Raw genomic sequence first — 59992 nt, forward strand, 5'->3', positions numbered from 1 at the left:
TATCAAATATAATCTAAACAAAAATAAAAAAGACACTTTTTTTATTAGTAAATATTGATATATTATTTTTTGAAAAAAAAAAACTAATGCACATTTTTGTTAAAAAAAATCAACATTTTGATATTTTTATTATTTTTTATTTATTTTAAATATTTTCTATAGATTATATATATATATATATTTTTTTTGAGAATAAAAAAATTTAATAAAATAGGGTAAAGGTGGGGTGAGTTGGGATAGAGTGGGCACCCACCCTTGCCCCTTAATAGGTCCGTCACTACTCCCGGCGATCTATAAAATATTTCATTTGTCTCAATTAAATTGTCGTTTAGCTAGTAAATAATTAAGAAATATATTAGTAAAAATAATTATAAATTAAGATTAAAATATTTAATTAAAATAAAAAATTATAAATTATGAATTTTAAAATGTGATTAAAATGTATAATTATATTCTTTAAAAAAGAAAATGACAAATTGCGTGCTAACGGAAATAAAAATAATAGACAAAATTAAAGATATAATTTAATAGTCGAAGGCTTATTGACTTTCATTTGCTTGATGTGCTTTTTCGAAATGCTGAAAAGATATTACTACTAAGGTAGTATAGTTCCATTGAAATCCTATTTTTTTTTTTTTTTATTTTTAGATCTACTAAAAAAATTATTAAAATATTATTTTTTGTTCTACCATTAAAATTTGCATAATACAAACATGGCCGTGTTAAACAACGTGGAAGATTGAAGAGGTTTGTCTTGGTGAATGTGTTTGGACATCGGAGGAAATTCTCGCAGCAGCAAGAAGTGATGGCGAAGGCAACAGATAGAAGGAGGAGGGAAGTGAGAGCGGTAATAAGTGAAGGTTTTTTGCGGTAGTAATGAGAGAAGGTTAAGATATAAACATGGCTGTGTTTGAACACATGTCATTATTTGACCAGGTGATTGTTTGAATACAAGGGTGTTTTACATAACAAGGTCGTGTTGTATTCAAATCAACGTCATTTCAACTTACGTCAATAAATAATTTTTTGAATAGTCTACTTTTGATTAATTTTTTTGAGTGGGACTAAAAATAAAAAATAAAATGGATTTTGGGACTACTTTTGATTTTTGCTCTTTTATTTATTTATTATTATTACTTTTTTCTTTTAGTATGCGTTGATATTGTGGCCCGAAACGATTTAGGTTTAACTCATTGTCCGACCCGATCCAACCGACAACATGATCCGTAATTCAGATCCTACATTTTTTTTTTATAAATTTTGAACTTTGGATAATATACTATAAATTCGAATCAATTTAAAATGTAATATATTAATATATTTTATTATATGTATTTAAATTTTTATGATACAGGGGTTGAAGTGAGCTCCTTGAACATGGTACAATAAGATTGATGTATATTTTCAACAAAATAGACTCATAAAAAAATAAAAAAAAAAGTAAAAATAGTCCAGTAAAGAATACCCTAGTAGAAGTTCTAGGATTGACAATAGGTCCAGGTAGACCCGAGACCCGACCCATTTATTTTGAGGTTGGGTTCAATTATTCAGGTATTGAGTCCGGGTCTGGGTCGGGTATTGTGTATCCTTGTCGGGTCCGGGTCGAGTCTCGGGTCCAGGGTAGACTCTACCTGTACCCGGACCCGATTAATATATTAATTATATATAAAAAAATTAATTTTTAATACTATAAATTATATTAAAAATATGTTTTTAGTTATATATATATTTTTATTATTTTTGAATAAAATATATAAATTTTAATATATGTCGGATCTGGATCTGAGTTCGGATCCAATTTAAGTTAAAATTTAAGAATTAAAAAAAATTCGGGTCTTATCGAGTATTGTTCGGGTCGAATTCAGATCTCGGGTTCAACCATGTGTGTTTGGGTCGGGTCTCGGGTCCGGCTGGACCCGACCCATTGCCATCCTAAGTAGAACTGGTGCGTGGGATAAACTTCCTACCATAAGGTCAGTGAGACATGCACACATTCTTTGAACTATGAAGTATTTGATACTATAAAATTTTGAATTTTAGGTCACGAACAAGTTCAACAATATTTTTTGGGTGTAATTTTTAGGTTTATGAACCCCTTCAAAGTTACATTTTGGAGTTGCAAAGTGGATTATCCGCTACATTGTTGGAACTACAGAGTATATTATTTGTACTTTAAAATTCTAATTTTAGTTTACAAAGAGCGACCAGACGAGTTTTTTTATTTCGATAACGTGGGAATCCGCACCCGCTACCAGAAAGTGCACACCGGGTAAACCTCAGGCCCAAGATTAGACAAGTTCTTTGAATGATAGGTGGAGTATTTCAGCAAATTTATTCACTCTCAGGATTGGAGTCAAATTTTATCACTAGTTTTACTGTTTTATTTTATTTATCTTAAAAAATATCAAATCAAACACTTAATTTTTTTATTTATTATATTACATTAAAATTTAATTTATTATATTTGATGTGATATTTTTTGAAAAATAAATAATGCAAAATGAATAAAAATGTGTTGGGTAAACAAAGATCTCTCAAATTGTATAGTGCTTGTAAATTTTCCAAAATACAATATATATCTAAGTTGTGTAACTTAATAAAACATTTATTTATTTTCAACTTCCGCACTAACTCAAATAGAAATATTATCTCCGTCTGGCTCTAATGGTCTCATTTACCTTTTGCGTTATTGTACTTAAAAATATATTTATATTTGTATAATATTTTGCACAAATGTCATTATAATAGTATTATAAGACACTAATAGAAGTATTTTTGTCATTTTCCCTTAATTTGTATTATGTTTTTATATAATAATTAATATTCAAAGATCAACATACAAAATATAAACAGGATCCTTAGAGTCGGAGAGATGTAGCATTATTTTAATAAAAAAAATTATGCCCAAAATTTAACCAAACGCACCATTGTAAACAAAATAATACAAATATTCTGTTGATTTTTTTGTCCAAATTGGTCCATCCCATTTTATAATACAAAACACACTCATTCAGCAGCCCAATATACCTTGGCCCTGGCCCATTCTATAGGTCTGCGACCCGAGCCCACGCCTAGACCCGCAACCCTTGCCTCAACCCGGTTCCCTGAACCGCTGCTCCAACCCGACTCTAGGATCCATATTTTTTTGAAAGGTTTCATCTCCTCCTTTGGATCTAGGTCTTGCATATGAGCCGTTCATCATATTAAACTCTATTTATATATTTAGTGAGAGCATTCATTCGACTTTGACACTTTCTCTCTCGAGAACTATTTCCCTCTCTAGCTTCTTCTCTCACTCATGACCCCTGTTCGGCTATTTTTTCCGGTGGTTCTACGGCAATGCCTTCCTCATGTTTGTGTGTAGTTTTTTGGTGTGATACTCCCTCTGTTTGTGTTGTTCGTAGCCGAAAGGGGCTCGTTCAACTTATTAGGTGTGTGATTTTGTTTTTATTGCCTTATATCTTTTTTGTGAGGGTATTTTTCGGTCTGTAGTGTGGATTTTGGGCCGATGCTGTTGTGATCATCGTTGTTTGAGTGTGTTTATGTCTATTTTTGAATTTTCGAGTTGGTTTGAGACTGAGCTTACAAAATCCAAAACTAATTTAATATTTTTACTCTCGTTAATAAAATCTTGGTTCCGTTCATATATTTAATAATATATTCCTTTCCCACGTTGAACATTCTTAATAATTGGATTCCACGTTCATAAATTTATTTATTTATTTAAACTATTATTATTGTTATTATTATCATTATTATTATAACGAGGAGTTTTATTAAAGTGTGTTTGGTACAAAATGAAAACATATCAATCATTTTATCTTATATTTTGGGTTAGAAAAGTTAAACTTTACGAATAAATTATTTTTATTTTTCTCGTATAGAAATGCATATTGATTATTGAGAAATTATTGAGAAATGCAGTGTGTTTATTCAAGATATTTTTTATTATTTATTATTTTGGTTTTTTTTGTTTTTAATTATACTTTTCCAATTTTACGAAATATCATATTTATTTTATTATTCAAATATTTAATTTTTTTATTTTAAATTATATGAATTTAATTTTACAAAATATGACATTTAATTTATTATTCAAACAAAAAAACTCACAAACTATATTTCTATATAAATTCCCACACACTGAAATCATCCTATAGGATTAATTATTTTCTTTCAAACGATTCATCAAATCGCTAAATTTCTTTAATAATTTTCGATTGAATAGTCAATTTCACTATAGTTCTCGTTTTCTGCTGAATTTCTTTTATTTATAATTCTTTTTGTTATCCCAATTTGTTTGCAATTTCATTCACTACATTAAAGACATTCTTTAAAATATCTATTCTTAAAATATACATTGAATAAACAACTCAAACAAACATAATAACTTGCAAATAAAATTATAACAAACGAAGCCAAAAAATTTCAAAGAGTAAGAACTAACCCTTAAGGGGCTTATGAAGACGGCGCCGATTGGACTTGGAATCAACAATTCGGGCATCGGCTATGAATCGAGTTTGAATCGATTGAATTTGTTCCAACATTTAGATTTACAAAATTGATCGAACAAGAAGTCTTCTTCTCCTTGCCTTTAATTGATTTAAGGCGTGCTTGTTTGGTCTCGATTTAATTTTCAGTTTATATCTTTAATCTCTTATTTTATTATACTAATTTTAATTTTCGATTTGGTATTATTAATTTGAATTTATTTTTATTAATTAAATTATATTTATTTTTATAAAGTATTATATGGTAAAGTCCATCTATTTGTTATATTAATTCATAACTCTTTAAAATTAAATTATTGTTTCATACAAAAAGTTGCCTCATTTATAAATTATTGTTACATTCAAGACTTTTTTAATCAAAATAGTCAAAGTATTTATCATGTATAATATATTGTTTTTTTTTTAATAAATAATACTCCTATATTATATAAATTTCATTAAAAAAATTATCATAAAAAATTCTATTTCTAGCTATATGTTTAAAATTATTTTTTTTCTTTTTTTTACTAAAAAATATATTAATTTATTTGTTTAGTTTTTTAATTTAATTTAATTTAATTTTTTTAATGTCAAATAAAAAGAATAAAAATACTAAAAATATATGTATTCAAAATTATATTGAAAAAAATTATTGGACAAACAAATATTTATATTTATTTAGATCAGATAGATACTTTATATATATTTTTTTACTAATTTTTAAACTAATAAAAATTAGAAATATTTCCTAAAAACATATCAGATTTATTTGTTTAGTATATTTATTTGATTTTTATTTTTTTATTTTATGTAAGTATAGAAAATAATTTTAATAATAATAATAATAATAATAGTAATACTTAATAGAGTAATTGAAAGAGAAGAAAATATATCTCTACAGAAGTGGGTACAACTCATCCAATGGCGGCCCTCTCTCTCCTCCTCGCTGTATATTCTCTCTCTCTCTAAAAATTGAATCCGCGTGCCGAAGATTTCCTACTCAGGAAGGAAGGAAGGGAGAAGAAGAAGGGAACGTGGAGGAAGCGAGAGGGGAGGAGATCTTTGGCTGAATTACTGGTTCTCTCGTTTCTCGAAATCCACCAGATTTCAATTACCCCCAAAAATGAACGACCTTTTGACGGTGAGTGCTGCTGTTGTCTTATCTTATAGATGTTTAATTATGTTGATCTGCTTAGAAGAGTTCCGAATTAGATTTAGCAATCGTTTATTTTCCGTGTATTGACTGTGAATGCTGCAGCTGGATTCTTACCCTTTGTGCTGCGATTGTAGTTGCTTTTCACTGTTGAGATTGCTTCTTAGTGTGAGCTGGGGTTTTGAATGAATTTGTTGTTTCGATTTATGTGAGAATATCTCCATGATCTGCTGTTTTGAATTTCGATTTTGTAAACAGTGTCAGTCAGTAGATCATTTACATTACCTATTTGTGAACTGTATGAATGCTAAGCGTCTACGAGTTAAAGTCCTTGATCATAGTTGGAAACTTGATGAAATATCACAGATTTGTAGATTGGTTTTCGTAAGGCTTGAAGGTGGGATGAATTTGTTTTGAATCACTAATTTCAATCGAATACGTTGGATGCCTTCCATTGATATAAGGAATATCTGATTTATTAGAGCCATTCTGGATTTGTCTATCTAATGCAAATGATTCAGTACATTTGTTGACCGCGTTTTCGTTTAACTAGAGATTAATAAAGGGATGTTGTGATCATCTATCTTTTCAATAATCGACAATTCTGGCAAGCTAAAAAGATGAATTCAAAGGTAGCTGACTTGAATTGATGAGGCAGGATTTTTCTTGCAAACGCATAGCGAGGAACGTATAACTCTTTGTTTGCAGAAAGGATAATTCGAGTTATGTGTTGACATGGTTCTATTTCATTTTTTAAACTTAGGGTGAATGTTCCGGCTGTGGAACTAGGATTTTATATTATGCAAAGGTCTACCATACAGCACACATGTCCATTTTATATTTTAATTTACTGTAGATTTTGTTTCCAACAATTTCACGGGTTAAAGAAAAGCAGTTACATGCCAATGGTCTTATTTGGGGATCTATTGGTATGAGTTAATGATACTCAGTGTAGAAGAATGGAAAATACTGTTTGTTAAGAGAATAGTGTAAATTTATATTAGAAAACAATGGGTTTGTTTGGTTTGCATTTCGAACCAATTTTTTTTTACTATTCAACCTGTACGGTTCCAATAAACTTACAATATTTCTCCCTCACAATCAAAACTCAAATAAAAAGCTCAAACTCAAATTAAATATTTTATTCCTACTTTGCCTTGAAACTTGTTGTGCATGCCGTTAGCTTATTCTGATTGTTTTCTGCTTGGGTCATATATGGACAAACTGGAGGAATAACAGAATCCAGAAATGACGTGAACCTGCCTTTTGGGACTGCTTATGTTGTGATTTAACCTTTTTATTTTTATCTTTTGTAATACTAAGAAGTACGATTTTATCCCATTTTATTAAATTTATGCGCCCCTTTTTCAGGATTCCTTTGTGTCCGGGCGGGATCAAGGTGGTAGAAATGGTGATATTGAAATGGGAACAGGAATGGAGAGACAAACGCCTTCAGCAGAAACTGGTTTGGAAGATTTCTTTAAGCAGGTAGCTCCAACTTGATACATAATGATTCTGTTATGTTTGTGAAGAGGATTTGTTACATCAGCTTTTAATTTTTAATTGACTTAATTCTTATTCTTATTGCCAGGTCCAGGAGATTGAGAAACAATATGAAAAACTCAATACTCTGCTGCGAAAGCTTCAGGTTCATGTTTACTTGTATTTTTTATAGTGAAGTCGTTTGGCTTGGATGGGGATGAACTTTTTTTTTACTTCTCTTTCTTTCTTTTTTTTTTTTTGTTTAGTGTCAGAAAACACAATGCCAAATAATAGCAAGAGTTATTAATCATTAATTCATTTCAGTATTGAAAACTTTCTGTAGCTTGTGCTTTCTACAGGACTTAGACATGCTTTTCTTGGCTGTTTGGTCCAAGGAGTCAGATGTGTTTTTCTGCTTCAAAATTTTGATCATATTTTCATCCAAAAATATTCTCTTGTCTCCAAATAATGCATTTAATGATAGGATTCTGACTCCAAAACAACCTTCAAGAATTTTATAGTAGCATCAACGCTTAATCTTCGCAATATCATAACTACCTTTTCCATTCTAAAAGAACTCTGGAATTGGAAGAGCTTGCGTCTATTTGGCTATTTGCACTCAAGTTTTTTTATTTTTATTTATTTTAACTTCATACTAATTTTCTTGTAATGCACGAGGCAACTGCTGAGTTATTGGCTAAATGTGGTCAGTCAAATAATGTTGTTTCCTCGTTTGGTGTGAAGTCTCCACTTAAATATTGAAGCTTGGAAAATTTCTCTAATGCAATTGTGTGTACCATTCTTTATGCAGGATGCTCATGAGGAGTCAAAGTCTGTTACCAAGGCTGCTGCTATGAAAGGTAGCCTATTTCTGTTTAACTAAAACTGCCATGGCCTGTTTATGGAGATGTCTGATTTTCATTATTTTTGAAGTCTAACTTGGTAACATATACATAATAGCTAAGGAACTTATTACTATTGAAAAAGAAGTTGAATCCTAGATTAGTGCTTATAAATTAACTCCCTTCTTTAATTTTCCTTTTTCATTTTTCAAATGTCTTTCTGTGGGTCTTATTCATTGTTACAGTGCCATAGACTTTCATACTTTTGAATTCAGTCTTACTTGAAATAAAAATTTCAACACAACAGCAATCAAGAAGCGAATGGAGAAGGATGTTGATGAAGTTGGAAAAATTGCCCGTTCCATTAAATCAAAGATTGAGGAACTTGATAAAGAGGTATGGAAATATGTTGCATGTCATTGTTAACATTTGTGTATTCAGATATCGTGTGGTATTGATCTATACCTTTACTGCTCTAGAATTTAGCCAATAGACAGAAGCCTGGATGTGGAAAAGGATCAGGTGTAGATCGATCTAGAACAGCAACGACAGTGTAAGTTACTTGACTTTATAGCTTTACTATTTGTTTCTCTTACACCTTTGATTTATTCTTGTGTTTTGTATCACCGGAAGGTAATGTTAGGGAGTCATCATAATAGTTTTCTCTCTCTCAAGAATATGATCCCTTGACATCACTTCTATCATATGCTTGATTGAGTGCGTACACCATTAGTAGGTCATTAGTCTAGTTAGACATAGATGAAGGAGAGGAACCATGAAAAAGATTGATAGAGTTGAAAATTCAATAAGCTTTTTTTCATTCACGATTTGTTGTTATACGTTCCTCGTCAATCCTTTTGTTTGAAAACTATTTTAGCTATGTTGTACACTATTAACAAAATAAACACTTCATCAAATACACACTTACTCTTTAGTTCTGTGGTGTTAGATTAAATTCTTAATTGGTTTGCAGATCTTTATCTTAATTTATTAGCCAACATCACTTGCCCTTCCTGCCATTGTTTAGGATGTCTGAAAATGATATAATATTGAGGATGAACCAATTATGTGATAATATCATGTCGGTTGTTATTTTGACGACGACATAACTCTGAAGAAGAGAAATCTTATTTGAAAGGACTTGAACACAAGAAAGACAAGAATTTCTTTATGTACTATAGGGATATTCTCCCCATCTCAAGCCGAAGGCCGAGGTGAAGAACTGCTTCTGATGATCCATATTAAATCCTGCTGACTGCTATTTAAAAGGAACTCTACCGAACTCTTAAGGAGAATAGTATTAATCATAGATATTTTTTGTCCCAACTTGATTCATATTTTTAATCAGCCTTAGTCCTAATGGGCTTAGTGCTGATAACCTACAACCCAACGTTTTCCGGCTGTTTTGATAACAATGTAATGTTAGCTTCACTTTCTTATTTCCATTGTAGAAACCATTGTTGAGAGTCTCACTTGCAATATATAATGCTGGAGTCTTTATTTGAAAATTTTTTTGATGTGTTAGTGGTGGGTATTATTAGGTTATGCCTGTCTGTGCACCATTGATACACAATCATGTCATTTTTACGTATTGAATACCGATCTAAAATTGCCCATTCTCCATATCTAGTAACAGCTCGATGTGGTGAACAAAACAACCTTGATAAAATAATTTGTGTTTGAATGCAGGAATTTGAAGAAGAAGTTCAAAGACAGGATGTCTGATTTTCAGGTAGATCAGCTGCTTGCTACGAGTGTGTAAATTTTCTCGTACATTTCTCAATTCCCTTCTCATTTGTAGACTTTAAGAGAGAATATACATCAAGAGTATCGTGAGGTTGTCGAGAGGCGTGTATTCACAGGTATTAACATTATATTTCGAAAATGCTGCATTGCGCACCTGCAGCTTTGCTTTTAATGATTTGACATATTCCTTGTTTTGTTTTCAGTGACGGGCAATCGAGCTGATGAGGAGGTGAATCCAATCTCCTTTTTAAGTTTTAGTTAATAATTATTTATATATATGCATTATTTAAATTCTTATCTATATGTCCACAGACAATTGATAAATTAATCGAGACAGGCGATAGTGAGCAGATTTTCCAGAATGCTATCCGAGAGCAAGGCCGAGGGCAGGTGTAGCCACATGTCCTAATCTTTTCTATATTTCTTTTACTTCTTTATTCTACATTTTATTCTCTATGATCTGTGGGTTTACTAATGTAAAGGTAATAGTAGTCTGGAGTCTGGACATTCGACTATGCTAGATTTGTGCCATCTTATATTGATGTGTAATGGTCTTTCATTTTATATAATTTTTGTTTACAGGTAATGGACACTTTGGCAGAAATTCAAGAGCGGCATGATGCCGTTAAAGATTTGGAAAAGAAGCTTCTAGAATTGCAACAGGTGTGTTAATTATATTCTTGCTGATGGCTTCGGAATAAATTGCAGCGTAGTAGGACGTATAAAGTAAGTCATACATGATATCGATTAAATTAAAATTTGAAATTTAATAAGAGGTTTGGCAATTGATTGATTAGAATATGTTTATTTCATTTGGTTAGTTTCTCTGTAAGAAGTTCAATTTTTATGACATTAGCAACAACTTTATTAAATCATTTAAAAAGCCCATTACTCATGCAAAGATTCATGTACAGCCAGGAATAATCTCGACTCTCATTCTTTCCCCATTTCATTGTTGAACACAGATCTTCATGGACATGGCTGTGCTGGTGGATGCTCAAGGCGATATGCTCGACAACATAGAGTCGCAGGTAAAATTATACTCCCCTCCTGCTAACAATAAATATCTGTATGTTGATTGAGAAATAATAGTAATTTATGTATGATAGTGTGTGAGCAAAGATTTAAATGCCCTCAGGTTGTAAGGTTCCCACATAATTTGTAATAAAATAAGAAAAACGAGAGGATATTTTGGTATTTTTAGATTAAATCATTGTATATTTTATTAATATTAATAAGAAAAAATTTCCCTATTATCTGTTACCTCATGAGTGTTTTTTCGAAATATTTTCCCAGGTTTCGTCTGCTGTGGACCACGTACAAACTGGTAACACGGCTCTGCAGAAGGCCAAAAGCTTGCAAAGGAACTCCCGGAAATGGATGTGCATAGCCATCATCATCCTTCTCATCATTGTGGCAATCATTGTCGTGGGCGTACTCAAGCCATGGCAGAACAAGAACGGCGCTTAAGTAATTACCACCCTCAATGTATAAAATACAAAACTAAGGTTTGTCAATCGGAACTAGTTTCTTCCCTGCCGGCTATTCTTCAAACTATTATTCTTTCCTACTCTGTGTGCTTTGGAGACTTTGGGGCGATGTTTTCGCTCCCACTTTTGTTGATTGGTATGTGAGCCTTTTTTTTTTTTTTTCCGAGCATATTGTGTGATTTATATGGTGTACAAACTACACTCATTCGAGGCTTTACCGTATATGTATAAATATACTATATTACTCTTTCTTGAGGACTCTTTGCCTACGACTCGGTTTTAAATTCAAATTTGTATTCGATGCTTTCATAACCTGAATGTGTGCCTTTGCTAGACTTCTTGCTATTCATGGATTGCTCTTTGCTATATACTCTCTCCGTCCAGATAGAAAATATACATATTTTGTATATATTCAATATATTTTGTATGTATTTTAGCCAAAAAGGTGATTCAAATTATGAAAATTGCCTTTTTATTGGTATTGTTGCTGCAAGAGTTTAAGAAAATTTCCAAACATACCCTAGTACTTGAACTTTTTGAACAACCAATCAGCTTTCTTATTTTATTTTATTTGATAATAGTTCAGCAAATTGCATATGAGTTTTGAGTAATAGTGGATTGAGTGATTTGATTTTGTGTAATAGTTGTTTCGATGCAATGTTTTATGGAAATAAATTGTTGAATTAAAAAATTCAATTGTAGAGTAAATATAATTATTTGGTTATTTGTCAGATTAAACCTATTAAGTAATTTGAGATATTAGGATTGTGATCTCAGGTCTATCGTAACATTCATTATTTTTCATATCTCATCGTGGAAGTAATGACAAAAATTGATGAATAAGCTTGAATGATAGACTTGAAGAACACAATGAGGTTGGAATCAACTTAGGGTGTGTTTGTTTGGGGGTTTGGATTTTGGATTGGGATTTGAATAGTAAAAATTTTGAATTTGAATAGTTGTATGATGTGATATAAATAGGGTTTGATGTGATGTTTTGAATGTAAAATTGATTTTTAGTATAATATAAAAAATAAAAAATAGGTGTTTGATTTGATGTTTTTGGGGGGAAAAAATTGGATGAATAGTGGAAATCCTCCAAAATCCTTCAAACAAACACACCCTAAATTTATTTGCTTTATTTTTCCATCCCAACAATTTAACACAGTTTAGAGTTTAATTCATAATAAGTTCCAACAGAAATATTATATTCTATTGAAAATTGGGTATAATCTCTTATAATTATTACTACGAGAATAATGTAACTTCAATGTAAACTCAACATTCGATCAACTAAAAACTAATGTCCATTAATGGGAATTCAAAGGTAACTATCGGAAATATTAACTTGGGGAGCGGTGAGGCACTCCTTTTTCGCCTACGTATTCATTTAGATGTTCTAGACATTGAAGATTGCTCCGAACTTGATTCCTGAATTCCATGTGCCCACACAAGCAGTTGTACATTGTTCCTAAACTGAAAAATTAAAATTTTAAAAACATTAGCAATTGAGCATGGATTCAATAATCAATCAAACATTTACTTTAAAATTTAATGTAGTCGAAATAATTAAGTAAAAGTGAAGCACAATGTTAGTCACCATATATATATACAATGGAGTAGATACAAAGGCAAATATGATCAAGTGTGTATTGTGCATGTTTTGGTGAAACCTACGTGGATTTTATGTACAATTGAAATAACAAGTTTGTGATTATTTTTTTTTTTTCAAACAATTGTTCTATCTACAACCAATTAAATTTTGCAATTATTTGCAAAAATGTTTCATAGTTTTTTTTTTTTTTTATGTGGTCGTGTTTTGAATTTTTAAATCCCTAAAACACTATTCATTATCGCAACCAACATTATATAAAAGAGAATAAATTTGATATGATGATAGAAATTACTTTGAATGCTTCAACATACCAAATATCTTCGTCGCTTTTTGTGAGTTTACTCCGATATTGTATACAAATATTGTTTTCTTCAACAAATGCATCGGATTTGGCGTGTGGAAGGGGATTTAATAATAACGCTAAGCTTTTATTACACTTATAAACCTACGGTTAATAGTAGGTGAGTATTGATAACTAAGAATGAAATTGTAATTTTTTAAAAATGGAGTTTAGAATATATTAATTAATTTAATTATGAAATTATGTAAATTTTGGCACTAAACATTGTTATGACATAACTAAACACACATTTGTAAAGTAAACATGACATTAACATGAAGTACTATTATGTACCTTAATTTTCGAACAATAAATGTGTCTCGCTTCATCCACTCGAAGGATGACAATGTTACGGAGATGCTTGCGAATTGGGAGGACATCATGTCCCGAGTGAAAACCCGATCCAATGCAATACGGCGAGCCAAGGCATAACATTCTATGCAATATCGTTTTAATTGATTGGTATAATGTTGATGTATTGCACATATAGGAAATTATAAAAATGCCTTTATCATAAGCTTTGAAAGCCATTTTGGCATGCTATCGGTGTCGTGTTGTTAGTTGCATTGGGAAATGGCGCTATTGATTTTGGACCGATGACTCGCTCCTTTTTCACTATTTTTTTCGTTTTGATGGTCTAGGCATTGAAGATTGTGTTGCATTTTGATTCTCGAAATTCAAAAGGAGTCCGCCCATGGAGTTGTACATTGTCGGTCCGCAAAAGATTATGAAAGTGAAATAAATAATTTTTCAACATCGAGCATGTATTCAAATAACTATATATTCGAACACATATTTAAAACTAATTGTAGTCCTAATAAGTAAAAAAAAATGCACAAATGTTAGTAGTTTTAAAAGGGAATAGATACAAAGGCAAGTAAAACATACACTACAAAAAAATAGTATATTTGTAACGGAATTTTGTCCCTAAAGTTCACGTAGCTAAGGTAATTTTATCCCTAATTCCGTCTCTAATGTCATTAGTAACAAAAAAATTGAATTTATGGACAAAAAAATTTTGTTACAAAAATGATATTTTCTTGTAGTGATAAGTGTGTCTTTTGACTAAATTGGTGAAACATAAGTGCACAAGTGTGTCTTTTGAATGAATTGGTGAAACATAAGTGCATTTTTTGTACAATTGAATTAAAAAATTTGCGATTTTTTTTTTTTCGAAATATTGTTCTTCTATTTATGCAAATTAAAATTTTTAATAAAATATAAAATTGTTTCATAATTATTTTACGATTGTATATAAACTTAAAAAAAACTCTAAAACACAATTCATTATCACAGTCAACACTGTGAAAATAGAAAAAAATTAAATTTTAATATGACCATAGAGATTATTTGAAATGCAGTCAAAGAGAGGGTGCTAACAAGATTGAAAGTAACGTTACCTTGCGAGCAATTCTGCAAAACAAAACATGTTTATCGAAGTTTTCTTCTGTAGGCACACTAAGCTTTCATTGCAATTAATAGTAGTTAGAGATGGCATACCGTACCGTACTGAAAATACCGAGATACTGTACCAAACTTTTCGGTATGACGAAAATACATACTGGTACCGTACCGAAAATTCGGTATATTGAAATTTTCGGTATGGTACCGGTATATACCGTTTATAACGAAAATTTTAATTTCGGTACGATACCGGTATATACCTCTTATACCGAAAATTTTGATTTAGGTAGATACTGGTATATATCGATTATACTGAAAATATAATTGTAAATTTCAAAATAATTAAAAAAATTAATAAATATCACCCTTCTCCGCCACAAAAATATTATGAAAAAATCAATAAAATTTCAATAGTTTACATATTTTTTGTTATGATTTTTAAAAAAATTAATAATTAGTATTATTTTTTAAATAATTAAATAATTTAACAAAAATAATATCGGTACGGTATCATACTGAAATACCGAACTCTCCGAAAATTCATACCGATACCGTACCGAAAACTTCGGTACGACCGGAATTTTCGGTATTTTCGATGCAGTACGGTACGATAAATCGGTATTTGTAAATTTCTCCATCCCTAATAGTAGTAGAGTACTGATAATAAAGTCTTGCGGAATTTAGGAAATCACGAACAATCAAGAAAGTAAACAAGAATGTTAAGATTTGGTGAACTCGGTCAAAATGATCTATGTCGAAGGCGGCTAAATTACGTATCTTCACTAGTATTTTCATGCGTGTAACAAAGATAATATACAAAAAACATAAAAAATAGATCAAAATTCTAGCACGCAGCCCAATAAATTATACGGAAAACTTGAGAAGTTGGATGTACATTTCTCACTTCAACTTGGCTTTACAATAAATACATCATAGAATAAAATTTTGATTTACTATTAAAATGAAGTTTATAATATATGACATAATTTTATTCTAAAATAATACTCCAATTTAGCACTAAACATGTTAAGTATTCCAGTTTTCGGATATGTCACTTCGACCCAATCTAATCCCAAAATAAAATCAAAACTCTTATTTAAATTAAATCTCAAATTTTGCCATACCTAACCCGTATATGATATAATGTTGAACCTCAAATTTAAATAGTTTTAAGCTACAAAAGCAAATTAAAATTGATACCACTAAAATTTTAAACAACTTGTCTGAGTTACACAATATAGTATAAACAAATGCACTACATTTTATCCATTGTTTGTTGTCTTTAAACTATACTCAACATTAAATAAATAAGATCTAAAATTTGAAGAAAAAGAATATTTAGAAGCTTTCACGTGGGTTTTCGATGAAACTAATATTTTTGTTTCATATTTTAAAGTTTATTTATTTTAAAGACAAAGAATAAAAATTAATGGCACCTGCTTATGTGTCGACACATGTAAGTTTCAGCGTTAAACGTCCTTGCCATGCGTGCAAATATCTGTGTAGACATATATAAATTTTTGGAGACTCTTGAAAATTTGAAAGTTTGGAAAAAAGTAAATATTTAATATTTAATTTGATGTTTTGTGAGAGAAAAAATTGTATTTGATGTGATGTTTGTTTAAAAATAAATAGTGTTCAAATGAGTAAAAGTTGGTTATGTAAACGAAGCCTGATTCTGCTACACTTTTGAAGTTGTTGGACTAACCATGGACAAGTTATTTATAGTTCTAAAGTGATAAAGGAGTTATGTAGAGGATAAAAAAAATGTTTACCCAATTAATTTTGGCATGGAGAAGAGTTCCAAACCACTTGCAATTAAAATAGCTTATCACTTCAAGGTTTCAACTTTGATGTCGGGACTTTATGTACTTTAATCCTCAAAGTGATGCCACAAATAAAATATTAATCTTAATAGGAATGAGAGAAGCTTTAATAAATTGAGCCAACAACTTGGTGAACAATAACTTGTCAGATCTAATCTGTTCATCTATAGAAAAGTTTTTTCAATTTTAGTGCAAATATATTTCCATAGCAGTTGTGGATTTCTATTTTCTTCAACAGCCTTGTAAGAATTCAGATATGGCTGTAGCTGCTTATGCATCTTTGGTTTCTCTTACTCATGTACTCGACAATGTTCATTACCGAGCCCAGCTTCGTCACTTTCACGTGGACATAGAACACATTGAAACTTTACAGGAAAGTGTCAACTCTTTGTTGAAATTTGTTGAAGTTCACTCAGCAAAAGAAGGCGAAAGAATCGATGGCTTGTGGAGGCAAATACCTAAGGTTGCCTTTGAAGCGGAAGAAGTATTTGATTTTCATGTAGTGAATCAACTTCAGCTCCGATCCGAGGTAGTAAAAGCTGATTTGGGCCTTTCAGCTTTCAATGAAGATATCGATGGAGCGATCCAAAAGTTTGACTTCATTATGAAAGAGTTGTTCGTGGAGGAAGATGCGCCGAAGGATTTTCAATTTGGAAAACAACCGAAAGTTTTTGAGCTTGGTGGCACTTCGGTTGAGGGAGCTTCATTGACTACTCCATCCCGTGGAAAGAATACAATTGTAGGATTTGATGGTCATGTCGATGCAATTGTTGATTTGCTGACTAGAGATGAGCCGACACTCCAAATTATCCCTATTGTGGGGATGGGCGGTATTGGTAAGACTACTCTAGCTAAAGCCGTTTTTGATAGCCAACATATTGCTGATCGCTTTGATAGACGCATTTGGCTAACAATATCACAAGGGTATACTGTTGAGGACATCTTATCGGGTCTTTTAAATGATGGAAAAGTTACAACACATGATGGAAATTCTGGTAGATTAAGGGATGCTTTGTACAAAGAATTATTTGGTAGACCGTATTTGATTGTTATGGATGATGTGTGGAGTGAGCAAGCTTGGGTTGATTTACGAATGTGTTTTCCTGATAACAATAATAGAAGTCGGGTTATGATGACTACTCGGCTTGCAAATGTGGCTGGGTCTTTGAGCTCTCACAACTCTTATCCGATGACTTTTCTAGATAAGAATGAAAGTTGGAATTTATTTTGTCAGACGATCTTTGCAAATGAAGATTTCCCATACCCAGAACTGGAAAAGTTTGGAAGAAAGATTGTGGAGAGTTGTAAAGGGCTTCCATTAGAAATTATTGTAATCGGCGGCCTACTAGCAAAGTCCGACATGTCTAGAGAATATTGGAAGTCTGTTGCGGACAATGTTAGCTCCTACGCTAATTTTGAAGGTGGCGAATATTGCCTGAAGATATTGTCCTTAAGTTATAACAATTTGCCGATCCACCTTAAGCCGTGTTTCCTTTTTGTGAGTCATTATCCTGAAGATTGGGAGATCGATGCCGCGGAATTAATTGAGAAGTGGATTGCTAATGGATTGATAAGAGCGACGAATGGCAAAAGTCTGGAGGTCACTGCTACAGAATACTTGGAAGATCTTAGTGTCAGGAATCTAGTTTTTATGCACAAATCAAGAACTGATGATGGAAAGAAAATTTGCGGCATTCATGATCTGTTAAGAGACCTGTGCCTAAGAGAATTCGCTAAGGCGCAGTTCATTCGGTCACCAAGGGTGCAAGACATTTATAGGCTAGGAAAACAACAGTGTTTTCTTTGTTCGCGGCCAACTAGCTATGAAAATGTAATAGATGTCCCGGAATTTGTTCTTTTATCCCCATCACAGGCATCACCCCTAAGTCCTCCAACCATTTGTGGTGCTTGCAAAATGATGTATTCACATGTTACACGTGGAAGGTTGGTCGAGATAATGAGTCGAGGCAATGATCACTTAGATTTTTTGCATCCTACTCAAGTACGATATCTTTCTGTTTACACTGATATAGAGTTGATACCTATATTGTCAAATCTACGCTTACTCTGGAATCTTCAGATTCTAAAGCTATTTTTGCAATGTCGGGCAGTTTTCCCCGATGAAATTTGGGAAATGCCACAGCTCAGGCATTTGAATGTCACTAATGACGACGGGGCTATTTTGCCGGATCCTCCGGTGGCTACTCATGTTAGGGGGGAAGGAACCATTATTCTCCAACAGCTGCAGTCCCTTTCGGAAATATGGAATTTCAAGTGCACAAAGGATGTCTTGGACAGAATTCCCGACATAAAGACACTAGAAATTCGATATGCTTATGGCGTTGAAGAAAGTATTGGATCATCAGAGTATTCTCTTTGTAATCTTGTCCAACTCAAGAATCTCCAGTCTCTAAAAATATCAGGGGCTCCGGAAAATATTGCATTTCCGAATTCTCTTAAGGAGTTGTATCTGATTGTTTGCATATTCGCAATTCCTTGGAGTAGTATGTCGATCATTGGCTCATTGCCGTATCTTGAGAAACTTGAATTGTATTATGCCACTAAAGAGACTGAATGGAATCCAGTTGTGGGTGAATTTCTTCGATTGAAAGAATTGAGCATTGAGGATAGAGATCTACTGCAATGGAGAGCTGATAAGGAACATTTCCCTACTCTCGAACGTCTTCAGCTTTGGCTTCTAAGATCATTGGAAGAAATCCCTTTAGGCATTGGAGATATTCCAACGTTACGTAGAATTGAATTGAGTGAATGCAGTGGATCTGCTATGGAGTCGGCATACCAAATATGGGAGGAACAACAAAGCATCGAAAATGATACCATTGAGATTCTCGTCAAGAGCGAGCACCAATGGTGCTCCATCAGTGATTTCGTATCACAACTGAGAGAAGATGATGACTCTAAATGAGACGATGAAAATGAAGGAATTATTGTAAGGAACCATCTATAATTCTTGTGATCATTCTCTTTCGTCTTTTTGGTATGCTCACGATCACACGCCGGATTTTCCGATTATGTTTCATTCGCCTCTGGGAATTAAGTTGCAACTGTGAACCGAAATTCATGATTTTTTTAACAACAATATTTTATTCTATTCGATCAGCAAAAGACAAGTGATTAACTCGAAATATTTTTTGAAACCTCTTTATATGTGTTATTGTAGCAATAACATGTTAGAAGCATGAAAAATAGAAAATAATTTTTCCATCATATCACATTCAATATATGAGAGAGAGAGATACAAGATTGAGGGAAGTGAATTACTTTTCATTCAAAGTAAAAATTTTGAATTTGGATATTTGTATGACGTGATAAAAATAAAATAGGTGTTGATGTGATGTTTTGAATGTAAAATTGATTTTTAGTATAATATAAAAAAAAATAAATGTTTGATTTGATATTTTTGGAAAAAAAAATAGGATGAACAATGTATTTAAAATTCAATTCCCAAACAAACAGTATATGTTGAACTAAGAAAAAAATTACTAAGATATAATTATATATACATATATTTAGAATCATAATAAATATTAGTTAAATTTCAACCAACAAAATAATTGAATGAATTTTTTAACATTTATATATTGAATAATAAAAAAATTGTGCTAAATATTACAGAAAATTATAAAAAATATCCCATATATGTGTAAACAATTTTAATCCAAGCAAAATATATCCTAGACGTGCCACAATTCGCTATTTCAATACTATGGCTTATGCATGAGTTTCACAACTTGCCAAATTCATGCGCTACTATCATTGAATGACACGTGTCACAATATTGTATAATATAAAATATGTATGAGATATTTTTACCGAAATTGTGATATGTCTAAAATATATTTTGTTAGGGGTCCATGAAGTACAAGTGAGTGGCATCTGGGAGTGTGATAGAAATTTATGTGCGATCAATGTACATAAACAACCAAATTGTGACACGTGCATGATATATGTTGTTAGAATATAATTAAAAGACAAGAGTGATAATTGAATATAGATACATAATATTTTTTGCAATTTTCCCTATAAAAGATATAAAATTTTAAATAAATAATTTTTTTCACACATAAATATATAAATTTTAGATAGGTGCTAGTAATATATATTATAGTAGTAATGATATATATTGTATTGATCGATTAAGCCCATGAAATATATATTTATATATTTATGTCTTATGATAATTTTTATAATTTTATATGTTTATATTCTAATTTAATAAGTCGTAATGGTTTATAATCTTAGTCTTGAAAATTATGAATTACTACTACTTTACATAAATTACAACTATGAAAAATCATGAGATCAAATTAATAATAAATAAGTATAGAATGCAAGAAATATAATAGGCACTTTCTTTTGTATCTACTTTTACGCTATGCTATTTTTAGTATGCATATTTTTATGTTAAAAATGTCAAATTCATCATCTCTATTTTCTTGTAATATCAAATTTAAAATTTATTTTTCATAGGGTATATTTTTTAAACATAACAAATTAATTATTGATAAAATGGACTATTTTAATGTGTGTTTTGAATTGTGTTGTGATGTTTTAAATTTCATATTTTGAGATGAAAATAGTTAATTTATGTAATATTTTGAATGAAAAATATAGATTGAATATGATATATATATTCTTTTTAATAAGAGTACTTAAAGAGTTGGAAAATAAGTTTCAAAAGATAAGTAAACAAACCCTTATTAATCCATTAATTTTAATTAGCCATTTTGGATTTGTTTAATGTTCTTGGCTAGATCAATTCAATAAATGATACCGACCTTGAACATAAAATGATAATAATGAAATTTCTATATAATTATTTAGTTTGATCAATTAGTCATATGTTACTCATATATAAAATATTTTTTAATTTATAAAATAATAAATTTATTTTTATTTTATTACAAAAGAACAAACTAAAAGTATATTAATGACTATATATATTGGAATTATTTTTGTAAATTTTAAAAATAAAAAAATATAATTACTTATTAAAAAAACTCAACACTTGAAATTTGTATTTCAAAGATTTTTATATTATATATATATTTAAAATATTAATTAAAAAACCCCAATAGAATATGGGAGGGGTGGCTGGGGCAAGGGCCCCTTATGCCTATGTAAGTCCGCCTGTGGTCATACTTATTTTTGCCCGCTACAGAAAGCGAACTTGCACATTTTTCTCAAATCTTTAATTGAGTAGTTGAGAGTTCGAAAACTTGGAATTCTATATCTATTATTTGGAGAATCGCATTTAAAATCAAGGTGATGTCTCGTTTTTCATCCACTATCATTTTCACACTTCTCTCTTTCGATAGATTGTTGATGCTATTATGATTTGGTTTTAACTACATTTGAGTGAACTACTTTCTTTTTTTGATGTACTTAGGTTTGGTTCAATGATAAAATCTATGTTTGGGAAAAATCTCAAAATTCATTCTCTTTTCATTATCCCTTAGAAAATTCAGTCGTATGATAGTCTTAATCTATAATAAATTTATAAAATACTTTTTTATTTCTTTATATAAAGCAAACCATGCACATATCTCAAATCTAGAATTAGGTAGTTAAGAATCAAGAGATTTCACATTCTATATATATTATTTGGAGAGCCGAATAGGAACTCAAGGCGACCTTACTTTCTTATTCTATTCTCATATATATTCTTTTTCTTTTCTCTCTTAATATATTTTTGATGTTATTACTCATTTAGCTTTAGTTGCAATTAGATAGGATTTAGTTTTATGAAACACTCTAGGTTCTTTCGATACACTCGAGGTTTGTAAAAACTCAGCATTATTTTCTCATTTTGGTAATATGATTGTGGAATTCCATTCATGATTCATAACTAAGTGATATCATACATATTTCTTTTCTCTACGGAATTGAGTAATCGGGAAATAAGATATTTCAGATACATTATTTAAAGAGTGGCATCGAAACACAAGGTTATATTTTCTTTTACAATCTATTCTTATATGTGTTCTTATTTCTCCTTTGATACATTGTTGATATTGCTGTTTATTCAATTTTGAGCTACAATTAATATGGATATAAGTTTTAGATGATCTCGAGGTTTCTTTGATATACTCAAGGTTGGACAAAAATTCAAAATTATTTTGAAGAATAGAGTAGTTGATAGTGTTATTCATTCAATTTTTAGCTACAATTCAAGTAGATCTGAGTTTTCGATGTACTCGAGGATGGAGAAAAACTCAAAATTATTTTGAAGAATTGCGCAGTTGAGAATTCAATGCATTGTTGATATTGGTATTAATATATTTTTTTCGCTTCGATTCAATTGGATCTAAAGGTTCAATATACTTATGATTTTTTCAATTTACTCGAGGTTGGACAAAAATCAAAACTAATTCGGAGAAGTGAGTAGTCGCGAATTCAAAGATTCAACATTTTACATCTAAGATTTGGAGAGTGACATTAAAACACAAGGTTATGTTTATTTTTCGATCTATTGTTATATGCATTCTTATTTCTCCTTTGATTCATTGTTGATATTGTTATTCATTCAGTTTTTAACTACGATTCTAATGGATGTAAATTATTGATATAGTCGAGGCTGGACAAAAACTTGAAATTATTTTGGAGAATGGAGTAGTCGAGAATTCAATTCATTGTTGATATTGTTACTCATTAAATTTTATCTACCATTTAACTAGATCTGAGTTTTCGATGTACTCGAGGATGGAGTAAAACTCAAAATCATTTGGAGGAATTGAGTGATCGAGAATTCAATAAATTGTTGATATTGGTATTAACTTAGTTTTTAGCTCTGATTCAATTGGATCTAAGTTTGGATATGCTTGAGATTTTTTCGATTTACTCGAGGTTGGACCAAACTCAAAATTATTTCGGAGAATTGAGTAGTCGAGAATTTAGAGATTTAGAGACTTGAGTTTTCAATATACTTGAGGTTGGAGAAAAGCTCAAAATTCTTTCGGAGAATTGAGTAGTCGAGAGTTCAATACATTGTTGATATTGGTATTAATTTAGTTTATAGCTACGATTCAATTGGATCTAAGTTTCAACATACTTGAGATGTTTTCAATTTACTCGATTTTGGACAAAACTCAAAATTATTTTGGGGAATTGAGTAGTCGAGAATTTAGAGATTTCACATTTTACATCCATTCTTTGGAGAGTGACATCAAAATACAAGGTTATGTTTCTTATTCGATCTATTCTTATATGCATTGTTATTTATCCTTTTATTCAATACATTGTTTATATTGTTATTCATTCAATTTTCAGCTACAATTCAACTAGATCTGAGTTTTCGATATATAGTCAAGGATGGAGAAAAACTCAAAATTATTTCGAATAATTGAGTAGTGAAGAATTCAATATATTGTTGGTATTGGAATAAATTTATTTTTAGCTATGATTCAATTGGATCTAAGTTTCGATATACTTGAGATTTTGCATTTCACATCCATTATTTGTAGAGTGACATCTAAACACAAGTTATATTTCTCTTTTGATCTAGTCTTATATGCATTCTTATTTCTCCTTGCTTTGCTTCATTGTTGATATTGTTGATCATTCAGTTTTTAACTACGATTCAAGTTGATATAAATTTTTGATATAATCGAGGCTGGACAAAACTATATAGTATTTTTTTTTTTTTTCTCTTTGTAGAATTGTGTAGTCTAATTATTGATGTGTAGGGTTCTCAAATCTTAATTGAGTAGTCAAGAATTCAAAGTTTTCATATTATAAAAACATATTATTTAAAGAGTAGATATAGATTTAAGTCGATGTTTCTTTTTCACTCTATATATTTTAATATTTTGTCTCTTCCTCTCTTTTGATACATTGTTAATTGTTATTCATTTAGTTTTTTGATATACTTATGTTATTTCGGTATACTTGAAATATAACAAAAATCTAAAACTATTTCTCTCGTTCTCTGTAAGATGATTTTGTTGTATGTTATTCATAATTTAATTTAAAATTATAAAAATTGTTTTATTCATGTTTCTTAAATCGATAAATAAGTAGTCAATAATTCAAAGATTCTCATTTTACATCGATTATTTGGAGCATTCTCAAGATGATGTTTCATTTTTAATATATATTTATATATGTTCTCCTTTTCTCTTATGATGTTGTTATTTATCTACTTTTATTGTATTAGATCTAGTTTTTCCATTTGTATATATACATTTAAGATTATTTCAATACACTCCAAGTTGGACTAAAACTCAAAATCATTTGCCAAATTTAAAACAAAATTGGTGAAGATGGAAAATCCTTTATAAGAAACAAGATCGTAAAAATAAAGTAAGGATTTCATGAATTGTTGTTCTCATTTTATATATATCTAACGTTTGTGAAATTTATTACATGTACGACAGTTTTCTTGAAGCAAATTTGAAACCTGAAGAATTCCAAATTTTACAAAACTGTAAGTATTTAGTTTGGTATATTTATTTTTCTTTGCAATTTCTTAAAATAGTGACCATGCATTTGCTTTTGATGATTGGTACATTTATCATACATTGCTTTCTTTTTTCTAAGTTTGAAAAAACTAATTTACCTAATAATTATCAGATGGTGATAATAAAAAAACTTATGTAATAATTATCATTAAATTTATTACATCAAATCAATAGTTGTGGTGTATTTATTTGCGTTTTGAGGTATTTTTTGCTACTTTAAAAATATTAACAAAATTTGAATTGAAAATAAGTATTATATGTGATATTTAAGAAAAAATAAAATAGTATTCGATGATGATGTTTTCTAGAGGAAAAACTTATTTAATATCTAGAAAAGTAACCAAAAAATAAAACAAACACAATATTGCTCTCTTGATTTCAATCATTTCGTATAATAAAGACTGCTTTTTTTTTTTTTTTTCTTGCTTTTTCTTGACTTTGTAATCACTTCTGAATTAGAACATATGTTCATCGGTTATAAAACAATGACAATTATTTTGCATTTATTCTGGTGATATGTCTTGAAAGATCATCCTTATGTTTGATTTCTTTGCTTATGAAAAATTGGTCCCAATTTCTGAAATTAGAACCGAGAAGAAGGGTTTAAGGAAACCTTAATCTTTATTCGAGAGGCATATCATCTTTTTGAAAATGTCACCATTGGTAAGTATGAGGGAGTTTCTACATAGAAAGACAACGCTTGACGATAATTACATATTGTTTTGATGTATTTATGAAATTTTGTTAAAATAGCAAACTATTTATATTTGATAGATGAATTTTCAGGTGTGTTTACTTGTGATGGTTTTATATTCATGTTTTAGATCTCTACGGTTTCGAGAGTAAAATAATTTTAAAATTATATTTGAAGACACAAGTAAATATTGATGATGGTATTGAAATTTTATATACTTAATGAGTATATTTTTCTCTTTTCCGGTCATATAATTTTTTAAATGTCCGTCTCTATTTAACATGAAGTCTCTATTTTATTTTTCTCTCTATAAAACGGACTTTTTATGTTTCTTAAATCTATTATTGAGTGCGTATCATGATATTTCAAATTCTACATGTATATCTTGGAGAGTATGATATAATTTAAGGTGATTATTTTTACAAGCTATTTTTAGATTATTTTTTGTTTTTCATTGATACATTTTTGTTGTTGTTGTTATTCAATTACTTTTTGCTATGCTTCAGTTAGATCTAGTTTGATGATATCCATAAGGCTATTGATTTTTGGTACATTAGAGATTTAACAAAAAAGTCAAATCAATGATATCGCCAAAATAAAGAAAATATTTTATAAATTTTTATTGTCGTTTTTATCAACTCGATACTAGTGAAAAATATTATATTTTTTGCAGTATTGATCTTGACGCAGGTTTGAAGGCAAGAGAAAGACATAACAAATTCCTGTCATTTGCCCAAATTTCAATTTCTACATAATGGTAAGATTTATTATTTTATTTTTAATATTTATTTTTCTTTACAGTTTCTTAAATTAGTATTGCTTTTGATGAATTTAGGTTGGCTTTAGTAATAAGTATCATTGCATTTTGATTCATTTTGCTTAATCGTTAAATTAAAAAAAAAAAATCTAATTATTATTATAATTTGTTTGAAAAATGTCATATAATAACATCATATATATATATACAATTAGGTTCTTTCTGTTTTAGGGGAACCCTACTCTCCTATATGATACACATTTGAACATTTTAAATATATTTTTTACAAATGGGAATTATTTTTTCTAAAGAACCTCATTCTTCTTACATATGTGTTGGTTGTAGAAAAGAATAAAAAGAGAGAGAGAGAGAGAACATTTTATGTATTTTTAAGAATTTTGTTGTTGATTATTTGGTGTGATTAAAAAATATTAAGTTACTGATTAGTTTTTAAATAATGTTACAAAGTGTTGGGTACAAATCCAAGTCCCTCATTGAAAATTAGAAGAAAACATCAACACCTTATAAATTTACATATAAATCCATTATTATGAGACTTTTTTTTAAAGAAGTTTAAAAACAAATTCGTATGAACTCAATCCAAAGAAGATAATGATGATTTTTTTATTTCTAGAGTTCTTTTGGTATTCTACCATTGGGTTCATATGGTAAAAAAGAAAAAACATTTCTCTTAACTGTCAATACTTGAATGGGGTCTAAAGGAAAGATTGAGATATTTATTTAATATTTTGTGTTCCTCGAGGAGTATGAATTCCTTGTTACCTTATATTGATCATGAATCATGGTGACATATATGACTTTTTGTAAGATTATTGGTATTTTGTTTTGAGGAACTGGATTATTTTTAACCATCTTTAGCTCAATCGGTGAATTACCATGGAGAGGGAAGAGCATCATCGGTAAATGATGGTCAAAGCGAATCATCTTATAATGGTACGGATAAACAACAGAGAAGGAGAAGATCTCAATCACACTCCTTGAGTAGAGGTAGGTGGCAACATTTTAAAAATGTTAGCTTAAGTTTCATTATATCATTATTATTAAGTATATTCATGCAACCATCACTCAGATGACATAATCAGCTCCGAATCAACAATGAGAATGGCCGATGGAGATACTGTGATCACTGAAGATTTAGAAATAAGATATCTGCAACGATCGAGCATCTATTTGGACATGGTGATGTTTTAATATTTGCCCCCCCTCCCGCTTTTCTTTTCTTTTTAAAGTGTTAGCGTAAGTTTCATTACATCATTATTACTAAGTATATTCATGCAATCATCACTCCGATGAAATTATGAGCTCCGAATCAACAATGAGAATGCACGATGGAGCTATTGTGATCACTGAAGAATTACAAAATAAGATATGTGCAACGATCGAGCATCTATTTGGACGTGGTGATGTTTTAATATTTGCTCCCCACCTTCCCCCCCCCCCCCTCCTTTTCTTTTTTTTTTTCGAAGTGTTAGCTTAAGTTTCATTACATCATTATTATACTAAGTATATTCATGCAACCATCACTCAGATGACATAATGAGCTCCGAATCAACAATGAGAATGAACGATGGAGCTATTGTGATCACTGATGAATTACGAAATAAGATATCTGCAACGATCGAGCATCTATTTGGAAGTGGTGATGTTTTAATATTTGCCCTTTTTCTTTCCTTTTTATCGGTAAAAACTTCATGGGAACAAAAAAATATAACGTTATGATTTCTCCAACATTGTTGTAGATTCTGAAATGGAGAGGGGTCATGTTCTTGACACGACTGGAAGTGATGACCAACCTGAAATGGGCGATGATCTTCCCAATACAACCGGATTTGACTATAAGGTGCCAATAATTCTATTTTCCCATTCATTATTGAACGCCTCCCGTGAACAATATCTGCACTAAATATGCACTTGTAATCTTTTCTTCTATACTCAAATTGAATTTCTATTGTTTGCAGGTTCATGGATGCACCGATGGGAACCATAACCTGTCCTATAGGGGTTGCCAAGGATTGATTTGTACGTCCTGTGATCACGTGGAGCTTGATGCATGCCAGGTTTTGAGATCGTGGGTAAGTATATCGATCTTGAAGCTGTACTTCTTCAATTTCAAGAACTACAATCGTCGTCTTACCAAAAATTGCCTTTTGCTTTTGTAGGTGCACAAAGCTTGTTCCGATAGCTTTGAAGAGATGGATGATCTAGAAGGTAATGGGTGACTTACGAAAATTCTAACATTTGAAAATAAGGCAGTCTAATATTTGCATTTCGTTTTTCAGGGACGGAAAAGTGCAAAATGCAGCCTTCTAAAGAAGAGTTGGAAGAAATTTTGGAGCATTTGAGGAGTCGAGCTCAAACTTACACTCGAATTTTTGGCGAGGAGTGTACAGTCTCTGAACTAGACTGCCTCTCCAACGAGGACAATGCCGACAGCCTCTCCAATACGATAGTTCCCCTTGAAGAACGCCATGAAATAGACAATTTGGAGGGTGATTCAGGGGATACTATCAGCAGCAGCAGTGCCGATAGGCCCTCCAATTCGATGGATTCCACTGAAGAAGTAGGCATTGCTGATGATGGCATTGGACGTCAGGTTAGATCAACAAGGAGAATCAATACACACCTGTCGTCAATTTATGTTGTGGGTGAGCTGTGTGAACTGTCTTCCGATGAAGACTTCACTCTGAGGAAGAGGCAAAAAGTGAACAATGGTAAAAGAGTCGACACTCCAGAGGACAGCGTGCCTGTGCAGCGCAGAATGGGAACTCCAAAACGGAAGGCTGCAGTGAACTCTCCTCAGAGGAAAACGAAGCAGAGGAGGCTGTCAGAAATCTGTGAGGTCGAAGAACACAGATTGGAGCTGGGGGGTGCAGTCTCAGTGTCAAAAGCACAGCGTGGCAAAGCTCCACGGACTAGCAAGAACAGCCGTAATGGAGATGACATGCCCTATTGGCTCGAGGAGATGACGAAGTTCATGACGGGGGCCAAAGCAAAGAAGATGAATCCTAAACGATTCGACATCTCCAAGTTTCTAGAAGAATCCATTTTCCGACCACAGTCTGGGACAATGCATACCGGTGAAGGTGAAGACTACCCTGCTCTTCCGAAGAAGTTCAGGTTTGAAGAGGATGCCGTGCCCCTGACTGAAGAGGAACAGCGAGAAGCTCAGGTAGCCAAGGAAATGGAGGACTTGTTCGATGACATGAACTTTGACTTGGCTGTGGAGGAGATGGGAACAACTACCAGCCATGAGGTAAGTCAATCAGTTTTAATAACTTGTGTCCATTAATCTCTATATATATTCAAACAATAGACAAGAACAGATTCGACACAGATTGAGAACTAATTCGCCACTATTTTTATTATTAATATTCAGAAAGCGATATAATAACTAACAATCTGTTCATGACTTGCAGGTGGTTCCAGTGGATGACGAGGAGGAAGACACCCAAGAGCGCAGATGTGCTCAGAGGGCTTCATGAATTGACATCAGCAGATGATCAAGGACTTTATTGTATCTATTGTCAACATGTAGCAATTCATCCGAGGGATGTAATTCCTCCATGGGTACGTATATATCGATTTCTTTCTTAAGTTGTCTATTCTCCCTAATTCTGCACTAATCTGTTATCTGAAAGTAGTTCAGTGTATTTTCAGGTTGATTTAAAATTTGTGCAGCTACCCCTGTTTATACAGCTTCTTTTTCTTCCTCCTGCAGGCAATCAAAACACATCGTGCACCGAGAAAGAAGAAGAAGCAGGAGAAAGGGGAGCGCCTGAATCTCGGCGCCATGACTCTCCCAGTAGCAGATGCAGCTGAAGTAAGCTGCCGGACTAGAGGCTCGGTTTGGGGTATCAAAGCTGGTGTACAAGAAACTTTGTACGAGCACCAACGAGAAGGATTTGAGTTCCTCTTGAGGAACTTGGCAGGCAGTACTGATATTGCCGACTCAAAGAGCTCAAATCTACCTGGAGTGGGCGGATGCATCATTTCTCATGCACCAGGGACCGGAAAGACACGTCTGACTCTTGTGTTCCTCGAGACATATCTAAAGATGTTTCCAAACTGCCTGCCGATGATCATCGTCCCAGCCACAATACTTGGTACCTGGGAAACCGAGTTCAGAAGGTGGAATGCGGGGTTTCATTTCCACAACCTGAATAATCCGGCATTCACCGGCGACGAGAGGGCGGCTGCTGACCATCTCTTTCAAGGGGCAAAGATTAGATGTCGGGATACAGAGGCAATCCGAATGGTAAAAATATATTCGTGGAAGAGAGGGGGAGGCCTTTCGGGGATTAGCTACAATCTGTTTGAGAAGCTAACGGCACAGAAGGGCAAGGAAGCAAATGCAGGGGAGGTGGGATTTCTGAGGTCGACACTTCTTGAGATGCCTGGACTAGTGATTCTTGATGAAGGCCATACCCCTCGTAACGAAAGGACTAAGATTTGGGCTTCACTGGTTCAGGTCAAGACAGATAAGCGTATCATATTGTCAGGGACGCTGTTCCAAAACAACTTCACAGAGCTGTTCAACACCGTCATGATCGTAAGGCCGACAGCGACAGAAGAGATTATGCAGGATCGGACATTTGCTGAGATTCTGCATTCAGATAAGAAAACCCATAGCCCTCGGTCTGCTTTGCTTCCTGAAGCAGTTAATCGTGCAGTGGAGAGGCTTAAAGTCTCCATGTCGCCGTTTGTGCACGTGCACAAGGGAACTATCCTGCAAAAGAATCTCCCCAGATTAAGAGACTCTGTCATCCTCCTTAAACCGACCGGACTGCAGAAGAAGCTGATCGACATATTGGAAGGGGAACGGTTAAAGAGAATAATTACGAACGAACATGGATTTTCTTTGGCATCTATTCATCCTTACCTCATCCAAAAATGCAAGTCGCAAGTGCCCACCGATGGAATTGATATGAAAGCAGTCGAGGCATCGAAGCTCAATCCTTTTGAAGGAGTGAAAACAAAATTCATCCTCGAGTTTGTCCGCCTCTGTATGACGCTGAAAGAAAAAGTACTCATCTTCTGCCAGAACCTTCCGCCCTTGGAGCTGATCAAAGACCATCTGGCTGCGACCTTCCAGTGGAACGCCAGTAAGGAAATTCTGAGGCTGGAAGGAAAGCTACCGAAGAAGCAACGCCAGAGAGTGATTGACGCATTCAACGATCCAGAAAATGATTCGAAGATCTTGCTTGCGTCAACAAGGTGCTGCTCTGAGGGCATTAGTCTGGTTGGGGCTTCCAGGGTCATTCTGCTGGACGTTGTCTGGAATCCTTCAGTCGAACAGCAGGCAATTTCTCGGGCTTATAGGATTGGGCAAAAGAAGGTTGTCCATTCCTACCATCTAATGACTGTTGGAACGCTTGAGGCGGACAAATATTGCCGGCAAGCTGAGAAAGAGCGGCTATCAGAATTAGTCTTCTGCTCTTCTTCGAATGAGAAGGATATATCAAAGCAGCCGATGCCAGAGATCAAGGACAAGATTCTTCAAGAGATGGTCCAGCACGCGAAGACGAAAGATATATTTGAGAAGATCATCCACCAGCCCAAGAATGCCGACTTGAGCCAGTCCTTGCGTGGTAGAGGTTGAGTATAAAGGTACTTATTGAGTTAAAGTTTCTATTTTTTTATTTTTTATTTTTAAGGAAACAGATTGATTGATGAATTGATTGATCATTTTTGTTTGTGAATTTTTATTTTATTTATTTATTTTTTTTGTCATAGCAACTTGATTCATATTATTAAATGATCCAATCTGTGCACCATTGGTACCCATTTTGTTCTCCATATATATCTGATAAAATAATTGAAGTATCTGAATGCAGGGCTTTAAAGAAGAAGTTCAAAGACAGGATGCATGTCTGATCATTTCCAGGTATATTAGCTGTTTGCTTTGCTACAATGGCTACATTTCTCAATTCCCTTTTCATTTTTAGACCAGACCTTAAGAGAGAATATACAGCAAGAGTATCGTGAGGTTGTCGAGAGGCGTGTATTCACAGGTATTAACATTATATTTCAAAAATGCTGCATTGAGAACCTGCACTTTTGGTCTTAATGATTTGACATATTCCTTGTTTTGTATTCAATGGCGGGCAATCGAGCTGATGAGGAGGTGAATCCAATCTCCCTTTATGTTTTTTAGCTAATAATTATTTCTATACATGGATAATTAATATTCTTATCTACATGTCCACAGACATGTAGATAAGAATATTTTTAACTATAAAATGTCGTGTCATTTAGCTACAAAAAATTAATTTTATCGCTAAAAATAAATTATGTACTACAAAATTGATTTCGTCGCTAAAAGTTTTTTACTAGAAAATTATATCCTCATAGCAAAAAGATTTTAAGTACAAAATTATTTTCATAGCTAAAATCATTTGGCTAAAAAAATCATTTGGCTAAAAAAATCATATATATTTGATTGCTAAAACTCTTTTGTTATGAATTTTAATTTTATAGAAAAAGCATGCTACGAAATCATATTTTTGTACCTATATCTCTTTTCTTAATTTTCATTGCAAAAAACTTATTTTTTTTGTTACGGAAGGCATGTTTGTCGCAAAAAATCTTTACTAACACGGTATAGGTGACGAAATGAGTTTCATCGCAAAAGTATATTTACCATGAATTATTATGTTTTGCTACGAAATTTTTTTTGTAGTGAAAATTCAGGTACACAATAGTCCTTCATTTTAATGTCATGTTTGCTTTACAAATTTAAGGTGTGTTTACTTATGTCTTACAATTTTTATATAAAAATTTTGTTGGTTTGAAAGATATAATATAAATATTAATTATACTATAGATACACTACAAAAAAAAAATAGTATATTTGTAACGGAATTCCGTCCCTAAAAGATCACGTAGCTAACATAATTCCATTATTAATTCCGTTTAAAGACGAAAAAATCTCGTTAAAAAAATGATATTTTCTTGTAGTGAGAGTGGATGAAGTTAAGGATAATTGTGTGTATTTCGAGCATGTTTAGTGTTAAATTTTATATTCTTTTAGAATTAAACTATTTAATATATTCTAAACTTCATTTTTAAAAATTACAATTTCATTCTTTATTATCAGTACTCAACTACTATTAAATATAGGTTTATAAGTGTAATAAAAAGCTTAGTGTTATTATTGAATCTCCTTCCACATGCCTGATCCGGTGCATTTGTTGAAAAAGATAAGGCGTGTAGACTATGTAGGAGTAAACTTCCGAAAAACAATGAAGATATTTGGTGTTGCAATATTTCTTGCAAGGTAATGTTATTCTATCGATCTTGTTAGCGCTATCTCTTCGGATGAATTCAAAGTAATTTCTATAGTCATATTAAATTTTATTTTCTTTTAATATAATGCTAGTTATTATAATGAATTGGGCTTTGGGGTTATATAAATTTAAAATACAACCATAAAAAACTATGACATAGTTTTTTGCAAATCATTGCAAAACTTAATTAGCACAGATAGCACAATATTTTGAAAAAAAAAAAAAAAAATCACAAACTTGTTGGTTCAATTGTATAGAAAATCCACATAGGTTTCACCAATACATGCACAATACACTCTTGATCATATCACACTTGCCTTTGTATCTATTCCATTGTATGGTTACTAACATTTGTTCATTTTTACTTATTTGAACTACATTTAATTTTAAATAAGTGTTTGATTATTTATTGAATCCATGCTCAATTGTTAAAGTTTTTTCAATTTAAAATTTTCAGATTCATAATGGTTTGAGGAGAGACAAAGTACAAATGCTTGTGCATGGAATTCAAGAATCGACTGTGGAGCAATCTTCAATGTCTAGAACATCAAAACAAATGTGTAGTCGAAAAAGGAGTGTGTCTAAAGATCTACCAGGTTCTTATTCCTAAAAGATTTAAAAAAAAAAATGAATGATTGACAAGTCGAATGGTGTGTGTATTTGTTTTTGCATTATGTATGTACATGTTAGGATTGATAACTAAAATTCAGTATAATAATAAAACAAGAAAAATTAGTTTTCTTGTAAAGTGAAAAAAATGACACCAATTAATAAACTTAAAAATAACAACTCAAATTCAGTATAATAATAAAACAAGTAAAATCAGTTTTTCTTATAAAGTGAAAAGATGACACCAATTAATAAAGTTAAAAACAACACATATTTTAATATCATGAAGCACATAATTGATACAAAATCAGCACAATGATAAAAACAAACTGAATTATTTTTCCCTTTTAAAATGAAAACATGATTGCAATTCACAAAATTAAAAATAGTACTACATAGTTGAAAACGAAAAAGACATAATTAACCCAGAGTCGAAACAATTGAAAAAAATCAATGAAAATATTGTTTCTAAATATCCAAATTCATTTAGAAAAAATAATCGGTACTATAACTGTCAACTCATCATTTTACTCTTTCATCTTAGATTTTCATGTAATGGACTTTTTGTTTCTTAATTCTAATCTATTGAAATGATTTTTTCGATTCAAGAGGTATGCAATGATTTTATTTGATTATGCTCTCAAGTTCATATTAATTTCATCTAACAACAAAACTGAGGATTTAAGTTTGTATTAATTTGCATAATAGAATGATATTATTGTCTTTAATTTTGTTTAGAATTGTTGAAAAATGGAGCTCGAGCAAATCTCCTTTTAATAGTAAAAAATGGCCAACTCTCAGCGTGGTAAGTTTATAATAATAACAACACTGTCAACGATATAAATGCATGAACACTAAAGCAATAAATTAGATAAGTATTTGTTGACTCAGTTCACTTATAAACCAATCTTACATGGGATTGAATTCACTATAATCAATAGTGAATATAGTGCAAAACAACGACAAACTCCTTCAACATATTTCTTTCATAATGACTAATCTTGAAATTTGTGTACACATATTGGCTGTCACAAGTTCGTACTGACACCAGTGTTTACAATAGCAACGGAGTAATGCAGATTAAGAGTTGGTCGTCTCCACCTGTTGGACCTCCGAAAACTCCTTCCTCCGGCGACTCTTCTGATGAGTTTTTGTGTAAAACATAAGTTCAAAATACCAAAATAGTGAGGGACATAAGTGAAAGGTCGGTGGAATATTTCTCTCTCTAAAAACTAACTCTCAAATGTGATCTATCTACGACAAGACTATCCCAAGATGTACATTCAACCACCTTGTTGAACAAGAAAAATAAACCAAATTAATTTCATTTACACTGATATGGAATTGGATGTTTCTCTGGAAATCTAATAGTATGTTGACTATCCTCATTCATTCAATTTGTCTTTTGTGTATATATAAAGATGAGACAAAATGGACAAAGATAAATATACTGCAGTATATGTCTATGTGCAACAGAGATAGTCAACTTTGTTGTATTTGAATTCTGATGACAACCATTGCAAAGATGAAAATTTTGTCTATATGTCAAAATAGGAAATAAGATTGTGCATGTGTGTGCAACAGACATAGTCAGCTTTGTTGTATTTGAATTATGATGACAATCATTGTAGGGATAGAAATTTTGTCTATATGCCAAAATAGAAAAGGAGAGCTATTTTCATTTAACAATAATTTCATAATATATGGTCTTAGCTAATTATAAGAAAGCTTCAAGAAATAATGAAATAACGAACCAATAGCTTTAAGCTAGATTCATTTATGTTGGTACATCTCATTAATTAATTATTATATTGTATTTTCGTTATACCAACAATATAAATGGTGTTGTCAATTTTCAAATATATATATATTTCTTTCGAACGTAAAAATTATATTTCATTCGTTTCACATAATTTGTCAGTATTTTGTAGTTCATATAATTTGTTTTTTTCTTTTCTGAAAATATAATTATACATTTTAATCAAATTTTAAATTTTATAATTTATGATTTTCTTAATCCTAATCAAATTATTTAATTATCTTAATCTTAATATATAATTATTTTTACTAATAAACTTCTCAAATACTTACTAATAATAGAGAATATAATTATTTTTATTTTCTTTAGCTAAATTTATACACAATTAATTTATAATAAACAACTTTATTCCTTTAAAATTTTATTTATCTTTATTTTAAAGAATAATAACTAATTTATCACTAATTTATCAAAAAAAAAAGTGAGACTATATTTAGAAGAATTTTATTTATCTTTATTTTAAAGAATAGTAACTAATTTATCACTAATTTATCAAAAAAGGCGACCATATTTAGAAGCCTCCAAGCGTCTAATTCTTTTGTAGGTTTTAACCAACAATTTTTACTATTCAAATTCTTTATTTTTCTTCAAAATATATATATATATCAAAACAAACAATTATTTTTTTTATATATATTATATTATGGTCATCATACAATTATTCAAATACAACTTTTTACTGTTCATAAATCCAAACCCAAAACCCACAAACAAACGCACCCAAAATTACTCTACACCGAGCATAAGTCGAGAACTAACATCATAGAGAGCATCTACGAGCATTTCACGATATAATTTTCGAATTTCTTCACATTCATCTAAATCCCGACATAGCGCAAACTAACAAGAATCCAACTTACAATCCAACGTGCGAGTTATCTTCACTCGACGATCATATAAAACTTCAATAAATCGCCCAACGAATCTTCATACCACAAAGACAACACGAACGACCAAACTCTATTCTAAAAGATCAAGAATTCCCGTATTTCTAAAACATCAACAAGTTCATCGAGCATTCCACAACAAACGTTTCTAGCAACAACCTAGTCAACAAATAAAACAACACGCCGAGCATTATAGAAAAGGGAAGCGCCGGCAAAGCCTTGCGATAAAACGCAAGGAGCAACAACGTTATCCCGAGACCCGCAACAATCGCAAGATAACACGCATAAACCGTCATAAAATCATACTTCGCCGCCCTACCAACCAACACGCTATAAAAAATAAAATCCCCCAACCCTAGCTTGATCGCGCCCGAAGATCCCAAACCAATCCCTTCAAGCGCAAGATTTTCACCCGATCCACCACCCCCCATCGAATTCATCCGCATACTCGTTTGCTGAATAAGCGGCGCTCTTAACTCCCCCGACCCCCCAACCAAAACCCGACCCTCCTCGACGCCAAGACTCGATCTTTCCCCGGAATTCCCATCCAAACCAACACTCCACACCCTTCTCCTCGGCAAAACACCATTGTCGCCGTCTCCGATCACCGGACGAGCCTCGTAAACCAAAGCCGGAATTTCTTCATCCCTCGACATCGCCAATTCGACCAAAAGCCTTAACGGCCCTCCCGGCAACAAAACGGCGGCAAGATCATACAATGCCATGGCTATTAAGAGCACCCAAGTTGTCCATTCCGGCAAAAGTGTAAACCAATAAGCAACAAGAACTCCAATCACTACTAAATAAGCTTGAGTCACAAATATCGCCATTTTCGAAAGGAAGACAGCCATAACACCAACGACAGTGAAATTAAAGAGCAAAACGAGGAAGGTAATGCAATCGATTGGGAAATTGAAATGCTGGATCAAAAATAGGGCGATTTCGCCCCCCATAAACCCTAGAACCATTAAAGCAGAGAAAGCCATGTAGTATTTAAGGAATTTTGTGCAGCGGAAGTAGAAGAGAAGGACCAGCAGGAATGTGACCGCGGTTACGACGGCGATGAATATGACGGAGTTGAGTATGGCGCCTTTGAGCTTATCCCAAATTGAGTCGGAATCGGACTCGTCGTAGGCCATGGTGGCCACCGTGGTCAGGGAGGCGCCGCCGTCGCCGCCGGAGTCGAGAATTGAAACGAGGATTACTACGGAGAGCATACAGATTGAGACGGGGGTTATGATTCGGGTGATTTCTTCGCCGAGTGATTCGAGGAGGCTGCTGCGTCGTGGATTGGGATTGGAATTCGGATTGTGATCCATTGTGGATCAAGAAATTTGGGGATTTTTTGGGGGTGGGGATTGGGGATTGGGGCTTGGGGCTTGGAGGCCGAAGGGATGCAGAAACTCCAATTTGGAGTTTTTTTAGTGTAGCCAAACACGCCCTTGCGTTGGAAGCACGCACGAGTCACGTGTTCGCCTGTGTTTGATATGTGAGTTTTCTTACCGTATTTTTATTATTTAATAGTTAGTCCTCCTCGTCGACACTAAAAAAGTTTATATATTTATTTTCTTTTTTTAAGCATATCTGCAAATGTGTTTTTGGGAAAAAGCAGGAAAGAGAATAAAACAAAAATAAATAATAAATTAAAAAGAGAAGACGGAATATACTATTATATCCTTTTTCGTGTCAAAACAATAGTTTATGGGTTCAAACCCCGATGTCTCAGCTCACCTGTCACACATGGCTCGGGTTCGACCGGAGATTTATACTTTTAGGTAGCGGCCAGGATTACTGCGTCGTAAAAAAAATAGTACCGGATCAAAAAAAAACAAAATGTTCCATTTTGTCTATCATTTTGTCATTTTTCAATCCATTCTAAAACAATATTTTCATTTTTATTTTTAGTAATTACAAGGGTGCGTTTTTTAGGAGGTGTTGGGGAAATTTGGGTTTGGATTTGAGTTTGATATTTATTTGAATTTTGAGATGAATTTACATTTTGATATTTCTTTTGAGTTTGAGTTTGATTGGAATTTGAGGAGTTTTAATGTGTATTGATTTGATGGATATAAATATAATAATATAAATGTATAATAATTTGTATAATTTAATTATAAATTTATATTATATTTTTATATTTTTTTTAAATTTTTATTTATTTGTATTATAAAAAAAATTTATTCTCTACAAAATAATATATATTGTATATATTTTATTAAATTATAATTATTATAATTTTTTTTATATTTATAATTAAAAAAAAAAAAAGACAGCCTCACATATTCTGTCTTCGAACCCCTCTCCAGTCTAGTTTTGGGATGGATCAATGTGCAAACACTTGTTTGCACCATAATCCAACCTAAAATTGGACTCAAAAAACAGACCCAAAATCATTATTTGATCGTCATATAAACCACATCATTGTAGGCCTTGTCCCTTTGGCAACGCATGGAATGTTTTTCGCCATATAGTTCGAGAGTTGGGGTTCACTGCTTAGAATAATAAAATTTTAAATCGAAATATATATTTGTTATAGTACGTGTGTGATATGACTATAATAGTTAATATAGTTGAAGGGAAAAGTTGAAGGGAAAAGAGCAATGTTATTGCCGGAGTTTGGAGCCAATCCCACAACCATAACACACCCGACTCCCTAATGAAACAAATATTAAAACATCATAAAAATACTATGGTACCGGGAGAGGCAAGCGACAAAGTACCTAAATGGATTCGTGTTCGCTCAGCGGAAAAGCCTTGGCACGGATCGCTTCGGGATCTTGCCTTCGAGCTTTAATCTTCTATAAGCTTCCCTCATGTGGCTTGGCCTGATCGGTCCGGAGTCCCTTCGCTCTCCCATTACAATCCGCGCTGCAATCATCAGACAATACTCCATTTAGATAAGATTTTTTGAAAGTTTCAGGCTGTGTTCTTTTGTGAATTTTTAACATATTTTTACTATTCAATTTTATTTTTTCTCCAAAATAATCAAATAAAATAATTACTTTTGGTTTTCTTTATATTATACTAAAAACGTGTTTTGCATTAAAAATATTACATCAATATCTATTTATATCATATTAAATAACTAATCAAATTCAAATTTTTACTATTTAAAAATTAAATCCACAAACAAACACACTTACAGATCTTTCGGATTCACCAAATTAAGTTTTATAGAATAGTAAAAAATTAAGGCTCCAGGGTGTGTTCTTTAGGATTCACCAAATTTTTTCCCCTTAAAAAATATCAAATCAAACACTTATTTTTTATTTTTTATATTACCCTAAAAATTATACAACTATTTTAATTCAAAATTTTAAGTATTCAAATAGCAACTCAAAATCAAACCTAACAAACACACCCTAGAAATTTTCTTTCGGTGTTTTTGGAGCTTTGAAAAAATTTTAAAATATTAAAAGTTGAAAAAATAATGTAATGTTTAGTTAAAAAATATATTATATATATATGCATTTGATGTAATAATTTTGAAAAACAATTACTGTTATTGAATAGCATTAAAACTGACATAATGTTTCTTGAAAGTGATCCTCTGTATGAATAGTGTCAAAAGTGATTTCACTGAGAAATGGCAAAGGTACCTGTTTCAACCAGCTCGCCAACGAACATTTTTGCAATTCCAGATACCACAATGGTCATAGGTATAGATATTTTGGCGCTTCCGGTAATGCTTGTCAATAACTGCAGCGAGAAATTAAACGTTTTGGAAATGAACATTTTCCATATACCTACCGAGCAAATTATAGTTCATATAACGGGGTGGGGTGATAGATAAGTTCGAGCAGCTCTACATACCCGTTTCATATTGGATTTCTGAAATCCGGATCTTCTAAACGACTCGTACCTACTCATTTGCTCCTCCGTAAAATGCGCTAAAATTTCCCTGGAGAAGAAACACTATGTTTGAAAAGAAAGAACTAAGCGCGACACGTAATACTCAAGAAAAATATCAACATATTGAATTACGCCAAATGAAGCTATACTGGCTTTCTGACAATGAGGTTCACATTATACAGAAATTTCTCTATTAGTATCAGCTAACTAACGAGATGTTTCATCGTAGATAGCACTCTGGCTAAAAAAAAGAACAAAATTGTAATCGGAAATTTGAAATAAAAAATAAAAAATGGCCTTCATACCATAGTCAACATTCCCAATCTGTTACCAATCAAAGAGTAAAAATCGAATGAATATTCAAATTTGGTTTTGTGAACCCAAAGTTAATCTTTTGGGTTTGAAACTAGATTACACTCACTCGTGAAAAATAAATGGATGATCCCCCACCCCAGATAAAAAAATATTTAGAAATGTAGAATTGTACAAACAGATTAGCCTGAGTGTTTTCCAAGAATCGTGCGGCACATAAACAGAGAAGAAATACACAATATTCAAATTTCAAGCACAAACAACCGATTTTCACTTTTTTGGCCAAGCTCAACTATCAAAGAACACAAGCATGTTCTAATCTTCTAAGGAAATATTTTCGCTTTGTAAAATGAGGTCATGATAATTATACTTGCATAAATGAAGCAATCGAAGATACTGAACAAATCAAACTTAAATTAGGAAGATATAATCAGCCCACTTACTGCATTTTGGCTGTTTTTGCAGGATCACCACTCCGCAACTTGCCAAGTTCAACATCCATGTTCTCTTCTTCTTCTTCCTCATCGTCGTCCTTATTTTTTCCAGCCGGACCAGTTCTCCCTATCGATACGGGAGCAGAAGTTGAAGGACCTGCAGCAAGTACTTTGGCGCTTTGTTCAAATTCTCCAGTAACATTAGTATTTGGGCCAGCTGAGGTTTGTGTTTCATTTTCATCGACACCAACAGGGGATTCTGGTGGAGAATCTTCCTGCTCTTCAAAAGCAATCTCAAATGGATCCTTTGATTTCTTCATCCAATTTCCTATACATGTAATTCAATCGATCTTCAAGCATAAACCAGCAACACGAACCCCATTATCTATTCCCTGATTTGGAAGTGGGATATCTATTCATTGTATAAAAGTTCCTTTTTGACAAAACTATGCACGTATTAACACTGAAAAAATGTTTGAATAGAAGTAATGTCATGTGCCTGAGAAGATGCATAAGGAGCTCTCTCTATATCAAACTTCTTATTATTAATTGTTTAGTAATCAATAATTTGAGAAACAGTCTGCACTTCGATGCTAAAACAATAAGTTGGGGTTTTTTTACAGGTTTTTACTATTCATGAAAAAAAATTTCTCCAAAAATATCAAATCAAACATTTGTTTTTCATTGTCCATATTACATTAAAAATTAATTTACATTTAAAATATCACATCATCGCCTATTTATAGCAGAACAAGCAACTATTCAAATTCAAAATTTTACTATTTAAAATCTCAACCCCCAAACCAACAAACCCTAAAGCCGTTTTGTTGCTTTGCAAAACTAAATAGAATTAAATAATGTGGATTCGCACTTTTTTGTTTTCATTCTCAATTTTTTACTACTCAATCTTTATTTTCCCTCTACGAACACCACATCTAAAACTTAATTCACATACAAAATATTACATTAAACAACTATTTTCACCTCAAAATATTAAAAACAAATACAAAAGAACACACCCAATGAGTTCGAGAAATTTGAGCAAAAACTAACTAGATGATGGGCATAATATATAAACAAAATTGCCTCAAACTAGATAACGGTCCCTTTTTTTAGTACTACAGCAACTACACTGCACTTCAATTTTTTAGTCTAATCCTTTTATTGAAATTGCAATTACAATGAGAACAAAATTTTACGGCGGTCACTAATACACTAATCAAAACCAAATAGACTACTCAACTACAAGATACCAGTGTCCCAGCATTGATCAAGCCTTGAGATATTGGTCATGACAAATATCCGACAACAATTTCAAGATAACAAGAACGAGATCATTAAAAAGCACATACAAACTCGGCCTAGCATAAGAAATAAAAAGTGTTATCCCCTGAATTAATCAATATGTTAAAAATGTCGCTCTAGAGCTTGTCTCATTTATATAGAAACTACAAAAACATAGATTTAACTCAAATTAACACCATAACGCATCAAACTTCGAAAAGTGAAGGCTTTTTAATAGGCGAACCAACTATATATCTAACAAATTATGCATTCCTACCACATAGATTTTACACAATTACAGTAAATTCAGATTCATAGTTACAAATACAAATTAAGCATCTATGTAGGTCAGATAAACAAAATTGGTAATACTACAGAATCACATTGCCCATACATAACTCTGCCATATTGAAGAATTACAAAACCAATTCAAGTGACCACCATTAATTTCCAAAATTGAGAATCATAAATCCTAAAGTCACAGCATAAATCTATTCAAAATCTGGAATACTGCAGATAAATTCATTGACAACAACATAGCTAAAACTAAAATGGATAGAACACTCAAATTAGTCAAAATGGATAGCAGCCACTGTTTTCAAGTAGAACGAACCAAAAAATTTAAAAAATCTGATTATTCCATTAAACAAACAATCAAACGACACTTCAACAAACAAGTACAAGTCCAGACGTCAAGTTCAGAGAAAGTAACGAGCAAATAAACAAAGAAATAAATATTCCAATTGTCAGATTGCACTGATTTGACAGAAATTAAAAACCTAACACGCACCTAGTTCCAACAAAGTCCAACCTTGTTTTCAAAGAATCGTCTCAACACCTGAGGAAGGAATTGGAATTGGAAGTAGTATCGGCGAGTGATCTCCGGAGAAAGGAACTGGAATTGGTAATCGGCGAGTCACTGCCGGAGGAGGAAGGAATCAAGGATGGTTCTCTGCGAGCAAGGAGCGAATTTGTGGCTTCTTCCTATTTGGGCTTAGACTTGGGCTTTATTTAAATGGTTACGAATATGGGAAATATAAGAATTATATTTTTTTAATTAGCACTTTTTTTTTAACAATATTTATGTTTAAATACTTCAGTTTCAGTCTCATATAAATTGTCTATATTTTTTATTTTCGACTATTTCATATAATTTTTTATTTTATTTTATACGATTTAATCACATTTTAAATTTTATAATTTATAATTTTTTAAATCTTAAATATATTATAATTATTTTTATTAATATATTTTTTAATTATGTATTAATTATACAATAATAAGGATAATTTATTTGGGACGAAAGAAATAGTATTTAAAATATATATATATAAGGAATTATTTACTTTAAAGTGAAAAAAATAATAATAAATCAAAATAAATAGGCATAAATTTATTTAATATACAAATATTCACCATACTCACAAGTCACAGCATAATTCAATAGACAATTATTAATTTTTCTCTTTGAAGTTTAAATTTTTTACTATGAAAATTTTAATATAAAATATTACAATATGCAATAAATATTATTTGTAAATCACATTTAATAAAATATTTCATTTGAAAAAAATAAAGAAATCTCAACTACATAATAACTTTTGTACATTTATTTTGAAAAAATATATATCGTCCCTCTCTCTCCTAATAATAGACTATTTTAATATTAAAAATATTCAAAAATAATAAATATAACTTAATAATATTAATAAAATATATTTCGTCATAAAAATATCAAAATATTCATTTCAATGTATATTGAACTTTACTACTTAAAGCAAACAGTGGTTTCAATGAGATTAAAACATTGAATTTAGTTTTGAAAAAATAAAAATATTACAATATAAATTATAAAATTAAGAGTGTTTTTACTTTGTATTTATATACTAAGGGTGTTCGTCTGTAGGATTTTATCAAAATTCTACTATTCATTCAAAACTTTCCCTCCAAAAACATCGAATCAAACACTTATTTTTTATTTTTTTATATTATACTAAAAATCAATTTTACATTCAAAACATCACATCAATATCTATTTATATCACATCATACAACTATTCAAATTCAAAATTTTTACTATTCAAATCCTAACTCAAAATTCAAACCCCCAAACAAACACACCCTAAGTTGATCGTTCAATTTATTCTTATTTTATTATTTAAATTTACTCTCGTTTCTATAAAAAAAATACTGCTTCTTTATTATTTATTTTTACCTTAAAAAGTAAAAAAAAAAAAAATTATTTTCATTTATTTTTATTAAAACTAGTGTTCAATCAATTAGTACATCATTGAATAATTAAGAGAATAATAATTTGATATAATACTTTATAATATATATATATATAAATAATAATGAGGGCATAATAACAAATAGAAATTAAAAAAATAATAATAATAATAAGGTAAAAAATAATTAAAAGAACACAACCATAGATCTTAACAAAAACAGTCCAACCGTAGTCAAAACTCATGTGACTCTCAACAAATTCAGCATTTTAGCTTAAACAAATAATACGCACGCTGAACACGGCCGTACCGAAATATTGTAGTGTTCAAAAGCGTGCATAAAAATATGTGGGAACACAACGAACACGGCCGTGTTTCCAACTCGACTTATGTTTTTGTAGCACGATAATAGTCATGAAATCAATATCATACATGAATTTCACTAACCTTTGAAGCTTATCCTCATTTGAAAGATGCAAAGAAGCTGATGGTGTCTTCGAGAGCCCCGATGAATTCGTCGACATCTTCTTTCGTGTTGTAGAAATGGAGGCTCGCTCGCGCACTTGCATTCACGCCCAAATAGCGATGGAGAGGCTGCGCGCAGTGGTGACCCGATCTAACGGCAACGCTGTGCTGAAATATATTGTCCATTACAAATTAGGCTCTTTTAAAAAATATTATATCAAAACGTAATACAAATCAATGGAAAATGACAAAAATATTTCTATTAGTGTCTCGTAATACTAATACAATGACATTTGTACAAAAAAAATTATACAAATATAAAAGATATTTTTAATATTAAATATAATGACGTAAAAAATAAATATAACCCTTAAAGGCGGACGGAGAAAATATTAATTTTTTCTCGCAAAACATTGTCAAATACCCATTTTTTTTTACTATTCTCAAAATTTTCTACAACTCCAAAACTCTTTTATCTAAATAGAGCCTTCGAAACGATAAATTGCATATACATCACATCATGAATAGTTTTAACATAAATATAAAAAACACCTTGCATAAACTATATTGTAGATCAGTATATTATGCACATTTTTAGTTAGCACATCAGTGAATTTAGGGTGTGTTTGTTTGGGGGTTTGAATTTTGATTTGGGATTTGAATAGTAAAAATTTTGAATTTGAATAGTAGTATGATGTGATATAAATAGGTGTTGATGTGATGTTTTGAATGTAAAATTTATTTTTAGTATAATATAAAAAATAAAAAATGTGTTTGATTTGATTTTTTGGGAAGAAAAAATGAGATGAATAGTGGATTTAAAATCCAATCCCCCAAACAAACACACCCTTAGTGTATGTTGTGCATTTTGACTAAAATACAAGTACTGTAGATATACTTTACTGACAAATGTAAGCTCTGTTTACGTAAAAAAAATTTATAAATTTTGATACTATTCATCAATAACAACTTTCATAAAAAATATCACCTTAAATACCTTTTTTATCTCACAAAATCACATCAACCACGAAAATTTTACCATTCCAAAAATTCTCCAAAACTCTTATCCAAAAAAAACCATAATTTCTAAACAAACTTAGAAGATCGAACATTATAGAAATTTTGGGAAAAAGAATTTGGCAGAGTCATCAATTTTAATATTTGTTTGCTATCAATACTAAAGGAATAGTAATGATGTTCGCGAAAGATAGGGAAATGTACCTGCTGGTCAAGGAAGGTAGCAATATCTGTTGGATGAACATCTTCGACATTGAACGAGCAAAGCGCAGCTCTGTTCACAGTTTCTGAAGGTGCCGGACCATAGAGACGGACGCCATGCACTGACCGTAACCTATTGTATAAATAGTTTGCTAGCTCTACCTGGAACAAGAAAACAGAGAAAAAGAAAAACCCACTTGCATAAGCAAATTATTTGCAAAATGATATATCTAAGGATTCATAATCTCGGATTATCCTTGCGGCTGTAAAAGAATCAGAACGAATAAAAAGAGTTATCCAGCAGTAACTAAACAGCACGAGTATCGGTGCATTTCTTAAAATAGGATTGAAGAGTCGAATGCTAGAAAAAAATCATAAGGTTCGGATTGCATCAAAATGTACCTCGTACTCATGGATAGTTTGCATTCCAATGGCGGACAAATAATCAATTGCTGCTCCCAAACCGACGGCCTCACCAATCGCGGGAGTCCCAGCCTCAAATCTGATCTCGTTTGTTGTATTTATAACATAAGGCGAAAAATATCAACAAGCAATAAGGCATTCAAACTCGAAAAATTTGCAGCATGTACAAAAACCAAAACTTTAGATCAATAATTAATCTCAATCAGACATTAATAGATGCTGCTAATACAATTCGTGATTTAACATGCACTAGTTCTGACCAAAAAAAAATGTATAAACTAATTGCCACCCGACTGATCTGGTCAAGTCAGTATGGTGCTGATTTGAAAGTAATCAACATATATCTATACATAACATATTTATAATACAACATATGTTAATATTATAATTCAGAAAATATTATATTATAACTCAACATTAGGGGTGTGCATTCGGTTGGTTTGGTTCAAACCGAACCAAATTTTCAATTTTGATCGATTTTCGGCTTATAAAAATTGAAACCAAAATCGTACTAACGTTTTTCAAAATCAAATAAACCAAATCAAACTAGTCCGGTTCGGTTCAATTCGTTTTAAAACAGAAGAAATTAAACTTTTATTTACTAATATATATTTTTAATATACAATCAAATATAAATACTCAAAATATAATATATATTATTTATTAATATATAATTTATTATTATTTTAGAAGTTCGGTTTTTTCGGTTAACCAAAATTAAAAATTAAAAACCATAACCGAACCAAACCAAACCAATTAACCGAATAATCTAAACCAAACAATTCGAACCGAAAAAAAATTCGATTTTTTCGATTTGAACCAACCAATGCTCACCCCTGCTCAACATACAATGTACTATGTGCAAATATATGTCGGTTATGTATATAAAATACTTGGCTAGATCAGGATCTGCAGCCCTGATTGCCTTACAAGGAGGAGGCACAAAGGTGTGCATCGGTAAGGAACAATTGTAACCAACTTTCAATAAATATAAGTGGCATTGTTACAAAATGTACTCTTTCCACAGACACGTCATGATTTCTAATCAAAATCTCTATGTTACAAAATGCCTCTATTCTATATATTTTCATTTCCATGGCCAATCTTTTCTTCAATAATAACTTTGGATATTTTTTATTGCAATGCAAATATTAAGAAAAATGAACTTTTGGTGTTGTATTGTTAACAAACTTTGATTTGATGAACTAAAAATTAGCCAAAGAGGGACTTTTTCAAGGAGCATTAACTTTTCCGTCTTAATTTGAGTTAAAATCCAATTTGATAATGCATAGACATTTTACCATGATAACCATAGCACGTAACGATAGGGGTGGAAAAGTCCCAAGGTAAAAAACCAGTACAGTTTTTCCATTTTCTAGAACCAGCAATTTTGCAATTCCAAACTCTAAACCAATGCTACATGTTAAATGATGTAAATGACCGACTCACCTAAAAGTTTAAGTTGTTAGAAATACGTATCATTTATTTATTTATCTACAAACAAAAATCCACCAACACTACATAACCTCTCTAAAACTATCGAAGCATATTCATGAAACAATCATACAGATACAAGTACTGTAGGTCAACCAATATATGTATATATATATAGATAAACACAGACCTAGATGGAGGGTCAGCATAGGTCGAGTAGTCCAAAAATACATCTGCTATCATTTCACCACCACCTGAGAATTACGCCGACAGGTTTTTAGAGGTCCAACCAAACAATTTACATAAAACGATTATATGATAGTAACAAGAGATTATTGATGTTGTGGTTATGACCCTTTGATCTCTTCCCCCCTCTTTTTTTCGTAGATTCAGGAAGTGAAAAGAAATGAGACTAAACACTTCAAATCGAAAAAACGCACCTAAGAAAGGAGGCATGGCAGACAATAGCTCACTTTTCCCATATAAGAACCCAATGCCTGTAGGCCCACACATCTGAAGCATGTTTATTTCTTCACTTCAAATGCTCACTACGAAGCTTGATAGTTAACTCATATAGAAAGAAATTGACCTTATGAGAAGAAGCAACAAGAAAATCTGGATCAAGGGCCTTCACATCAACTGCCATGTGAGGAACACTTTGGCATGCATCTATAACCACTTTGGCCCCAACATCATGCGCCCAACTTACAATTTGGTCCACTGGAAGAACCGAAGCTGAACGGATAAATAGATATAAGTTCATTATGTCAGATTGCTCGACTGAGAACCAAAAATGAGCAACAAAAGAAAAGAGTTCTGCAGCGAAGGACTTAAGACAGGGAATTATTGGTAAAGACTACTCAACATAAATGTAATGCCATACTTTAGAATAGTTACCCTAGACTACGTTAAAAAATACACAGTATTTTGGTCTGAAATTTCAGTTCTGCTTAATTAGCCTTGAACAGAATCTTTTATGTGAAAACTTGTCATAAGATCATCGAACCTTTTCAATCTCAGAAAACTCTTTTGCAGCTTTGGATTGAATCAAGAGAAAAAAAGTTACCTGCTATTGAATTTGAGTTATAGACATTCAGATTGCAATGAAATAGTATTTTTGTATCTAATGTTTAGAAACTAAGCCCAAAAATCAGCTGATCCAAATCATTTAGTCCCTGGTAATTTCGGATGAGCCATAGATAACATATAATGAGCGCTTCAGACACGTAGAAACTCTAAAGTGGCATAGCAAGTGGATAGGCATCATTCAAACACAGTAACGAAATATTCACACCCATGTATGAATTGCGGATGCAAAAGCATTTTAGCTAGAGTTAATACTAACTTACAGTCCATGCATAAATATCATCTAGATAAAAGTATAGTTCACAGTCAAAAGTACACTCACCCAAAACATTGGAAACATGGTGAACGACGACAAGTTTAGTCTGCCTTGAGAGCAATTCCCTTAGCTTCTGCACATCTGGCACTTCATCTTCTGTTAAATTTACAAACTTTAAAACTGCACCTGTCTTTTGAGCTACAATTTGCCAAGGGACAATAGCACTGTGATGTTCAGCAACTGTAAGCACTATCTGAAAACCACAAATTAAACATGTTTTTAACTCTTTAAAGATAATATAATAACATTAGTTAAATTCATAGTAATAAAACCTTGCGCATCTCAACGAAATATAGAACTAAGAAATAGATAAAATATAGAGGCGAACAATTGATGTGATCTTTGCAATTGCAACTAAGTTCATTTTTTTTTGCAACAATCACATGATGATATATCAAACCTAACTTGTTTTTATGTCCACAAACATCTCACTAAAAAGCTAGAGGTAAGCGACTTTAAACATTAAACATTTAACATTCCCATATCAACCATCCCCAGACATACCCACAAACTGCATTCCATTTCTTAGCTGAAGAACAGTGCACGTACTTGTCAAGCAGGGTGCTGGATCTAAGATCTTAAAACCATTATTCACTTGTAACAGGCACATGAATGATAATTCTTTATGCTTCAATAAGGAAAATACCATCTTCTGTGGATTTTTCAACATTTTTCACTATTCTATTAATTTTCCTCCAAAACAATATCAAATCAAATGCCTAGTTTTTCAGTTTCTATGTTATACTAAAAATGAATTTTACATCAAGACATCAACTATTCAAATTTAAATTTTTACTATTCAAAAATCTAAATCATTAAACAAACACATGCTTTTCAAGCAGTGAGAAATAATCTCCATCCAAATTACCTACTCACACAAACAAAAACATTCGAAAACTAGCACAAACTCCAGGAAACAAAAAATTCACATTGCTGCAAGAGTTCTACAATCCATTTATCAAAACTATAAATCGACTTGCTACGAAAAAACAGGAAAAAATAAATACAACAGCATTGAGTAGCTTAACAATGCCGAAACCGATGCAACTTCTAATATCATACAAGCCACAAGACCCCATAATCTCTCTGCCAAAAAAGCTATCTAGCTCAGCTCAAACTCAGTTCATCGAAATATGATTCGAAACAATTAATTGAAAAGGATACAAAGCTCATACCTCATCCCCCTTCTTCAAATTTGAGAGGCCCCAACTGTAAGCCACCAAATTAATGGCCTCTGTAGCATTTCGCGTGAACACAATCTCCCTACATTCCGATGCGTTTATAAAATTCGCAACCTTCTGCCTCGCTGATTCGTATTCCTCCGTAGCCTTCGCGCTGAACAAATACAAAAACAAGCATAAGAACAACCAATCCAAACACCACCACCACCACAGCTCCCACCGGAATTACCTCAAATAATGAATGCCGCGGTGGACGTTCGAATTATAAGCCTCGTAGTAAGTCTGCAGCGCCTTCAGCACCGCCGCCGGCTTCTGTGACGTGGCGGCGTTATCCAAATACACAAGCCTCTTCCCATTCAACTCCTGCGTATAAACCAAATCGCCGCAATAACGATTCACTTCCTTACCAAAACCAAAAGGTGCGAGAAAATAAAGACATAAAAGTTCGATTGCCTGGTGCAGGATAGGGAAATCGGGCCTTGTGATGTGACCGAGCGATCCAGGGCCGAGCTTGGGGTCGCTGGACAGCGCAGCAGGCGCGGAGGAGGAAGCTAACGGCATAGCGCGGAAGGTACGGTTAGGTATAGCGCGGATTGAAGGGGAGAGCTTGAAAACGACGCCGTTCATGGCTGTTACCATCATCGCCGGCGATTTGGTCCACACTTCTCTTCTCTCAGTTATCAGCTCAACAATGGCTACTGATATTTCATTTCCCCATTTGTTTTATATTTTCATTTACCAATAAATAAGAATAAATAATTTATGCGTGTTGCACGTTTAAATAATAAGGCGAAATTAATCCAAATTGATGTGATTTTATGAAATTGTATCCAAAATTTATATTTACATAAAATAATTTCTTTGTAATTTTATAAACTGTGTCTAATTTTCTGCCGTTCTTATTTAATAAATTTGACTTAATGCGAAGAAAATAAATATATTTGTAATTTTAGAGTTATAGAAATTGAAATTTTAAATTTTTCTTTTTTTTTTTTTAGCAAATATCCTTAAATAAGGACCTAGGGATTAGACAGAGATGAAATTTGACACAATGTTAGAAGTATGGGAAATTTAGACGCAATTTCATAAAATAATCAGTATATTTTGTGCAATTTAATCTTATATATATATATATATTATATTACAAATTTATTTTAGATTCCAAATATCATATCAACTTTATTTATATCAAATCAAACAACTATTTAAATTAATGTCTTACTATTACTATTATACTACAAATCTTTCTTAAAATTGAAATATGTTCGGTTGATTCTTAAGCCTACTGAATGCTTTTCAAAGGGTCTGTGTTTAGTTAATTAGATTCGAGTTTTTTTGCTTGAAATTTGTAAAATCGATTCTTCAAAATTATAACAATTATTATCATCATTGTTTTCTTCATCTCTTTCTAAAGTTCCACAATATATGTTCAAAAAAAATATAATTTTATATTTAATTACTATATAAATTTTTATAATATTATATATAATTCTATTTTTAGTTTAATTTAAATTTATATAAAATAAAATTTTCTTAGGGTAGATGAAAACGAACGAAAATGTGTTGAACTCGAATTCTTAACTAGTCGGGTTCAAACATTGAAAGCTTCCGCTTGTTTACAACTTTAGTTGGAAGATAGTGATAAAGCTGACATTGCCGATGCTAATAGGAGAGGTGGCGAAAGAACAATGTAGAGTTCATCCTAAGTCATTTGAATTTTACGGGTGAAGTGGTAATGTCGATAAGGCAATTTTTTTTATCATTTTTTAAATTTTTTTTATATAATTTATATTGTACTCCATCGGTTATTCAAATTTATTTTCACTTTCCTTTTGGTTCTCATTCAAATTTATTTTTGTTTCTTTTTTAAGTAAAAAAATATAACTTTTTTTTAAAAAAAAAAAGTAAAAATTTATATTCTTATATATTTTTCTTAAAACTTGTGTCTGGTCAAATAAGCACACAATTGGATGACGGAGGAAATAATATTTTTTTCTAACTATTTCATTTTAAAATTATTTTTTTTTCAAATAAATTAATGTAAATTTACCGACGAAATATTTCTTTATTTTTATTTAAAATTTATTTTTCTATATTAGATTCAATATACTTTTTTTTTTTTCAAATTTTCCTAAATCTTATTATATCTATCATTTAAAATTATGTCCATATTATTCTTTTTATAATAAAAAAATAAAAAAAAATTATTAAAACGAAAAACAAAAATACTACATAACAATCAGAAAATATATATATATATATATAAATTTATATAATTAAAAAAGTATTATTTAATTAGAGTTCAAGCCTCACTAGAATATTGAATAATTTACTAATAATTTACAAATTGGAGAAACATTCTTTATATAAATTTAGTCCTCCGTCCCACATAATTTGTCCTTATTTTTTATTTTCGTCCGTCCCACATAACTTGTTCTTTTTATTTTTGAAAATATAATTATGCACTTTAATCGCATTTTAAATTTTAAATTTTTTAATTTTTTAATTTTAATTAAACTATTTATTTATTTTAATCTTAATCTATAATTATTTTTACTAAATAATAATTATTTTTACTAATACACTTTTAATTATTTGATAATTATACTTTACCTAAATTCATATGTGTCTATAGTAATACACTCATATTACATAAAACGGAGGGAGTACAATATAAATCGTGAAAGTGATTTGATTTAACATTAAAATCTAAGTTCTAAAATAATCAAATACTCCTTTACAATCTTTTACACAATTTTAATATTTAAAAGAAAATAAATAATACTAATGTATATAAAAAAAATCATAAGACTCTATTTCAACTCTTTCTATAATAGTTATTGTAATGTGTACAACTTTAATTGGAAGATAGCAACAAAATTGACCTTGAATTTGGAGCTCCTCTTGAGGCCAGTGGAATTTGGTGGGTGAAAGGCATTTTTTTTTTTTTAATCATTTTTAAAAAATATTTCTTTATAAAATATATATTGTAATATTTTTTTCTAACTATTTTATTTTAACATTACGAAATATTTACTTATTTTTATTTAAAATTTATTTTTCTATATTATATTCAATACTTTTCTTTTCTTTTCTTTTCAAAGAAAAAAAAAAAAATACTATTCCCTCCGTCCAAAAGAAGTGTCTTGAATTAAGGAATAATAGTATTTAATTAAAAGTGGGTATAAAGTAGAATGTAAATAACTAAAATACCCTTGCTTTTTGAAGGATTTTAAAGAGTACGTTAGAATAATAATTAGGGATAGCATGAAAAAGTACGAATAATTTTGTTATAAAGTAGAGACCACGACTACTAAATAATGAAACAAGACAATTATTTTGGAACGGACGAAAATGGAAAAATAAGACAAATCTTTTGAAACGGAATGAGTACATAACAATCGGAAAAAACAAAAAAAAAATGAATATATAAATTTACATAACTAAAAAAATATTATTTAAATAGAGTTCAAGTCTAAAATATTGAATAATTCATAATAATTTACAAATTTGAGAAACATTCATTTATATACAGATTTAGTACAATATATACCGTGAAAATGGACTTGATTTAACATTTAATATCTAAGTTCTAGAATAATCAAATACTTCTCTACAATCTTTTACACAATTTTAATATTTAAAAGAAAATAAATAATAATGTATAAAAAGAAATCATAAAATTCTATTTAAATTCTTTCTATAATACTTATTGTGATTTGTAGATTTATATTATATTATTATAAATAATACGATGTAGATTTATTTGTTATATTATATAATTATTTAAATATAGATTTTTTTATATATATATTATACTTAAATATCAATTTTATATTAAAAAAATTATATTAATAAGTATTTATATTGTATTATATAATTATCCCAATTTAAACTTTTTACTATTCATATATCATTTTATAAAACCCAAATAATGTACTTATTTTTATACATTTTTATAGTCTAATAATATATTAATAATATTTATTATATTTTAATTTCATGATATTAATTTATATAAATTGTGATAATGTTAGTATAATTTTTATTTTTATCACTTTGAAATATTAAAATTATTCGAATTTGTGAGATTAATATCATTTAAAATTTTAAATGATTTGAAATAAATTTTTATGCATCGTCGAAAGAATTTTTGTTTCCGACGGTTTGGTTCAAGAACAAGCCGAAGAGATTATTGTTTTCATGGTCATTTTGTTGAAATAAAATTTGAAATTTTAGACAAATATAAATGTTAAAATATGTAGAACAAGTTGAAATTGGATGTAAAAATATATAAAGAAATACTACGATTTAAAAATATGTAGATAAGCATGATTATTTTAAATGAATTTGAATTGAATTGTATTGGTATAAATAAATTAGTGATAAATTAAAATTTTTTTAAATTTTAAATTTTAAATATTAATTAGTTAATATTTTTAGCATTTTTATTGGAGATAATTAATTTTTAAAAAAATAATATGTGCATTGTAAACATGTTTATTTTTTTAAAAAAAATAATTATAAGGTATTGAGAAATATGACCTAACATATGATCTAATAACTACTATTAAGAACTTTTTAAAATTGTCGTTCAATTTAGAAGAAAAAAAAAAAAGAAAAAAACTTCATCTAAAGGAAAAATTAAGAGTGTGTTTATTTTGTTAAATTTAAAATAATATTTTCCCTAAGCATTATTGAATAAGTATGAGAATTTAAAAATTAATATTCCCTCCATTTTATAACAAAGTATCCATTTTTTCATTTTAGTCCGTTTCATAACAAAGTATCCATTTTTTTTTAGTAACTGTACTATTTACCTAACATTACAAATACCCTTACAACTTACAATATATTACACAAATATCATTACCTTTATATCACACATACTAATAAGATTATTTTAGTCATTTTTATTTTATTTATACTATATCCCAATATAATACTAATATTTCTAAAACTATATCAAAAAAGTATTTACTTTTAGGACGAAAAGAGTAATAATTTAATATAAACATAAATGAGGTAAAAAATGAACTATAGTATTATAAAAAATCTATTAAAGAATAAATAAAAAAATTAATAAATAATTTAAAAAATAGAAATTTTTTTATTATTTATTAAATATAAAATAATAAAATGATAAATAACCGTGCATTAGGGACATAAAAAAATAAAATAAAATAAAAATCACTAATGTGTGCTCTTCTTACAGTTTGGATTTTGGGTTTATGAATTAAATTATATGAATTAGAATAATTATATAATATGATATAAATGAGTGTGAATACCATATTTTGAATATAAAGTAACTTTTAATAAAAATGCATAAAAATACAGTTTTATTTATTGCGTGAAACCTTCATATATTAATGTTAAATTTTCATGAAATACCTTCATCGTTAAAAGTTGATGTTTGTTTTAAATAAATACTTAAATTAAATAAGTTTTATACAAATAAAAATATTTAAAATATTTTTTTTAATAAAATAACTAAATAAATAAATAATTGATCAATCATTTATTTTTACTGTAGTCCATTTATAAAAATTATATAACAATTTATCTCAAAACTATAAAATAAAATATTATTTATTTATTTATTTTATTAAAAAAACTTATTTAAGATGCGTAATTTAGGTAAGAATCAAACATCAATTTTAAATCAGACGACGTTTCGTGCAAATTTTATATTAACACAAACAAGTTTCACGCACTAAATAAAATTTGTACATTTTTACTAAAACACGCGAGTTGTTATATAATTTACCCTATAAAAAATAAATGATAAATTATATAACACTCCATTGTGTTTTAGTAAAAATGCACAAAACACTTTATTACGTGAAATTCCTTTTGTTAATATAAAATTTGCACAAAATATTCTTTAATTGTTCAAAACTGACGTTCGATTCTAAATAAAAACCTAAATTACACAAATTTTATATAAAAAAAAAATTATAAAATACATATTAATATGATATTTGATTGTAAATTGATTTTTTAATATAATATAGAAAATAAAATATTTTAAAAATATTTAGAAAAACAGAACTTACACACATTTTAACACTTTCTTTTTTAAAAATACAAAAAATTCATACGTCAAAAAGGCTACAGAACACATTAATTAAAAAATCACCACAAAAAAAAAATCCTAATTCTGAATAATCGGCATCAAAATTCAGCAGACAGCAAAGCCCTCCGAGCATTGATCACCGCCGGCGACCCTTTCCTCGCCTTCTCCACAATCTGCCTTATCAGCATCTTCTCCATCTCATCTTCCTCCCCACTGCTACACTGCTCAATTGCCGCCGCCGCCGCCGTCGTCGCCGTCGGCAATTCCTCTTCTGAATTCCGGCGCATTTCCGCCCCCCGACCCCCACCGGAAAACGGACACATCTCTTCCTCATCCTCGTACGCGTCGTTGTATGCAGCCGGAGTTCCCCGCGAGAGGTTGATGATGACGGGCTGATCAAAATCGCGGGACGCAGCCGCGATTTCGTGCTCGGACGAATGGGTGCGGTCAGATTCCGGGGAACACTCGAGCTTCTTGTGACGGCTGTGCTCGAGCGCCGCCTCGAGCTCCCGCACGCGCTCTTCGAGCCTCGACTGGATGACTTCGTGTAAGCGGAGACTTAGCTCCCTAGGAGAGACGGGATATTGGTCGTACCGTGGCGTCGAACGGTTGCTCCCGTCTCTATCAGCGTAAACTTGGGCACCAACTTTTACCCCGAATAAGTCGGCTCGAAACTCGCCCTCGATAACATTGGATACGAAATTCGGATCGAGCTGTAATGTAAGAGAGTAGATAGTCAATAGAAGAAATGTTCGGCGAAAATCGATACCAATTTTCACACCATGCAATCTACGGTAAAATATTCTTTTTTCTAGCTAAGAAACATTACATCCAACACCTATTTTTCGTTAAAAAAATTCAAATTCAACTTCAAAACGCCTTCGAAACACAAACGAACAACCCGAGCGCTATTTCTCTCGACAAATGTAATGCACGAAAGAATGACTTAAATCTTTATGATTCCTTGTAAAAATAATACTCCCTCCATCCCAATTCAAAGTACTCTTTCTACCATTTCCGTTTGTCCCACTTCAAAATATCTTTCATATTTTAGAAAAAATAACCATACACTAATATAAAAAAATCCTTAATTTTTACTTAAATTACAAAGATACAATTGCTTTATACATAAAGTCAAATAACAAAAATATAAAAAATTCTTACACACTAATAAAATACTATTATTTTTTTAATATACTACAAAATTTCAAAATGCCACTTCGATTTGGGACGGAGAGAGTAACTTTTCTGGCAAAGCGTCACATCCGAACCACTATTCAAAAAAAATGTATCGACCCTCAAATCTACACACAACATACACAAGATTCAACTACTTTCGTAAGTCATTTATCCACAATCAAATTATTTATGTATCAAATATATCGACCCTCAAATTTACACATAAAATCTCAATCGACGAAAATTACGTATGTATGTATATATATATATAGCCGCAAAGTACTATCACAACTATTCACATGAACCCTATTTTCACACATTGAAAACAACCATATACGTAATATCGGCCATATAAATTATGCTAAATAATCTCCCATTGAATCCTTCAGAGACTTAGGTAACTCAAATTCGTAAATTTTTGGCCAAACTAGTCGTCAAATCAGATGCATGAAATCAGAAACATAAAATTTTCGACTCAATTCGAAACAGGTTACCGGATCACACGTCTTGTAGAAAAGCAAGCATAAAAATCGTACCTTTGCTAAACTGGACATTTGCCCTTTAAACCGAGAGGAATTCATGTTCGTTTCCAACATATCCAGTTCGGCTTCAAGCTCTGCTTCAATTTTCCGCAACGATTCTTCATCAGCAACTTTATCGGCATTGCAATTCCTCGAAGAATTGTCCTGTTTTTCTTCGAGTGATGAAGCTGGTTGCCCGGCGTCGTCAACGTGAGAATCGTTCTGCGCATTTGGTGATTCATGATCCTCGACCGCAAGCTCCTTCACTGTTAATGCATCTTTCATCTCGAGCTCCTCGTGCAAGTCCTGGATGAGGCTCTCGGTCTGCGCCAATGATTTCTTTAACTTTTCGATTTCCCATTTGCTCCCCCAGAATGAATATAAGATGCCCATAGTCAATCCAACGTAGAATTGGAGAGTACCGTCGGATAATCCTGACAAATCAAAAAAAGTCGTTGGCTTAAATCTAAAAGAGAATATAAACCCTGCAGCATCAAAATGTAACCACTAAAATCCTGAATGAAATTGAAAATTTTCCAACTAAAATACAAAGTTGAAACAATTATCTCAATTATCACATAAGACATTGATGTGCAAAATATCTTCGAACATTTCTATCTAAATTCGACAATGTAATACAACCGGAAAACTGGAAAATAATAAATCATAAAAATATCGTACACAACACATGCCAAAAGTCAAAAAGATTAATGCAGATGCCCAAACACAACAATCAATGTAAATTATTCGATCGAATATTGACAATCGAGCACCCGCACAAACGCGAACACTTTCTTCCTACATAAGCACTCACTACAAAAATACTATTACAAAGTCCCGTTCTTTGAAACAAAATATATTTTTTCATTTCACAAAATATCATATCAAATATCAGTAAATCAAGAGCTAAAACTTCCAAACCTAATCCCGACTGAAAAAAAAACACACCCTCAGCATTCTTTTCTTACACGGAGTGAAGGGTTCGATCATAAATTCTGATACGGCACCATATGTCAAAGTCCATTGTGAGCACTCCTCG

At 31.2% G+C, this 59992-nt stretch overlaps 7 protein-coding genes across 10 annotated transcripts in view; 3 read left to right on the forward strand and 4 right to left on the reverse strand.

Moving 5' to 3' along the window:
* The first annotated feature begins 5381 nt into the window (after positions 1-5381).
* Positions 5382-11454, forward strand: LOC127241022 (syntaxin-132). Its single transcript, XM_051259901.1, has 13 exons — positions 5382-5631; positions 7015-7131; positions 7235-7291; positions 7937-7985; positions 8275-8363; positions 8447-8520; positions 9657-9699; positions 9769-9829; positions 9917-9942; positions 10026-10103; positions 10296-10376; positions 10679-10744; positions 11010-11454. Exons 1-13 carry the CDS (start codon positions 5614-5616, stop codon positions 11181-11183), a joined length of 933 nt encoding a protein of 310 aa, XP_051115858.1. The 5' UTR covers positions 5382-5613; the 3' UTR covers positions 11184-11454.
* Positions 11455-16545: 5091 nt separating this feature from the next.
* LOC127241029 (putative late blight resistance protein homolog R1B-16) lies at positions 16546-19458 on the forward strand. The gene has a single exon (XM_051259909.1). It carries the CDS (start codon positions 16645-16647, stop codon positions 19312-19314), a length of 2670 nt encoding a protein of 889 aa, XP_051115866.1. The 5' UTR covers positions 16546-16644; the 3' UTR covers positions 19315-19458.
* An 8418-nt stretch (positions 19459-27876) lies between these two features.
* LOC127241000 (SNF2 domain-containing protein CLASSY 3-like) lies at positions 27877-31939 on the forward strand. Its single transcript, XM_051259875.1, has 7 exons — positions 27877-27979; positions 28080-28180; positions 28299-28412; positions 28500-28548; positions 28620-29593; positions 29767-29907; positions 30059-31939. The coding sequence occupies exons 1-7, from the start codon at positions 27877-27879 to the stop codon at positions 31937-31939; spliced, it is 3363 nt and encodes a 1120-aa protein (XP_051115832.1).
* Positions 31940-36659: 4720 nt separating this feature from the next.
* Positions 36660-38379, reverse strand: LOC127241144 (presenilin-like protein At2g29900). Its single transcript, XM_051260061.1, has one exon. It carries the CDS (start codon positions 38258-38260, stop codon positions 37046-37048), a length of 1215 nt encoding a protein of 404 aa, XP_051116018.1. The 5' UTR covers positions 38261-38379; the 3' UTR covers positions 36660-37045.
* A 1145-nt stretch (positions 38380-39524) lies between these two features.
* LOC127241141 (transcription initiation factor TFIID subunit 11) lies at positions 39525-43820 on the reverse strand. Of its 3 annotated transcripts, none has more exons than XM_051260059.1 (5): positions 43635-43820; positions 41549-41867; positions 40755-40842; positions 40541-40640; positions 39525-39809 (listed from the first exon to the last, which is right to left on the reverse strand). In XM_051260059.1, the coding sequence occupies exons 2-5, from the start codon at positions 41857-41859 to the stop codon at positions 39682-39684; spliced, it is 627 nt and encodes a 208-aa protein (XP_051116016.1). In that variant the 5' UTR covers positions 41860-41867; positions 43635-43820; the 3' UTR covers positions 39525-39681. The 3 variants fall into 3 exon arrangements, with proteins under 3 accessions (XP_051116016.1, XP_051116015.1, XP_051116014.1); XM_051260058.1 differs by having other exon boundaries at positions 41549-41931; positions 43614-43820; XM_051260057.1 differs by having other exon boundaries at positions 43614-43819.
* A 1397-nt stretch (positions 43821-45217) lies between these two features.
* On the reverse strand, positions 45218-51887 carry LOC127241083 (cysteine desulfurase 1, chloroplastic). Its single transcript, XM_051259973.1, has 10 exons — positions 51628-51887; positions 51404-51537; positions 51169-51328; positions 50000-50186; positions 49181-49326; positions 49032-49104; positions 48782-48845; positions 47137-47236; positions 46738-46896; positions 45218-45684 (listed from the first exon to the last, which is right to left on the reverse strand). The coding sequence occupies exons 1-10, from the start codon at positions 51814-51816 to the stop codon at positions 45514-45516; spliced, it is 1383 nt and encodes a 460-aa protein (XP_051115930.1). The 5' UTR covers positions 51817-51887; the 3' UTR covers positions 45218-45513.
* Positions 51888-57213: 5326 nt separating this feature from the next.
* Positions 57214-59992, reverse strand: part of LOC127241066 (uncharacterized) — a 4658-nt gene continuing 1879 nt past the window's right edge. For both annotated transcript variants that reach the window (XM_051259957.1, XM_051259956.1), the window contains 2 exons: positions 58969-59387; positions 57214-57966 (listed from right to left, as the gene is read on the reverse strand). In XM_051259957.1, the coding sequence (XP_051115914.1) occupies positions 57352-57966; positions 58969-59387 (1034 nt within the window). In that variant the 3' untranslated portion in view covers positions 57214-57351. The remainder of the gene's footprint in view (positions 57967-58968; positions 59388-59992) is intronic.

The sequence above is a fragment of the Andrographis paniculata genome, unplaced genomic scaffold (genome assembly GCF_009805555.1).
Source record: "Andrographis paniculata isolate CXL003 unplaced genomic scaffold, ASM980555v1 Contig80END, whole genome shotgun sequence".
In the NCBI taxonomy this organism is placed as follows: Eukaryota; Viridiplantae; Streptophyta; class Magnoliopsida; order Lamiales; family Acanthaceae; genus Andrographis; species Andrographis paniculata.

Excerpts from the sequence above, each read along its gene's own strand:
- LOC127241022 (XM_051259901.1), top strand. Across the intron at positions 9,943-10,025 it reads GCAATCGAGCTGATGAGGAG|ACAATTGATAAATTAATCGA; the intron begins GTGAATCCAATC and ends ATATGTCCACAG. Across the intron at positions 10,377-10,678 it reads AGCTTCTAGAATTGCAACAG|ATCTTCATGGACATGGCTGT; the intron begins GTGTGTTAATTA and ends TGTTGAACACAG.
- LOC127241029 (XM_051259909.1), top strand. The coding sequence starts at position 16,645 with ATGGCTGTAGCTGCTTATGCATCTTTGGTTTCTCTTACTCATGTACTC.
- LOC127241000 (XM_051259875.1), top strand. The coding sequence starts at position 27,877 with ATGAGCTCCGAATCAACAATGAGAATGAACGATGGAGCTATTGTGATC. Across the intron at positions 28,413-28,499 it reads GCCAGGTTTTGAGATCGTGG|GTGCACAAAGCTTGTTCCGA; the intron begins GTAAGTATATCG and ends TTGCTTTTGTAG. Across the intron at positions 28,549-28,619 it reads AGAGATGGATGATCTAGAAG|GGACGGAAAAGTGCAAAATG; the intron begins GTAATGGGTGAC and ends TTCGTTTTTCAG.
- LOC127241144 (XM_051260061.1), bottom strand. The coding sequence starts at position 38,260 with ATGGATCACAATCCGAATTCCAATCCCAATCCACGACGCAGCAGCCTC.
- LOC127241141 (XM_051260059.1), bottom strand. The coding sequence starts at position 41,859 with ATGAAGAAATCAAAGGATCCATTTGAGATTGCTTTTGAAGAGCAGGAA. Across the intron at positions 40,843-41,548 it reads GCAAAAACAGCCAAAATGCA|GGAAATTTTAGCGCATTTTA; the intron begins GTAAGTGGGCTG and ends TTTCTTCTCCAG. Across the intron at positions 40,641-40,754 it reads AGAAATCCAATATGAAACGG|TTATTGACAAGCATTACCGG; the intron begins GTATGTAGAGCT and ends TTCTCGCTGCAG.
- LOC127241083 (XM_051259973.1), bottom strand. The coding sequence starts at position 51,816 with ATGATGGTAACAGCCATGAACGGCGTCGTTTTCAAGCTCTCCCCTTCA. Across the intron at positions 49,105-49,180 it reads TTGTTGCTTCTTCTCATAAG|ATGTGTGGGCCTACAGGCAT; the intron begins GTCAATTTCTTT and ends AACATGCTTCAG. Across the intron at positions 45,685-46,737 it reads CTACCTTCCTTGACCAGCAG|CACAGCGTTGCCGTTAGATC; the intron begins GTACATTTCCCT and ends AATATATTTCAG.